The 60,948-nt window shown below is 39.9% G+C and overlaps 1 protein-coding gene and 1 pseudogene across 1 annotated transcript; one reads left to right on the plus strand and one right to left on the minus strand.

Annotated features, from left to right (window-relative positions):
• The first annotated feature begins 43,666 nt into the window (after positions 1 to 43,666).
• On the plus strand, positions 43,667 to 44,104 carry LOC117076119 (60S ribosomal protein L26-like). The gene has a single exon (XM_033199189.1). The coding sequence runs from the start codon at positions 43,667 to 43,669 to the stop codon at positions 44,102 to 44,104; it is 438 nt and encodes a 145-aa protein (XP_033055080.1).
• An 11,449-nt stretch (positions 44,105 to 55,553) lies between these two features.
• On the minus strand, positions 55,554 to 57,311 carry LOC117074049 (annotated as a pseudogene).
• Between the last annotated feature and the right edge of the window lie 3,637 nt (positions 57,312 to 60,948).

A 60,948-nucleotide genomic window follows, 5' to 3' on the forward strand; every position in this document is an offset into this window, starting at 1 on the left:
GTTTGGCGGTTACCCAAGAGACTTTCCCCCCACCTCCCTCTGTGCCTGAGCTGTTTTGTCTGTGTTTTCCTGTCTGGTCTTTCTGGCTGCTCTTTCTGTAGTTAGAAGAGGTTTCCTTGAAATGCATGAGGCTAAAAAGGGAACTGGAATTTAAAGTGGCGGTGTTTGTCCGAGATGACGGTGCTCCTGCTCTATCACCTCGTTTATGTGATCCTTGATCTTTATAAAATGGAATTATCTTTCTAAATTATAAAAATGTTTTTATACACTTTTTTAAATTCAGAAGTTAATAACGTAAAAACCATCCCACAAACTCCCTTCATAAACCTTTCCCCAGAGATAATCATCATTAACAGCTTGATATAGAGCCTTCTACACTGTCTGTGTATGCATACATAACTAAATATTATATTATTCTCTACATATGATTATGTGATTACTCTAAATGTGATTATTCTCTACATACTGTTCTCTAACCATTTTTCTACTCTATACGATAGACAAGATTCCAGATCAATAATATATAAGTCACCCTTTTACTTTTCAATGACTACACAGTGAAAATATCATAATTATTTTTATTCTTTAAGAATTTAATGCAACAGCATTTTCAGAAGAAAGATATATTGCTTCACCAATATCTTTTTATTCTCCTGTCCAGTTTTAACTGCCCACACTGTTTTCATTATTTCTGCTGTAAAGGTGTGAAAACAGTTATTTCTTCCTTTCTCAGAAGCTCTGGTCACTTGGTCCACTAATTCTGTGTATGTAAAAAAAAACCATTGACATACAATAAGTATTCATTTCTAGAATAAAAAATCTCCAAGTAAAGGTTATGGTATCTTTCGTTTCCATAAAACTTGTGAAAAATAAAACATTTATTGCACGATATTCAAAATAAATATCTCACGGCCAGAGAAGTGACCACAGTCTCACATCCTGGCAGTGCTAAGAGTTCTTATAAACTAGGTAGAATAATTTGGATTTTATCCTGAAGGCAAGGGGACCGGGTTGGGCATGGATGCACTTCTTCACTGGGGGATAGAGAAATGACATAAGCAAATCTCACTGGCTAAAGAGAATAGTTTAGAAAGGAGAAAATCCAGGATAAGGAGAACTAATTGCTCATGAGGGAAAAGTCCTTTAGGTGTTCAGCACTGTTGAGGCAAAATGATTCTGGGCCTTAATATAATCACTGCTGATAGAAGCACAACTACAAACTCTGGCCCTTCCTTCTAAAATGTTACTTCCTCTCAATAATTGCCAAAGAAACCAACCTCCACTTCCAAGATGGCTTAATTACAAGGCTGTTGGCTGGAGGCCTCAATCCCTCACTTTATGGACCTCTCTCTCCACAGGACTATAAGTGCCCTCATGGCATGGGCTGTAAGAGTAAACAAGAAAGGAATAAATCTGAAGGACCCCTCTCCTTCACCGGGCTGAGATTCAAACCTCATTGGAGACGGCATGACCATAGCCCACTAGACAGTGGAGATGACCACTGAGGTCTCACTGGTGGAACTGGGAAACCACCCTCTAGGGTGCAGATGAAGCATTTCATCGTGTTGAAAACCACGCACTGGGGTGGGAGAGTAAGGTGTCCATGAGGAAGTGCTGTGGGATACAAGATTCAGCCAGGTGGAGCACATCAGAACCAGGAAGAGCCCCTTCCTCCTCCAGCATCTCTCCCACACCCTCTACTGATGAAGCTTACCATCATGCCAACTGGCAAGTGAGAAATGATCAGTACCTCAACCAGGGCAATAAAATGTGGATTTGGAGATGAGCAACAAATGGTAATGGACACATCCTCTGATAGTTTTTTACTATTTTACTCCTTTTTGGTGGCTACTTTAGAAATTATAATAGGCATCCTTGAATTAGCAATGTCTAATATTTCTTGTTGCTTTTAACTTCTTCTGGCACAGAGCAAGGATCTTAAAACAGTTTAATTCTATTTATTTGATTCTGGCTTATATGCTACTTTTGTGACGTGTATTAATTATCTGGTAAGCATACATTTGTGCATATCCATGATGATTTTCTTAGGATAAGTCTTAGAAATAAAGTTGCTGTGTTGACGTGTCTAAAATATTCTAAGGTTTTTCATGTATAGTACCATCCCCGCCTTCAGAAATACTGAAGAGCAACTGTGAGAGCCTCTATTTATCACCTTGACATAAGTTGTTAAAATTTTCTAAATTTCTCATTACATTGGTGAAAACTGTCTATCAGCATTTCAATTTTCATCTCACCAGTTGCTTGAGACATTATGAATTTTTACTCATACAAACTGACTGCCTTTCTGTGTTGCCTTTTGTTGTATTTGTGTTTGAATGAATTTCCTGTCCTCTTCCCTTTTTTTAATTTCTTGTCTCTCTCTTTTTATTGATTAATGTGGGGCTTAAGATCAGTAATGGAATAACATCCTCCTTTTTCCTCTCTGAAATCCTAAACCAAGAGAGAAAATAGACAAAGACTCAAAAACAGAAATCAAATTATCAGCTTTCTTACTAATGAAGATAATGTTGAGGAAGCCAAATAGATTTCCTAAAAGTTTGCTTCTCAATTGATCAGACTTATCACCAGTCCCTCTCCCCGAGGCTCAGGCATAAACTGTGGGCCTCTTAATTCATAAGACAGTTAAGTCTGTCATATGGAGAAGAAGAGACCAGAGTATCCCAGATGTGGGGGCTTATCTAAAACGGAAAAGAACCCAGAAGAGGCTAAAACACACAGGCTCACAGGGCCCCCAGCCAGCCCAAATGGCAAGTTTGTAGAAAGAAGTACCTGCTAAACGTGGATCCAGGCCCACAGGCTTGGAGACACCAACATCTTTGTTGGAATCAGCCCTTTCCTCCAGGTAAATACTAGCTCTTTTCCAGGACACAATGCCTGCAGATTCAGCTGAGTTTCAGCCCCATTTGCAGGCACAGATGCACAGCCCTGAGCAAGTGGCAGCCCTGCATCACAATTCTTTCTCTCAATCTCCCCAAAGGTTTCAGAATGTAGTAGTGGACATTCCCTTCATTTTTCTACTAAATAGTTGAAAATTCTACCTTAGTAACCAATGTCAGGATTTTGGGAGAAGGAGAAAATGGTCCCCCCTACATAAAACATCTTGATACATTAAGGATATGAAGTCATTGCCCATTATACAATCTACTTTTTTCTTCTGGTTTATCATTTGCCATCCAGTTTTTATGTGATGTTTTATATGGATATATCAGATATTTAGCATTTTAATAGAAAGTTTAAAGATAATAAATAATTCATTAGGAACATAAATAAAACCTAACATTCTCAATTGAATAAGGCAATTCAGTTTTGTTTTAAACTATATGCATGCTGTGCCTACTTGGCTTGAGAATTCTTTTGGAATATCAGATTTACAAATACCTTTAATTTTGCCACATCCTAAGCAGTAACACATTTAATTATAATAGTGTATTTTATCATCTCTCATATGTTAGTGATGCTTCATAGCTCTATTCTCCAAAAAATGTACAAGACACTTTATTTACAAGAAATTCTCCCAGTGCTTCAGATTTTCTCTGGGTTTTTCTTCTTTTTCTAAAGGAGCATACTCCTTTCAATAACCTCTCTGAGGATCCAAGATATTTTTATATAGATTATCAATATTTCTCTTAATTACTTGTCAATTTTCATTACTCATGGAAAGTATATCTTCTTTGTATATTATACGCACTTTTATAAAAAAGGCCAAGCTCACACCTTATTTTGAACTGTCTAGTCACCTAGGTTTAGGTATACTTATTGTATGTAAATAGTAATATTTGAATTTTGTGTTTAGAGCCCAGCCTGGGAATACTTGTCTTATAATAGGGACATTTGAAATATTCATATTAGTTCCTCTAAGTGATATGTCAGATGTGACTACCATCATTTTATTATATGCTTTCTATTTTTTTACTTCTTGCCTTTTCCCTAATATATAACCATATATTTTGCTGCATTGACTTTTATTAGGTTTTTCTTCTTTTCTAGTGATTTATTAGTCATACATTCTACATATCCTATTGTCATCTTTACATAATAAAAATTCTAATAAATACACTTAAACCCACATTTCTAAATCAAAATCTAAAATGATTTCCATCTGTGAAATATGGTGACCTCCCCTTTGCCTGTCTCACAAACCATTAACTGAATGTTCTGATCCCAGTGATTATTCTGTTTCTTCTCACATTACGTATCTAAGAACTATTGCATACATTTTGTTTTATAATCGTGGTAAAAATTCTAAAATTTACTACTTGTGATTTCTGTTTTACACCATTCTTCCCATTCTTGAGCTCTTAATTTCGATTCATTTCTCAGTCTACAAAACCATGAGAATACTTGCTAGCCCTCAAGCAGGCTACATATGCTATGGCCTCTGCTCACACTATTCTATCAGCCTTCAGTGCTCTCCATTTGATGATGTCCAACTTCCGTCTCTGTTTCCACAGCACACCCATTTGGCATACTTCTATTATCTAACGTGTTTCATTCTGTGCATGCATCACTGAAATTTGAGCTCCTCGAGAACAATTACTTTCTCTGTAACCTCTATGTTCTTTCTATTATGTGGCACAGGACCTGGAAGGCAAAAGATAGAGATGCAGTCACTGCTGAAAAAAGAAAATAATTAAGCTAAATTATTGAATATTTGATAATTGAGAAACTCCAGTATTTCTTTGCATCATGCTGCAATGCTGAACTTGAGACAGAGACACAGAGGAAAGAGTGCTGAATGGCATCAGAGCTGGAGATACCAACCCCCTCAAAGAGCCATTCATCTGATAGTCAAAGCCACTCTCTCCCAAGTGAAGTACAATTGGTATAATGTTTGGCCATAGCACTGAACATTAGCTATGGCCACAGTTAAATGGTAGGAGAATTGGGACAAGGGCAGCAGGGTGAGCCAACACACTGGAAACTCAAGGTGGAAGGTTTCAACAGTATCTAATACCAAAGAAATATGAGGAATGATGAGAGATGAAAACAGAAAACAAGGTCATTAGAGATTAATATTTTTGTTTTCCACTTTTTACGTGTGACCTCAGTCTTCTCTGTGCTCTTCATCTGTGATTTGAAATTACCAAGATTTAGATCAAGAAAAAATTCTGGCCAGCCTGAGTACTTGCTGAGTTAGATCAATTAAGATATAAAATTCACTACAGTCACATGTATGGAATGGATGGTAAGAGGATTTTAAAAATCAATCTGCTATTTCAATACCTCCCTATTTCAATCCCCATAAAAGCTGTTTCAATAAATCAGACATCCCATTTATTTCCTTATAGGATAAAAGTATTATCATCTTTTTTTTTTTTTTTTTTTTTTTTTTTGAGACGGAGTCTCGCTCTGTCACCCAGGCTGGAGTGCTGTGGCCGGATCTCAGCTCACTGCAAGCTCCACCTCCCGGGTTCACGCCATTCTCCTGCCTCAGCCTCCCGAGTAGCTGGGACTACAGGTGCCGCCACCTCACCCGGCTAGTTTTTTGTAGTTTTTAGTAGAGACGGGGTTTCACCATGTTAGCCAGGATGGTCTCGATCTCCTGACCTCGTGATCCGCCCGTCTCGGCCTCCCAAAGTGCTGGGATTACAGGCTTGAGCCACCGCGCCCGGCCGTATTATCATCTTTAAGGGTAAAGTCTAGACATCAAAGAAAAAAGAATATCAGATTAAAAAATCACAGGGGAGTTCTTCGTCTATTTGTGTTAACCACAGCCTGTTACTTCAATAAAAGACTATTGAAGATTTAGAAAACCCGATGAAATCACACTGCAACCATATGTGGAGGCAAAAAAAAAAGTATCATCCAAGTATACCCTAAATTGTAAGGACACACGATTAAAGGGAGGCTACTTTCGGTGAGAAAATGGAATCTTTGGCAATTTTCTAAGAGCAGGAAAGATACTTCTGTCTTTCTGGACTAATCATATTTAAACTTAGAGTTTGATCACTGAATAGCTGACCAAAATTGTGTCAGATTATTTGTTTTGTTGCTGTTGAGTTGTTTGAATTCCTTAAATATTTTGGATATTAGCCTCTTAACAGATACATGGTTTGCAAATATTTTCTTCCAATCTATAGGTTGCCTTTTCCTTTTGTTGATTTGTTCCTTTGCTGTGCAGAAGCTTCGTAGTTTGATGCAGTCCCACTTGCTTATTTTTGCTTTTGCTGCCTGAGCTTTTGATTTCATATCAAAAGACTCGTCAAGGCCTACGTCAAGCTTTTTTCTTGTTTTTTCCAGTAGTTTCATGGTTTTAGGTCTTGCATTTAAGATTTTAATCCATTTTGAGTTTATTGTATCTGATGTAGGATAAAATTCCAATTTCATTCTTTTGCATGTAGATATCCAGTTTACTCAACATGTGGATATCCAGTTTACTCAACACTGCTTATTCAAAAGACTACCCTTCCTCATTATGTATGCTTAGCAACCTTGTCAAAAATAAGTTGACCATATATGCTTAAGTATATTAATTACTTTAACTCTAGTAATCATCTCACTGTAGATATGTATGTCAAAACATCGTTTTCACCTTAAATGTACATAACTTGTTTTTAAATAAATTAATTTATAATAAAGGGGAAAACTTGGTTAGATTGGATGAAAAGATTGTACCAATTTTTTCTAAAATACTTTGTACTCAGAAGTTCCTCAATAACACAGAATATACAGAGATATTTCAGAACAAAGACTTTTTCCAAGTAAAAAAAACTTTAGATCTAGAAGAAAACTTGTGAAGCAACTTCCTGCCAGACCACACCATGATTACTTTATGTGTTAAAATAAACATCTACCAAGGATTTATTATATTTCAATGTGGTATGCATCAATGTTTCTCAAACCATCTGTGGTGAAAGGCCATTTTCCCCCAATCCATTATATATTTGCAAAATGTAAGAAAAATAAATTAGTAGACAAAAAAAAGTGATGGCTTTAGTTTTTTCATTTTAAGTATTTTATTTATTTCTTAAAATTGACATGTAATCATGGCACTAGACAAAAGAAATTTTTACAAGGTCATATTTCTTAAAGCTGACATGTAATCGTTGTACTAGACAAAAGAAATTTTTACAAGGTCATGGAGATTTTCTCCCATGTTCTCCTCTAAAAGCTTTGCTTTACCTTTGATATTTAGGACTATGATCCACCTGGAATAATGAAGATAGCCCAGATTCTTTGCTGCAGCTCTCATTGAGAGTCCCACCTCTGTGAATCTAGGCTAGTTTTAGTGACTTACATAACCAACAAAACGTTGCCTATATGTCATTCTGCGTCTTCTGAAACTAGTCATAAAAAACGTTGCAGTTTCTGGGCCTCTTGGAACCCTCTCTGGGAGCTTTGAGCTGCCACGTTAGAGGTCAAATAACTTGAGACCACTGTGCTGGAGAAGCCACATATATGTTCTGGTGAACTGTTCCAACTGAGCCTAGACTTTAGGCATCTCTACCAAGGAGCCAGATACATGACTGCCCATCCACCAGCTGAATACCACCATCAACACCATGTTAAATATGTTCTATAAGTATATAATACAAAACCATAGGAAACAGCATGATGATACCTGTATGGTAATCTGTATGGTCATTTGATTACTCAATATGCTTCTTGGCCTTTTGGCTAAGATCAAGTGTGATTACTATGCATACCTGGTGATGGTGCTAGGATTAACAATGGAGAGTCAAAGATATACCCTTATGTGTAACAATGGTCCTTCACCCCACCCAGGGGATGTCTTTAATTATTACTTGTGCAATTAACAGTAGTATTTAAAAGAAAGAAACTAGATTAGAAAAAAAGGCATTCAATTTATAATAGCAACAAAATAAAATACTTAAGAAATAGTTTGAACAAAACATCCACATGAAGAAACTATAAAACCACAAAACCATACAAAAAAGCCCTGTAATGAATGGAAATATATTATTCCTAGATAGGAAAACCCAATTCTATGTTTAAAGTTCAATTCTGATACTAACTGTAGATTTTGACAAAATTCCAATTAAAGTATCAATAGGATTTTTCAGTGAGAGAGGGCAATTTAAAAAATATTCTGATGTCCATCCCAAAGAAAAAATAGGCAATTATAGTGTTTTGAAAAGTTATCTCTGAAAAGTAAGAAATGTAAAGGGAAACTAACACCACCATCAGTACAAATTATAAATATGACAATAATTACGAATACTGGTAAATGTCATTAGGATAGAACAAATGGCTCAAAAATACACACCACAGAAACTTTATAAAGGAAGGATCACAAATCACTGAGAAAGAAAAAGAGCACTTCAACATGTAGTAGCTGGACAATTGGTTGGCCATTTGTAAATATATACATTTCCAGTCTTCATATTAGGCAAATAAAATTACTACCAATTGTTTAAAGAATTGTCTGGGTGCAGTGGCTCATGCCTGTAATCCCAACACTTTGGGAGGCCAAGGCGGGCAGATCACGAGGTCAGGAGTTCAAGAATAACCTGACCAACATGGTGAAACACCATCTCTACTAAAAATACAAAAAGTTAGCTGGGTGTGGTGGCATGCGCCTGTAGTAGACACATAACTATAAAATCTCCAAATGAGGTCTGTTTCTCATTTTTAAATAGAAAACTCATTCTCTCCTTCTTCCCTTTCCTTCCTCTGTGAACAATTCACTCCTAAAGTTCACTAATGGAGCAGAGCAAGGTAGGCATTCCTAAGGTCAAGGATATGGGGGAAGAGAATGGAAAATTCTCGAGGGAAATTCAAATGATCAACAAAACATACTTTTCAAATTTCAACCTCATCAATATTTAATAATATGCATACTAAAATATTGGAATATATTTCTTTATACCAGAAAAACTTTAATGGAAATACCTAGTTCTGGTAAGGGTAAGAAAGCAAGAATTTATATGAATAGCTATGAAAACCTTTCAGAATGCAATTTGGCTATATGCATCAAAAGACTTAAAAATGTTTTGTACCAGAGAAGGTGTCCAAGATGACCGAATAGGAACAGCTCCATTCTGCAGCTCCCAGCAAGACCAATGCAGAAGGTGGGTGATTTCTGCGTTTCCAACTGAGATCAGGAGATTCCCTCATGTGCCTACACCACCAGGGTCCTGGGTCTCAAACACAAAACTGGACAGTTGTTTGGGCAGACACTGAGCTAGCTGCAGGAGTTTGTTTGTACCCCAGTGGCACCTGAAAAACCAGTGACAGAGAACCATTCACTGACCTGGAAAGGGGGCTGAAGCCAGGGAGCCAAGTGGTCTCACTCAGTGGGTCACAATCCCATGCAGCCCAGAAAGCTAAGAACCACTGGCTTGAAATTCTCACCACCAGCACAGAAGTCTGAAGTCAAGCTTGGATGATCAAGCTTGGTGGGGTGAGGGGTACTCACCATTACTGAGTTTTAGTAGGCGGTTTTCCCCTGACAGTGCTAAGGGGTCTGGGAGGTTTGGACTGGGCAGAATTCACCACAGCGCAGCAAAGAGACTGTGGCCAGACTGCTTCTCTAGATTCCCCCTCACTGGGCAGGTTATCTCTGAAGGAAAGGCAGCAGCCCCAGTCAGGGGCTTACAGATAAACCTGTCATCTGCCTGCAACAGAGCACCTGGGGTAAGGGACGACTGTGGACACAGCTTCAGCGGATTTAATCTTTCGTACCTGCTGACTCCGAAGAGAGCAGCTGATCCTGACAAGGGTGATTCTCCCAGGACTGTGCACCAGCTCTGCTAAGGGACAGACTGCCTCCTCAAGTGGCTCCCTGACCCCTGTGCCTCCTGACTGGGAGAGACCTCCCAACAGTGGTTGACAGACACCTCATACAGGAGAACTCCGTCTGGAATCAGGCCGGTGCCCTTCTGGGACAAAGCTTCCAGAGAAAAGAGCAGGCAGCAATCTTTGCTGTTCTGCAGCCTCCACTGGTGATACCCAGGGAAACAGGGTCTGGAGTGAACCTCCAGCAAACTGAAGCAGACCTGCAGAAAAGGGGCCTGACTGTTAGAAGAAAAACTAACAAACAGAAAGCAAGAACAGCAACATCAACAAAAAACATCTCCCCCATAAAAACCCCATCAAAAGGTCATAAACCTCAAAGATCAAAGGTAGATAATCCACAAAGATGAGGAAAAACCCGCATGAAATTCTAAAAATTCCAAAAACCAGAATGCCTCTTCTCCTCTAAATGATCACAACTCCTCTCCCCCAAAGGATCGCAACTCCTCTTCATCGAGGGCACAAAACTGGATGGAGATACCAAAACCTGGCAGAGACACACAACAAAAAAGAAAATTTCAGGCCAATATCCCTCATGAACATGGATACAAAAATTCTCAATAAAATACTGGCAAACTGAATTCAGCAGGACATCAAAAAGCTTATTCACCACGATCAAGCCAGCTTCATCCCTGGGATGCAAGGCTGGTTCAACATATGCAAATCAATAAACGTAATCCATTACATAAACAGAACTAACGACAAAAACCACATGATAATCTCAATAGATGCAGAAAAGGCCTTCAATAAAATTCAACATCCCTTCATGCTGAACACTCTCAATAAACTAGGTATTGATGAAACATATCTCAAAATAATAAGAGCTATTTATGACAAACCCATGGCAAATATCATGGCATTGGGCAAAAGCTAGAAGCATTCCCTTTGAAAACTGGCACAAGACAAGGATGCCCTCTCTCATCACTCCTATTCAACATAGTATTGGAAGTTCTGGCCAGAGCAATCAGGCGAGAGAAAGAAATAAAGGGTATTCAAATAGGAAGACAGGAAGTCAAATTGTCTCTGTTTGCAGATGACATGATAGTATATTTAGAAAACCCCATCATCTCAGTCCAAAAACTCCTTAAACTGATAAGGAACTTCAGCAAAGTCTCAGGATTCAGAATCAATGTGCAAAAATCACAAGCATTCATATACACCAATAATAGACAGAGAGTCAAATCATGAGTGAACTCCCATTCACAAGTGCTACAAAGAGAATAAAATACCTAGGAATACACTTATAAGGGATGTGAAGGACCTCTTCAAGGAGAACTACAAATCACTGCTCAAGGAAATAAGAGAGGACACAAACAAATGGAAAAACATTTCATGCTCGTGAATAGGAAGAATCAATATTGTGAAGATAGCCATGCTGCCCAAAGTAATTTATAGATTCATTGCTATTCCCAATAAACTGCCAGTGACTTTCTTCACAGAATTAGAAAAAAACTACTTTAAATTTCATATGGAACCAAAAAAGAGCCCGTATAGCCAAGAAAATCCTAAGCAAAAAGAACAAAGCTGGAGGCATCGTGCTACCTGACTTCAAACTACACTACAAGGCTACAGTATCCAAAACAGCGTGGTACTGGTACCAAAACAGATATATAGACCAATGGAACAGAACAGAGGCCTCAGATATAACACCACACATCTACAAACATCTGATCTTTGACAAATCTGACAGAAACAAGCAATGGAGAAAGGATTCCTTATTTAATAAATGGTGTTGGGAAAACTGGCTAGCCACATGCAGAAAACTGAAATCAGCAGGATATCTTTACACCTTATACAAAAACTAATTCAAGATGGATTAAAGATTTAAACGTAAAACCCAAAACCCTAAAAACCCTAGAAGAAAACCTAGGCAATACCATTCAGGACATAGGCATGGGCAAGGACTTCATGACTAAAACACCAAAAGCAGTGGCAACAAAAGCCAAAATTGACATATGGGATCTAATTAAACTAAAGAGTTTCTGCGCAGCAAAAGAAACTATCATCAGAATGAACAGGCAACCTGCAGAATGGGAGAAAATTTTTGCAATATACCCATCTGACAAAGGTCTAACAGAATCTACAAAGAACTTAAGCAAATTTACAAAAAAAAAAAAAAAAAACCCATCAAAAAGTGGGCAAAGGATATAAACAGACACTTCTCAAGAGAAGAGATTTATGCAGCCAATAGATATAAAAAAGACTCACCATCACTGGTCATTAGAGAAATGGAAATCAAAACCACAATGAGATACCATCTCACGCTAGTCAGAATGGTGATTATTAAAAAGTCAGGAAACAGGAGATGCTGGAGAGGATGTGGAGAAATAGGAATGCTTTTACACTGTTGGTAGAAGTGTAAATTAGTTCAATCATTGTGGAAGACAATGTGGTGATTCCTCAACGATCTGGAACCAGTAATACCATTTGACCTAGCAATCCCATTACTGAGTATATACCCAAAGGATTATAAATCATTCTGCTATAAAGGCCCATGCCCACGTATGTTTATTGCAGCACTATTTACAATAGCAAAGACTTGGAACCAACCCAAATGCCCATTAATAATAGACTGGATAAAGAAAATGTGGCACATATACACCCATAGAATACTATGCAGTCATAAAAAAGAATGAGTTCATGTCCTTTGCAGGGACGTGGATGATGCTGGAAGCCATCATTCTCAGCAAACTAACACAGGAACAGAAAACCAAATACCACATGTTCTCACGCATAAGTGGGAGTTGAACAATGAGAACCTAGACACACAGAGGGAAACGTCTAGGTTTTAAGCCCCATATGCATTAGCTGTTAGGGGGCGGGGGGCAAGGGAAGGGAGAGCATTAGGAGAAATACCTAAGGCATGTGGGGCTTAAAACCTAGAAGATGGGTTGATAGGTGCAGCAAACCACCATGGCACAAGTATACCTATGTAACAAACCTGCACATTCTGCACATGCATCCCAGAACTTAAAGTAAAATAAAAATAAATAAATAAATAAACTGTTAGAAGAAAACGTAGATGTATTTTGTCATGACTTTGGTTTAGTCCATTTTTCTCTGTGTTATGATATCAAAAACCCAAACAGCTAAAGAAAAAAAACAGATAAATTAAACTTCAATTTAATTAAAATTAGAAACTTTTGTGCTTCAGAAAAAAAAATATTTTGTACCTTAAAAATGTTTTTTGCCCTTTGGCCCAGTAATCCCACACATGGAAAGCCATTTTAACTAAAGATGATGAAATACTAATGAAAATTGCCTTCTATGTAAATATGTTCACTGCAGCATTTCTGTAACATCAAAAATATTGGAAAGCAACTCAAGTGGCCAATAACAGATAAACAATTATAGAAAGTGTAGGGTATCTACTAAATAAACTATTATGCATCTTTTTAAAATTATGCCTGAAAGAACAACAAAAATGCTTATGTTGTAATATTAAAGCAAAGAACAGTTGTCCCTCTGTATCCTTTGGGGATTGGTTCTAGGACCTCCCACTGATACCAGAATTCACAGATGCTCAAGTCCTTGATATAAAATGGCATTGTATTTGCACATAACATATGTACATCCTCTCATATACTTTAAATCGTATCTAGATTACCTATACTACCTAATACAATGGAAATTGTATGTAAATACTTGTTATACTATATTGTCTAGGGAATGATGATGACAAGGAAAAATAGCCTGTACATGTTCAGTGCAGATGCAATTTTTTAAAATACTTTTTATCTACAGTCGGTTGAACCAACAGATGCAAAGCCCATGGTTAAGGAGGGTCAACTACAAAAGCAGAGTGAAAACAGAGAATGTACTGTGGTTATAATAATGTATAAAATACCAAAAGAAAAGAAAAGCAATACAAAATTAGATATAGTTGTCTATTAGAGCATGGTTTTAGGGGATTTTTTTCACCTCATATGCAAGTGGAAAACAAACTTAACAACTGTAACAAACTTCATGTAACATGAGCACCTTCCTCAGTTCAATAGGCAATTATTGAGACCCAATAGATGTTAGGCAGTAGGAGAGGTTCTGTTATCTGTAAACAGCCTTCTGTGTTACCACTAAGAAATTTCAAGAAGAAATATGTGTTTTTTTTAATCATGAGACATTTGAGTCTCAACCACAAAAAAAAAAAAAATGCGCAGAAACATTTTACTGAGATATACCAGACTCAACAATTTAGTTGTGCACTTCCTTAAAAATGTCGGCGTCATCACCTGTAGTCTAGACGCTTTTCCCAAAATAAATGTAATCAGTGATGCATAAACTCTACCCTTTCTCCAGTCATTTGTGTAATGTAAACAGATCAGCGCCTGTCCATAGGATTTGTTCAGGCCATAGGGGAGTAACACCAGTACTTTCAAAAATAAAACCACAAATTAAAAGCATAAAAAATAAATAAATCCAATTTGAAGAAAAATAGGGAAATCCTCAAATAGCAACCCATCTTGTTGACCAGAAATGTTCATAACTGTTCAAAAGCAATTCAACATACTCAAAAATAATCATTACTATTAATGTTAATTAATATTGGTATTAATGATGCTTTCATTAATTTTTACTTTTATTTCACATCACTATTTTAATACTAAGTATTAATTAATAATTGACAATATTATGTATTATATATTGTTATGTTTTTGTTAATAAATTATATTAATACTAAGTTAATATTAATATGGTTGCACATAATTTTTTCATTAGTCTTCACAAATAATACCTAATTTTATAAGTGATAAAACTGAGGTTCAAAGAGGCTACATAATTTGCAAAATGTCCAGCATCTGGAAAAGGTCAAAGCATTTTCTAACAGAAAAAGCAGATGTTGCCAACTTGCTAAGTCATATCCTGTGCTTCAGCACCCTGCCTCCCTGAAAAACTGAAGCTCCTGAAATACAGTAAAGCACAAAGTAGGTCGTAACTGGATATTAATAATTATTAATTATGACTAACAATGTGGTTCCAAAATCATGAATTTTAAACCTGATATCAAAGCATAGTGAAAGTTCATTGCAAAGGAGAAGAAATATAGATACGAAAAGATGTGTTTTAATCTAGTTACCAAAATGTCAAACTTCAGTATATTCTTACCTCTACTTAGCAAATTATAGTTCTTTACCTCCAGATACCAATATACTTCTTTCTTCTTTTTTTTTTGAGACAGTTTCGCTCTTGTCGCCCAGGCTGGAATGCAATGGCGCGATCTCGGTTCACTGCAACCTCCACCTCCCAGGTTCAAGCAATTCTCCTGCCACAGCCTCCTGAGTAGCTGGGATTACAGGCGCCTGCCACCACACCCAGCTAATTATTGTATTTTTAGTGGAGACAGGGTTTCACGATGTTGACCAGGCTGATCTCGAACTCCTGACCTCAGGTGATCCACCTGCCTCAGCCTCCCAAAGTGCTAGGATTACAGGGATGAGCCACTGTGCCCAGCCTTCTTTCTTCTTTTCAAAACACAGAAAGTAGAAGATTTATAGTCTCAGAAATGTTGTGCCTTTCAAACTCGTTTTCAGCACTTCCAGTTTTCAGATCGAGTCTCAATAACAATTACTGCAAACTTCTGTTTTTAAAAGCAGTATTGTATTTTGGTTTTCTTGGAAAATACCACTGGGAAGGTACATACACACTGTTATCACAATGACGCATCTTCAAGAGGAAGTGAACACGTTTTATTAGGACGTGAAAGATTTGGAAACCTTAGTAGTCAAAAATAAAACTAGGCACTTCAGAAAGGAAATCTAAACTACTTTCCTTTCAAAAGGACTAAATGAAAGTTCATCAAAATAAAGTTAAGAGCCAACATATGAAAATAGCAAAGTGGTTAATGGTGTCCCTTCATCAAAACTTTTGAAATTTAACAAAGATTTTTGTTCTTAACTCAAAATTGGCATCTCCTTCCAGGGGCAAGTTACTATCACTTTTACTTACTTATCTCTAGGAGTCTTAAGATAAAGAGAAAAAGTTTGCAGTCAGAAGATATGAGTTTCATTTCTTTTCCTGCCACTTGACCAACTGTGTAAAATAGAGAAAAGAACAGATTTCTGCCTGATTCACAGAGCTATAATGTTGCTCAGACATGATAACAGGTGAAACTGCTTTGCAAATAACAAAGCTCAAGATCAGTGGTTCTCAAATGCTTTTGTTCCCAGGACATATTGGTCAATATCTGGAGACATTTTTGGTTGTCGTATCTCAGAGTGCAGGTGCTACTTGGCATCTAGTAACTGGTCCAGGCCAGGGGTGCTGCTTAACATCCTACAATGTACAGGACAGCTTCTTACAACAAAAAAAATTACCCAGCCCAAATGCCAATAGTGATAAGGTTAAGAAAACCTGCCTTAGACAAATGTAAGCTACTCCCAGCTTCTCAAGCAATGTCTGGGGCCTAGGGACATCTCCTAGGTATGCCTGAATGACTGTAATCCTGAGAGGAAGTTCACTGTCCTCTGATCCAGCTCCTCTCACTCAACAAGAGTGAGGAAGGAAAGTAGTCCTTCCCTTTCTGTCCTAGCCCACAGCCCCAGGAGTGAGTTGCTGCACAAGGGCTGAGGCAAAGACTAAGAAACACTTGTCTGACTCAAACTTACTAACACTCACTTTCCCTAGCTGCCTTCCTGGGAAACCAACTGGTCGAAAACATACTCTCCAAATGGATTGAATGTGTAGCTACTCAGGAGGCTGAGGCAGGAGAATTGCTTGAACCCAGGAGGCAGAGGATGCAGTGAGCTGAGACGTGCCATTGCACTCCAGCCCGGGCGACAGAGCAAGACTCTGTCTCTAAATTAATTAATTAATTAAAATAAAATAAACATTTGTTGGGCCAGGCGCAGTGGCTCACATCTGTAATCCCAGCACTTTGGGAGGCCAAGGCAGGGGATCACGAGGTCAGGAGTTAAAGACCTGCCTGATCAATATGGTGAAATCTCGTCTCTACTAAAAATACAAGAAATTAGCCATGCGTGGTGGCATGCACCTGTAGTCCCAGCTACTCGGGAGGCTGAGGCAGGAGAATCCCTTGAACCCGGGAGGCAGTGAACCAAGATCAGGCCACTGCACTCCAGCCTGGGCGATAGAGCAAGACTCCGTCTCCAAAAAATAAATAAACACATAAATAAACATTTGTCGCACATCCATCTGCTTTCCATTGAGAAGGATACAGAAAATATACATCTCTTGTTTAGTAAATAAAATCTCTGCCATCACCATCTACAAGTTTAGAATTTAGTAAATGACACAACATGAATAACCAGTGAAGAATCCCAGACAATTCTGTTCATTCAAAATTACATGTGATATCATGCAGTGGCCAGGATAAAGATATGGATCAGAAGAAATGGAAAGGTCTTCAGGACACAACGGGCAACGAAGGAAGGGTGGCTAGGGTAGGTGTAGTTAATTGTATGTTTCGATATGCCTGGGCATAGGGTACACACATATTTTGGCAAGCTTTATTCTGGGTGTGTCTGTGACAGTGTTTCTGGATAAATTAACACTTGAGTTAGTCGTCTGAATAAAGCAAATTGCCCTCCCTAATGTGGACGGGCCCCATCCAATCAGCGGAAGGCCTGAAAAAAATATAAAAGCTGACCCTCTTGCAAGTCAGAAGGAATTCCTCCTACCTGCTGCCTTCACGTTGAGACATCGGTTTTTCCCATTTCCAGATTCTGCTATAGACTGAATGTTGGTATCCCCCAAAACTCATATGCTGAAGCCCTAGCCCATAATGTGATGGTCTTCGGAGGTGGAGCCTTTGAGAGGGTATTAAATGAGATCATGTGGATGGGGCCCCCATGATGGGAATAGTGTTCTATTCCATCATAAGAAGAGGAGAAACCAGAACCCTTCTCCCTCCAACTCGTGAGGACACCGTCAGAAGGCAGCCATCTACAAGCCAAGAAGAGGTCTCTCAGCAGAACCCTACCATTTCAGGAACCCTGATCTCAGACTTTCAGCCACCAGAACAGTGAGAAAAAATTTCTGTTGTCTAAACCACACAGTCTATGGTATTTTGTTATGACAGCATGAGCTGAGTAAGATAGACTCAAACTGAAACATAGGCTTTTCCTGTGTCTCAAGTCTACTGGCCATTGGACTCCAGCTACATCAGCTCTCCTGGTTTGCTGACCTTCAGACTCATATTGGAACTATATCAGCAGGGTTCAGGGTTCTCCAGGTTTCAGGGTTCTCCAGGGTCTTCAGCTTGCTAACTCACCCACTTTGCAGATCTTAAGACTTGTCAGCCTCCATAATCATGTGAGCAAAATTCCTATTAATTAATTAAATAATTAATTACTCTTACTAGTTTTCTGTGGTGAACCCAGAGAAATGAATTTTGGTACTAAGATTGGTTCTAAGGAAAAAGAACGCTAAGGATTAATTTTCTTAATTGGTTGTGGGGTTTCTGGAATTGGCTCTCTAATCTGATTAAAGATGCTAGTGACTATTTTAGTGGTAAAGAGAAGACTAACAGTCATAGCATAATCTGGCAATAGAGAGATACAAAATATCTTCATTAAATACTCCCAGATAACCACTTATAAGATGCAAGGATCTAAGTGACTACATATTTCAGGTATTGTTCTCAAATTAAAGAATATAATGACATTGGCGAGTTGATCCTACCAAGGTAAAAGAAAATGATGAGCCTAAGTTCTCTGCTTAAACTGTGCAAATAATGTGAAAGCTTCTATATTTGCCCTAACAGAGTTCCTTATGTTCTGTAGTCATAGGGCTGAGATTGATTAAAATTAAACATAGAATCTCATCCTACAACTGGCTGAATTACAACACAAGTTGAACGTTCAGGTCTATAGGGTGTCTACCATTAAAATGATTAGGAAGTAATGAAATCCTGAAAGTTGGAATAGGGATGTATGAGAAGACCCTGATGAAGCTTGGGACACTAGGCCCCTAAACTGATGAGTCTTCTTTGCCAGTGGAGGAGGTATCTCCACTGCAGTATGAGAGAATTATCCTTGCATTGCCTAGAAAATTGTAATGGTCCCCCTTGAGGCAGTTGCCTTTCAAGAAATGCTAGTTCCCCTCAGGGGACCCACTCCCACCACCTCTTTGCTTCTAGACTTGTAACTAGACTTAAATCCCAGCAGGCCCCTAAAGGTGAAGTACAAAGTGTGACCCAAGAGGAGGTGGTCTGCACTCCAAAAGAACTACTCAAGTTTTCTCATTTATACAAGCAGAAATCAGAGGAACATGTGTAGGAATGGATATAGAGGTTGTGGGATAACGGTGGAGGAAACATAAATTGAATCGGCCAAATTTATTGATATGAGCTCACCAAGCAGAGATTCTTCATTTAATGTTGTAGCTCAGGGAGTTAAGAAACTCTCTGACTCTAACTGCTTGCTTAGTTGGTTAGATGAAACATGGACCAAACAGTGGCCCACAGAGAGCAAGGTGGAAATGCCAGACCTGCCTTCTTTCAATGTAGAGGAAGAGATTCAAAGGTTTAAGGAGATTGGAAAGTTAGAGTGGATATGTTACTTAAGATCTACTCACCCATAATCAGAGGCTCTAGAAGACACATCTTTCACTACGACTGTGAGAAATAAATTTGTGACAGGAGCCCTGGCATCTTTGAAGAGCTCTGTGATCATTATTCTCTGTAGGCCAGACATTACAGTAGAAACAGCCCCCACTGGATTAGGATACCTAAATGCAATGGAGCTAAAGGATCCTGGGGTGGCAGTCAGCAGCCAAAGGCAAGGGGGATGTGATCACCATAATAAACAGCAGAGTCAAGGCAGCAGTAAGGCACACCTCAGGCACCAACTAGAAAAGAAATAGATGGGAAACATACTAAATTTGAGTAAATTCTTACTTGATCTATATAAGCAGAAATGTTCTAGGTCAAGTGAACAAAAGTCTAATCTGAATCACAAAAACACAGGATGGGGGGCGGAGCAAGATGGCCTAATAGGAACAGCTCCAGTCTCCAACTCCCAGCGCAAGCGACACAGAAGACCAGTGATTTCTGCATTTTCAACTGAGGTACTGGGGTCATCTCACTGCGGAGTGCTGGACAATCGCTGCTGGTCAGCTGCTGCAGCCCGACCAGCAAGAGCTGAAGCAGGGCGAGGCATTGCCTCACCTGGGAAGCACAAGGGGGAAGGAAATCCCTTTTCCTAGCCAGGGGAACTGAGACACACAACACCTGGAAAATCGGGTAATTCCCACCCCAATACTGCGCTTTAAGCAAACAGGCACACCAGGAGATTGTACCCACACCGGGCCGGGAGGGTCCCACGGCCATGGAGCCTCCTTCATTGCTAGCACAGCAGTCTGTGATCTAACCACAACGCAGCAGCGAGGCTGGGGGAGGGGCGCCCGCCATTGCTGAGGCTTAAGTAGGTAAACAAAGCCGCTGGGAAGCTCGAACTGGGTGGAGCTCACAGCAGTTCAAGGAAACCTGCCTGTCTCTGTAGACTCCACCTCTGGGGACAGGGCACAGCTAAACAACAAAAGGGGAAGCAGCAGAGGCCGGTGCAGACACGAACGACTCTGTCTGACAGCTTTGAAGAGAGCACTGGATCTCCCAACACGGAGGTGGAGATCTGAGAACAGACAGACTGCCTGCTCAAGTGGGTCCCTGACCCCTGAGTAGCCTAACTGGGAGACATCCCCCACTAGGGGCAGTCTGACACCCCACACCTCACACGGTGGAGTACACCCCTGAGAGGAAGCTTCCAAAGGAAGAATCAGACAGGTACACTCGCTGTTCAGCAATAGTCTATCTTCTGCAACCTCTGCTGCTGATACCCAGGCAAACAGGGTCTGGAGTGGACCTCAAGCAATCTCCAACAGACCTACAGCTGAGGGTCCTGACTATTAGAAGGAAAACTATCAAACAGGAAGGACACCTATACCAAAACCCCATCAGTACGTCACCATCATCAAAGACCAGAGACAGATAAAACCAAAAAGATGGGGAAAAACCAGGGCAGAAAAGCTGGAAATTCAAAAAATAAGAGAGCATCTCCCCCTGCAAAGGACTGCAGCTCATCGCCAGCAACGGATCAAAGCTGGTCAGAGAATGACTTTGACGAGATGAGAGAAGAAGGCTTCAGTCCATCAAACTTCTCAGAGCTAAAGGAGGAATTACGTACCCAGCGTACGTAATTTTTATGTTTTAGTTTCTATGCGTACCTTTAATGTTCTAGGTCAAGTGAACAAAAGTCTAATCTGAATCACAAAAACACAGGATGGGGGGCGGAGCAAGATGGCCTAATAGGAACAGCTCCAGTCTCCAACTCCCAGCGCAAGCGACACAGAAGACCAGTGATTTCTGCATTTTCAACTGAGGTACTGGGGTCATCTCACTGCGTACGCAAAGAAACTAAAAGTCTTGAAAAAAGAGTGGAAGAATTGACAGCTAGAATAATTAATGCAGAGAAGGTCATAAATGAAATGACAGAGATGAAAACCATGACACGAGAATATGTGACAAATCCACAAGCTTCAGTAACCGACTCGATCAACTGGAATAAAGAGTATCAGCGATTGAGGATCAAATGAATGAAATGAAGCGAGAAGAGAAACCAAAAGAAAAAAGAAGAAAAAGAAATGAACAAAGCCTGCAAGAAGTATGGGATTAGGTAAAAAGACCAAATCTACGTCTGATTGGGGTGCCTGAAAGTGAGGGGGAAAATGGAACCAAGTTGGAAAACACTCTTCAGGATATCATCTAGGAGAACTTCCCCAACCTAGTAGGGCAGGCCAACATTCAAATTCAGGAAATACAGAGAACACCACAAAGATACTCCTCCAGAAGAGCAACTCCAAGACACATAACTGCCAGATTCACCAAAGTTGAAATGAAGGAAAAAATCTTAAGGGCAGCCAGAGAGAAAGGTCGGGTACACACAAAGGGAAGCCCATCAGACTAACAGCAGATCTCTCGGCAGAAACTCTACAAGCCAGAAGAGAGTGGGGGCCAATATTCAACATTCTTAAAGAAAAGAATTTTAAACCCAGAATTTCATATCCAGCCAAACTAAGTTTCATAAGTGAAGGAGAAATAAAATCCTTTACAGATAAGCAAATGCTTAGAGATTTTGTCACCACCAGGCCTGCCTTACAAGAGACCCTGAAGGAAGCCCTAAACATGGAAAGGAACAACCGGTACCAGCCATTGCAAAAACATGCCAAAATGTAAAGACCATCGAGGCTAGGAAGAAACTGCATCAACTAATGAGCAAAATAACCAGTTAATATCATAATGGCAGGATCAAGTTCACACATAACAATATTAACCTTAAATGTTAATGGACTAAATGCTCCAATTAAAAGACACAGACTGACAAACTGGATAAAGAGTCAAGACCCATCAGTCTGCTGTATTCAGGAGACCCATCTCACATGCAGAGACATACATAGGCTCAAAATAAAGGGATGGAGGAAGATCTACCAAGCAAATGGAGAACAAAAAAAAGCAGGGGTTGCAATCCTAGTCTCTGATAAAACAGACTTTAAACCATCAAAGATCAAAAGAGACAAAGAAGGCCATTACATAATGGTAAAGGGATCAATTCAACAGGAAGAGCTAACTATCCTAAATATATATGTACCCAATACAGGAGCACCCAAATTCATAAAGCAAGTCCTTAGAGACTTACAAAGAGACTTAGACTCCCGTACAATAATAATGGGAGACTTCAACACTCCACTGTCAACATTAGACAGATCAACGAGACAGAAAGTTAACAAGGATATCCAGGAATTGAACTCATCTCTGCACCAAGTGGACCTAATAGACATCTATAGAACTCTCCACCCTAATCAACAGAATATACATTCTTCTCAGCACCACATCACACTTATTCCAAAATTGACCACATAATTGGAAGTAAAGCACTCCTCAGCAAATGTACAAGAACAGAAATTATAACAAACTGTCTCTCAGACCACAGTGCAATCAAACTAGAACTCAGGACTAAGAAACTCAATCAAAACCGCTCAACTACATGGAAACTGAACAACCTGCTCCTGAATGACTACTGGGTACATAACGAAATGAAAGCAGAAATAAAGATGTTCTTTGAAACCAATGAGAACAAAGATACAACATACCAGAATCTCTGGGACACATTTAAAGCAGTGTGTAGAGGGAAATTTAGCACTAAATGCCCACAAGAGAAAGCTGGAAAGATCTAAAATTGACACTCTAACATCACAATTAAAAGAACTGGAGAAGCAAGAGCAAACACATTCAAAAACTAGCAGAAGGCAAGAAATAACTAAGATCAGAGCAGAACTGAAGGAGATAGAGACACACAAAACCCTCCAAAAAATCAATGAATCCAGGACTTGGTTTTTTGAAAAGATCAACAAAATTGACAGACCGCTAGCTAGACTAATAAAGAAGAAAAGAGAGAGGAATCAAATAGACGCAATAAAAAATGATAAAGGGGATATCACCACCGACCCCACAGAAATACAAACTACCATCAGAGAATACTATAAACACCTCTATGCAAATCAACTAGAAAATCTAGAAGAAATGGATAATTTCCTGGACACTTACACTCTTCCAAGACTAAACCAGGAAGAAGTTGAATCCCTGAACAGACCAATAGTAGGCTCTGAAATTGAGGCAATAATTAATAGCCTACCAACCAAAAAAAGTCCAGGACCAGATGGATTCACAGCTGAATTCTACCAGAGGTACAAGGAGGAGCTGGTACCATTCCTTCTGAAACTATTCCAATCAATAGAAAAAGAGGGAATCCTCCCTAACTCATTTTATGAGGCCACCATCATCCTGATACCAAAGCCTGGCAGAGACACAACAAAAAAAGAAAATTTTAAACCAATATCCCTGATGAACATCGATGCAAAAATCCTCAATAAAATACTGGCAAACCAGATTCAGCAGCACATCAAAAAGCTTATCCACCATGACCAAGTGGGCTTCATCCCTGGGATGCAAGGCTGGTTCAACATTCGCAAATCAATAAATGTAATCCAACATATAAACAGAACCAAAGACAAGAACCACATGATTATCTCAATAGACGCAGAAAAGGCTTTTGACAAAATTCAACAGCCCTTCATGCTAAAAACGCTCAATAAATTCGGTATTGATGGAACGTACCTCAAAATAATAAGAGCTATTTATGACAAACCCACAGCCAGTATCATACTGAATGGGCAAAAACTGGAAAAATTCCCTTTGAAAACTGGCACAAGACAGAGATGCCCTCTCTCACCACTCCTATTCAACATAGTCTTGGAAGTTCTGGCTAGGGCAATCAGGCAAGAGAAAGAAATCAAGGGTATTCAGTTAGGAAAAGAAGAAGTCAAATTGTCCCTGTTTGCAGATGACATGATTGTATATTTAGAAAACCCCATTGTCTCAGCCCAAAATCTTAAGCTGATAAGCAACTTCAGCAAAGTCTCAGGATACAAAATTAATGTGCAAAAATCACAAGCATTCTTATACACCAGTAACAGACAAACAGAGAGCCAAATCAGAAATGAACTTCCATTCACAATTGCTTCAAAGAGAATCAAATACCTAGGAATCCAAATTACAAGGGATGTAAAGGACCTCTTCAAGGAGAACTACAAACCACTGCTCAGTGAAATAAAAGAGGACACAAACAAATGGAAGAACATACCATGCTCATGGATAGGAAGAATCAATATCATGAAAATGGCCATACTGCCCAAGGTAATTTATAGATTCAATGCCATCCCCATCAAGCTACCAATGAGTTTCTTCACAGAATTGGAAAAAACGGCTTTAAAGTTCATATGGAACCAAAAAAGAGCCCGCATTGCCAAGTCAATCCTCAGTCTAAAGAACAAAGCTGGAGGCATCACGCTACCTGACTTCAAACTATACTACAAGGCTACAGCAACCAAAACAGCATGGTACTGGTACCAAAACAGACATATAGACCAATGGAACAGAACAGAGTCCTCAGAAATAATACCACACATCTACAGCCATCTGATCTTTGACAAACCTGAGAGAAACAAGAAATGGGGAAAGGATTCCCTATTTAATAAATGGTGCTGGGAAAATTGGCTAGCCATAAGTAGAAAGCTGAAAATGGATCCTTTCCTTACTCCTTATACGAAAATTAATTCAAGATGGATTAGAGACTTAAATGTTAGACCTAATACCATAAAAACCCTAGAAGAAAACCTAGGTAGTACCATTCAGGACACAGGCATGGGCAAGGACTTCATGTCTAAAACACCAAAAGCAACGGCAGCAAAAGCAAAAATTGACAAACGGGATCTCATTAAACTAAAGAGCTTCTGCACAGCAAAAGAAACTACCATCAGAGTGAACAGGCAACCTACAGAATGGGAGAAAATTTTTGCAGTCTACTCATCTGACAAAGGGCTAATATCCAGAATCTACAAAGAACTCAAACAAATTTACAAGAAAAAAACAAACAACCCCATCAAAAAGTGGGCAAAGGATATGAACAGACATTTCTCAAAAGAAGACATTCATACAGCCAACAGACACATGAAAAAATGCTCATCACCACTGGCCATCAGAGAAATGCAAATCAAAACCACAATGAGATACCATCTCACACCAGTTAGAATGGCAATCATTAAAAAGTCAGGAAACAACAGGTGTTGGAGAGGATATGGAGAAATAGGAACACTTTTACACTGTTGGTCGGACTGTAAACTAGTTCAACCATTATGGAAAACAGTATGGCAATTCCTCAAGGATCTACAACTAGATGTACCATATGACCCAGCCATCCCACTACTGGGTATATACCCAAAGGATTATAAATCATGCTGCCATAAAGACACATGCACACGTATGTTTATTGCGGCACTATTCACAATAGCAAAGACTTGGAATCAACCCAAATGTCCATCTGTGACAGACTGGATTAAGAAAATGTGGCACATATACACCATGGAATACTATGCAGCCATAAAAAAGGATGAGTTTGCGTCCTTTGTAGGGACATGGATGCAGCTGGAAACCATCATTCTTAGCAAACTATCACAAGAACAGAAAACCAAACACCGCATGTTCTCACTCATAGGTGGGAACTGAACAATGACATCACTTGGACTCAGGAAGGGGAACATCACACATCGGGGCCTATTATGGGGAGTGGAGAGGGGGGAGAGATTGCATTGGGAGTTATACCTGATATAAATGACTAATTGATGGGTGCTGACGAGTTGATGGGTGCAGCACACCAACATGGCATAAGTATACATATGTAACAAACCTGCACATTATTCACATGTACCCTAGAACTTAAAGTATAATAAAAAAAAAGAAAGAAAGAAAGAAAGAAAAACACAGGATCATGGCCCCTCCATCATTTCTAGATTTAAACCAGTTAACAGACCAGAATCCCTTCAGTTAAGAAGAGGCAGGTCTTCTAGAGGAAGAACTCTAGTACACTGCTTAAAATACATACTGTTACTATTTCTACCAGCCTTCCCTAAAGTAACCTACAGCATTTAGCCAAGGTAACTATAGATTGGGGGAAAGTAAATAATCAGACTTTTCCAGGACTACTGAACACTGGCTCTGAACTGACAATAATTTTCCAGGAGACCCAAAACGTGACTTTGATCCCTCAGCCACAGTAGGGGCTTACGAAGATAAGGTAATCAATACTGTTGTAGCTCCGGTCCATCTCACAGTGGGCACAGTGGGTCCTGACCCCATCATGTGGTTATTTTCCCAGTTCTAGAATGCATAATTAAGACAGACATACTCAGTAGCTCACCAAATCCCCACGAGGCTATTATGGTGGGAAAGGCCAAGTGGAAGCCCCTGAAAGTACCTTACCTAGGAAAACAGTAAACCAGAAGCAATATTGGATTCCTGAAGGATTACAGAGATTACTACCACAATTAAAGATTTGAAAGACACAAGGATGGTGATTTCCACCACACTCCCATTCAATTTGCCTATTTTGGCTGTGCAAAGGACAAGTGGATCTCAGAGAATTACAGTGGATTATTTTAAGTTTATGGAGATGGTGACTCCAATTGCAGTTGCTCTACTAGATGTGGTTTCATTGCTTGAGAAAATCATCACATTCCCTGGTACCCGGTATGCAGCTATTGATCAGGCAAATGCCTTTTTCTCTGTGTCTATTATCTAGGACCACCAGAAGCAGTTTCAAGCAGTTTGAGCCCACAAGGCCAGAAATCTACCTTCACTATCTACCTCAGAGGCATAACAACTCTCTCTGACCCAGTGTCACAATTTAGTTTGTGGGGATCTTGATTGCTTTTCCCTTCCACAAGATATCACATGGGTCCATTACATTGATGACATTGTGCCAACTGGAACTACTGAGCAAGAAGAAGTACTGTTGGTAAGAAATTTACACATCAGAGGGTGGGAAATAAATCCAGTAAAGATTCAGGTACTTTCACTTGTGAAATTTTTAGGGATAAAGTGGTATGAGGCATGTGGGAGACATTGCTTCAAAAAGTAAAGGTCAGTCATGGCATCTAGCTATTCCTACAACAAAAAAAAGAGGCACAATGCTTATTAGGCCGCTAGAGTCTAGAGGCAACATGTTTCTCATTGAGGTGTGTTACTTCCACCTATTTACCAAGTGACTTAAAAAGCTGCTAGTTTTGACCAAAAAAAAAAAAAAAAAAAAGTCTCTGCAATAAATCCAGGCTAATGTAAAAGTTAATCTGCTATTGAGCCAGGTGATTAAGCAGATCCCACCATACTTAAAATGACGGTGACAGATAGGAATACTGTTTTGAGATTTGGCAGGCTCTTATAGGTGTATTGCAGTGCAGGCCTCTAGGATTTTGGAGCAAAGCCCTGCAATACTCCACAGATAACTTCTCTTATTGAGAAACAACTCTTGGCCTGCTATTGGCCTTAGTAAAGATTGGTTGTTTAATTATAGGCCAGCAAGTTACCATGAAACCTAAGCTCCCCAACATGAATTGGCTGTTATCTGATCCACCAAGCCGTAAAGTTGGGTGTGCAAAGCAGCACTCTATCATCAAAGGGAAGTGGTAAATATGAGGTCAGGCCCAAGCAGTCCTGAAGGCACAAGTATGCCTGCTGCCCCCACTTCTGCTATACTACCCTCTCTCTTCTAGTCTGCACCTATGGCTTCACTGGGAGTTCTCAATGACCATTTGACAGAGGAAAAGAAAACTCAGCCTTGGTTTACAGACAGGTCTATATAATGTTCAGGCACCACCCAAGAGTGGACAGCTGCAGCACTATAGCCCTTTTCCAGAACACTGCTGAAGGATAGTGGTGAAGGGAAATCCTCCAAGTGGACAGAACTTTAAGCAGTGCACCTGATTGTTCATTTTGTTTGAATGAAGAAATGGCCAGACGTGTGATTATATATGGATTCATGGGTTGTGGCCATGGCTGATGGTCAGCAACTTGAAAGAAACATGATTAGAAAATTGATGACAAGGAAATTTAGAGAGGAAGTAGACCTCTCTGAATGGGCCAAATGGATGAAGATATTTGTGTGCCATGTGAATGCTCACCAAAGGGTGACCTCAGAGAGGAGGATGTTAATAGTCAATTGGATAGGATCACTTGTTCTGTGGGTAATAGTCAGCCTCCCTCTCCAGCCACTCCTGACATTGCCTGAGGGGATCATGAAAAAAGAGGCCATAGTGGCAGGGATGAAGTTATGCATGGACTCAACAACATGAACTTCTGCTCACCAAGGCCTAGCTGAAGACAATGACTGCTGACTTCCCAATCTGCCAACATCAGAGACCAACACTGAGTCCCCAGTATGGCACCATTCCCCTAGAGGAATCAGACAGTGACCTGGTTGTAGGCTGATTATACTAAATGGCTTCCATCATGGAAGGGAAAGATTTTGGCCTTACTGAAATAGACATTTACTGTGGAAATGGATCTGCCTTCCCTGAACACAATGCTTCTGACAAAACTATCATCTGTGGACTTACAGAATGCCTAATCCACTGTCATGGTGTTTCACACAGCATTGTTTCTGATGATAGAACTCACTTCACAGAAAATGAAGTGTGTCAATGGGCCCATGCTCATGAAATTCACTGATCTTACCATGTATCCCACCATCCTGAAACAGCTGGTTTGACAGAATGGTAGAATGACTTTTTGAAGACTCAGTTATAGCACCAGCTACGTACCAATACCTTGCAGGGCTAGAGCAAGGTTCTCCAGAACACTATATATGCTCCAAATCAGTGTCCAATGTACAGTGCTGTTTCTCCCATAGCTAGGGTCCAGGATTCATGGGTCCAGAAATCAAGAATGCAAATGGGAGAGGCACCACTCATTATTACTGTCAGTGACCCACTGGCAAAATTTTTGCTTCCTGTTTCCACAACTTTATGCTCTGCCAGCCCAGAGGTCTTATTTGCAGGGGTGGAACGCTACAATGATTCCATTGAATTGGAAGTTAATACTGCTGCCCAGCCACCTTGGAATCCTCCTGGCTCTGAACCAGCAGGTAAAAAAGGAAGTTACTGTGTTGGCTGGGGTAATTAAACCTGGCTACCAAAAGGAAATTGGACTACCACTCCACGATGGAGGTAAAATCTGGAATACAAGAGATTCCTTCAGGCATTCTTAGTATTACTATGCCCTGTGATTAAGGTCAGTGGAAAACTACAACACCACAATCCAGGCAGGACTACTAATGACCCAGACCCCTCAGGAATGATGGCTTGGATCATCTCATTAGGTAAAGAACCACAATCACTGGGCACAGTGGCTCACGCTTGTAATCCCAGCACTTTGGGAGGCCGAGACAGGCGGATCACGAGGTCAGGAGATTGAGACCATCCTGGCTAACGCGGTGAAACCCCTTCTCAACTAAAAATACAAAAAATTAGCCGGGCGTGGTGGGGGGCGCCTGTAGTCCCAGCTACTCGGGAGGCTGAAGCAGGAGAATGGCGTGAACCTGGGAGGCAGAGCTTGCAGTGAGCCGAGATCACGCCACTGCACTCCGGCCTGGCGACAGGCAAGACTCCGTCTCAGAATAAATAAATAAATAAATAAATAAAAAGAACCACAATCAGGCAGGGTGCAGGGGCTTATGCCTTTAATCCCAACACTTCAGGATGGTCACTTGAACCCAAGAGTTTGAGACCAGCCTGGGCAACATTGTGAGACCTCATCTCTATACACAAAAAAATTTTTAATTAGCCAGGCATGGTGGTGCATGCTTGTAGTTCCACCTAATCAGGAGGTTAAGTTGGGAGGATCACTTGAGGCTGGGAGGTAGGGGCTGCAGTGAGCTGTGATTATGCCACTGCACTCCAGCCTAGGTAACAGAAGGAGATCCTGTATCAAAAAAATAAAAATAAAAATAAAAAAAACAGCTAAAGGCAAAGCGAGTGCAGAATGAGTAGTGAAAGAAGGAGGTAATTACAAACACCAGCTATAGCAATGTGACAAGTTACAGAACTCAGTACTGTAATTGACATATTTCATCCTTATTTTGTTATGAATATGATTGTATGCATAGTAAAATTTATATATATAATATTTATTTTCTTATTCTCTTCTCATGCAACATAAGATATAGTAACTTTATATCATAGCGTGTAAGTATTGTTAATTTTACAATATAGTATTTAACTTATGGGATATCAAGGAGAAGAATAAACATCACACAAGAATCTTACCTGCTTTTCCTGGTGAATGGTTAGTGTACTCTTTGTTGTACATAGGATAGTTGTATCATGTTAGGGCAAAATATGACTTTGCTTTTGTCTTTATTTGGACATTGAGTATGTTTTAAGGAGATGCAGATAGGTGCCACGTTAATCAGGGGTAGACTTGTGATAGTTTAAAGAGTCATCTTGACTAGGCAACAGTGTGCCTGGATATTTGCTCAAATATTATTCTAGGTGTGTCTGTACGGGTGCTTCTGGATAAGATAAAATACTTGAATTAGCAGACATAGTAAAGGTTGCCCTCTCTTTACTATGATGTGAGTGGGCCCCAATCTAACAGTTGAAGACCTCAATAGAACAAAAAGGTTAATTCTCCTGCAAGTAAAAAGGAATTCCTTCTGTCTGACTGTCTTTGAACGGAGACATCAGTTTTTTCCTGTCTTTGGACTCAAACTGAAACATCAGTTTTTCCCAGGTCTCGAACCTAGTATCTTCAGGAATGGGACTACACCATCAGCTCTCCTGGATCTCCAGCTTGCCCACTGCAGGCATTGGGACTTGTCAGCCTCCATAATTGTGTTAGCCCATTCCTTATGTATCTATTCTCTTTACACACACACACACACACACACACACACACACACACACATCCTATTCTGTTTCTCTGGAGAACCCTGACTACTATAGTAGGGAAAGAGAAATTGTGTAGCAGGAGCAAAATGCAGGAAGCAGCACTAAGGATGGACCTTTGAGGTGATGAGCCTGACCCTCTAAAAAAAGCTTAAGCAATTTAATGGGTGAGGAAGTTTGTTTTTAGAAGCCTATAGCCCCAACCAGGTCCCCAGGGCACATAGATTTGTAAGGAGAAAAGGAGGAGAGATTGGCAGACCTCAAGAAATCTAGATATTTTCAAGTAACAAACAAGGAAGCAGACACGAGTGAATGCTTTGGTTTCCCTGGAGGTCTCTCTCCCCAGCCATAGCCTGAGAGTGATAAAGAGGGTTTTAGAATGGGAATGAGGAGGAAGAGATAAAATAGATGGATAGGCTTTCCCTCTCCCTTTCCTTCTTTATCCGTTTGCCAGGTTTACTAGCAATAAGATGCCCTGTCTGTGAGTGCTGCATAGTCTTGGTGATATGGTTTGGCCATGTCTCCACCCAAATCTCATCTTGAATTGTAGTTCCCATAATCCCCACATGTCATGGGAGGAACTCAATGGGAGGTAATTAAATCATGAGGGCAGCTACCTCCATGCTGTTCTCGTGATAGTGAGTGAGTTCTCACGAGATCTGATGGTTTTATAAGGGGCTTTTCCCTAACTTAACTCTTCACTTCTCCTTGCTACCACCATGTGAAGAAGGACGTGTTTGCTTCCCCTTCTGTCATGATTTTAAGCTTCCTGTGGCCTCCCCAGCCATGCTGAACTGTGAGTCAATTAAACCTCTTTCTTTGTAAATTACCCAGTCTCAAGTATTTCTTCATAGCAGCATGAGAACAGACTAATACACTTGGCAAACAGAAGAAATACCTTTCCTTCTTATCTGCTTGGGACAAACAGAGCCCACAGCAGTGTAGAAGATCAAACCATGAGTCAATGAGCTATGAAAGAAGACAGAGGAGGCTCAGAATAATGAGTGTAATTCCAAAATTTGAAAAGAGACAGCGGGTCTTTGTATTCATTAGTCAACAGACATTTAACAACTGTATTTAGCACAGGCCCCCTTGTCAGAATATGACTAAGGCCTGGTCACCCAGTGGCTTGACTGCCACAACCTCCTCCCCAAGTGGGATGAGCTAATAAGAACTCTGGATGTGGAGTTAGGAGACACAATTAAATCTCAGTTTAGCCACTTACTAGCTTGTGCCCCTAAGAAAGTTCCTGAGCATTTCTAGACCTCAATTTTGTCACTTTCAGACAGGAGATATTACAATCCTTTCACAGAACTGCTATGAGGTGTAAGTAACATATGTTAGCGGTATGCAATAAGCCTAAGACAAATGCCAGATGAAGTCAGTGCCCTATAAATGTTGTTTTCCTTCCTTTTCTGTTGGTATGGGCTCTGATTTTTCCATTCTGGTGAAAGATTGCTCTGTGCTCCATTGCAGAAGCATCCTTACCATTTCCTACCCTAAAATCCCTGTCCCAGACCCCAAGTCCAGCATCCTGAAGATGTCCTCTCACCCCTTCTGGAAGTCTCAGTGGCTCCAGGTACCCTCTAGAATTCCTGCTCCTCCCTTTATTTGAGTCCTGTTTCTATTCTGCTTCTCTAGGGTATGGTCATAGCACAGTGTTGGACTTTCTGCTAACTTTAGGGTGATCTGATAAAGATAAGAGCAAGAGCATTTAGCTGCCAAGAGCCTCTCCTACTGCCAGGGGGAGGGGACTTGTATGATCTTATAAGCTTGGATGTCCCTCAAGAAGCTTTGACCAGTATTAGGCACAGATCCCACAAGGAATCCTTGGTAAATCATAGCCTCAGGGTTAATCGTTAATCTCTCTGGGACTAGGAAATAACCACGAAATCTGCTTCTGGAAGGCCCAGTGTTCCTACACGACTACCCCTTCCCCATATACCTGCTGGATGTCTGATTATTTTATATATGTTGATGATTAGCCTGTCCAGTGGATTTTCCCAGGTTAAGCAGCTCACATAATTTGAGAATAACAAGGATTCCCCATAAGCAAATCACAGCATATTATTACATCTTGCTTGTTATTTTCCCAACAGTGGAAATAAATTTTCATTCTTCCTTTTTAACAAAACCACAACACTAATGATGCATTATGCAAAAAATAAATACAAACATCGTATGGACACATCCATTTCTCAAACACTTATCTGTTCAACAACTCTATTTTCTCTTATCAACTGCCTGTCCTAATCCCGTCAGTAAAGGTTCCAGATTTCATCCTCCCTCCTCCCTCTTAATAGATGACCTAACCTCCTACACACTAAGGAAGCTGAAGCCATTAACCAAAAATTCCAACTTCTCTCTCCTCCACTCCTAATGTCTATAATGTGATGACAAACGGGAACCAGGAAGTCCATAGCTCTGCAGAAGAGCCCTGTGTCTTGGCCAAAGAGAAAAGCCCTTCTGAGAAATCTAGAAGTGATCATTTGGTAGTGGTGAAAGCACAAAGCAACATTATCTGGAAGGGAGAAGGAAAGTCAGCAAAATATTCTTCTTTACCCTTAGTAGAGTCAGCGCTCAGCAAGAGTCTAAGGAAAAGGTGCCACAATGCTCTGTGGTGGTGCAATAAGGGATCTCAGAAGGAATCAGGCCAAAATAGTTTTACATTCCCTTAAAATTTCTCACATCCTTGCCTTTGCATTCCTATCTCCCAACTTTTCATTCATTCATTCATATGATCAATAACTACTGAAATTTCTATGTGCCAGCACTTATGTAGGTAGTGAAGAAAGCAGTAATCAAAACTAGGGGAGTAAATGAAATAAATAAATAAATATATGGTATGATAGAAGATGATATTTGCTAGGCAAAAGCAGGGGATGAGGAGTTCTGTCAGGGAGGGGAGTCATTGCAACTATAAATAGGATAGTCAGACAAGCCATTTCTGAAAAGATGACATGTAAGTCCTGAAGGAAATGGAAGAGTTTGCCATGCAGATATCTGTGAAACCATTATAAGCAGAGGGTAAAGCAAGTGCAAAGACTCTGAGGCAGGAGACAGTCCAACATGCATTCAAGGAACACGGAGAAAAATAGAAATGGGAAAGGATATGGTGATGCAGCAAGGGAGAGACACTACAGGTATTATTTTTCCCTTCTCTATCCCCTTTGCCTTCCTAACTCAACTGATTCTTCAAGATCTGGCTCAGATGATACTTCCTCCAAGAAGCCTTCTCTGAATATCCCTCTCCAAATTGGATAAGAGTAACCCTTTTTCATACCCTCATGGCACTCTGAACAATCTTTTCTTAAGGAACTTATACACTGTATTCTGATAACATGTTTTTCAGGTACTTAATAAGTGCTCACAAAACGTTTGTTGAAGGAATAAAAGGATGGATGGATGGATGGATAGATGGATGGATGGATAAATGAATGGATAGATGGAATGAAATGGAAAGTGAATGAAAGCAGTAAAGATACTAATAGAAGCTAACTGGAAAAGAAGTACTGACAATGGAAATAAAAGGGAACAGACAGGTGTTAGAGACATTATTGAAGTAAAATGGCAGTATCTGGCAACTTTATGAATATTAAAGTGGACAAGGAGAAAAAGAACTTTAAATGATCCTACAGGTTCTAGAAACTAAAAGGCTTAGGATGGCCATGTCTGATTTGTTCATCCATTTTAACAGTCCTTTATTGAATTTTTCCTAAGTTTCATTCCCTGTGCTAAGTGCTGGTAAGGCGAAGCTAAATAAGTCATGATCTCTCCCGTCAAAGGAATATGGAATATGGGCACAAGACCATACACAACAAGGCCACAATCCCACTACGCTGAAGTAACACTGTAGGGCACTATTGTACAGCAGTAAATAGTACCTGAAGAACTTTTGACTCCTGAAGTTGGCAGTATGGCATGGCAGAAAGTGTAAGAGGTTTAAAGTCAAGTAATCTTAGATTCCAGATCGGCACCTGAATATAGGAAATCTTGAGAAAACCATTTAAACTCTCTAAGTTTGGCTCTCCTCATTTGCAAACAGTAAGACAATAAAACATACTTTGTATGGTTGGTAATAAAATGTAAAGGGATAACATATGAGTAAACAACTAGCACGATACCTTAGGATACTAGGAGCTTTAGCAATATCATTTGGCTTCCTTCTCCCTTGGTCCAAAGTTCAGCAAGTGGCAAGGTTGCACCGTGAATCCCAGGGATTCAAAATTTGCATCAGTCTCACTTTCAGACGTGCATTCAGTACCATTCTTACATTTAGTGTCTTCCATATTATAGTATGTACTGACATTTTAATAACCCTAAGAAAACACCTCCAACTTCAATATCTGGAGAACAAGTTCATTATGAGAGGACAAGAAGGAATAAAGCAGATACCAAATTACTTTTTATAGTCAGCATAAAAATAATTTTAGAAGTGTTATACAAACATCTAATGTTCAATTAGACAGGACTCCACAATTACTGAAGTATTTCCATTGAATCATTGGCAAAGTCATCTATAGTAAATATCTCTCCTCAAAGAGTTCATGCAACCTCTCTCATTGGAACAGTTCTTCCCTGTTATATCTGCAAGTCTAAGTTTCAATACTGAATATTTACATGGTAGTATTACTGAAATTTCAATCATATCTGCCACAGGAGAATTTGGGGAATCAGAATTAAACATATTACTTGAATGTAGATCGAAAAGTTAGGCAGAGGTAATCTCCAGGTTCTTGTATTACAAAGGCAGAGGAAAATGTGCCTATAGCATAACAAAACCAAGATTTTTGTCTTTTTCCTGTTTCACAAGGAATAGGGTCAAAGAATAAGAGGAATAATACAAACACCTCACACAGGACAGACTAATACGTTTTCTGGAAAACATTAATTAGTCCAGTGGAAAAGTGTGTTGGCCATCAAGTATTTTAAGAGAAAAATTGGCTTTGGCATTGCCAATGCCAAAGAAAACTGAGAAGTTAATTTTATTCTGTAACCATTGCAACAGAGAAAAGAGAGACCTCAGTATAGATATACCTTGACTCAACAAGGTTGAGTTGAAGACAATAACAAGTGATTTACAGCCAAAAATCAGGCTAGGGGTCTGTAGACAGAAAATTATTCAGAGAAAATTCTCAAAGATAAAGAGGATTCTGGCTAAACTGATTTGATAAGACTCTTGCTGAAGGCAGGCTAGGATGATCAGACATTGAGGTTGGGGAATGAGGAATCTGATCAGATAGCAAGGGTAAAGAATTTTCACTAAACTGACCCAGCAGGATTCTTGAGAGATGAACTAAATGGACCAAGGACAGAGTCCAAGAGTGAGGCCTAATCAAAAAGAGGACTTGGAGAAGCATAACTGAAGGTTGGTTAAGGAGAGAGTCTTGGTCACCAACAGAGAGAGATCCAACGGAAGTGAAAGCAACTACCATTCCCAGGGCCCCCCTGACAAAGGGAGTCAGTGGGCCACCAGATGGAGGAAGACTCAGTGCGATCCCCCTGGTGCCTGAGGCAGCAGAGTGGTATATCCTAGGAATGATCTGAGCCTGTTATTTCATTACCCCTAAGGAAAGGCAAGAGTGACCCTGAGGGTAAGGCCAGGGACTTTGGAGAGGATTTAAGGAGAGGGCTGATGAGAGGAAATGGGTGGGACTGGAAGAAGTTTATGCATGTGGCTCACCTTCCTGAAGACCTAAAATGAAGCCTGATCTACCCCTCCGCACCCACTGTGAGGGAGTTAGCTCAAAGTCACCACTGATCATTCGCTCATCCCCACCCTCAACTCTGCACTGCTTTAGGACACTTAAGCAAGGTCTTCAGTAAAACAGTTGCTTAAACATCATCAGAAATACATATGCTATCCAGAAAAGAGACACAAGTCTTCAGATCAGAGCGAGTTGTAGGGAAAATACCTGCATATCCCACTGTGGAATGTTAGACCACAGTACCAACCAGTGAGGACCACATAGCTGAAAAAATTTTACATCCCTCTGATTTCTGTACCCACTCCCACAAAGAAGAGGTCTAAAACAAACCCATTGAAGGACCAAAAGGAGCGTCCATCCATGTATTAATTGTTGCTTGTTCCCTACCTGGAAGCTGAAGTTACACAGCACTTTACATACCATGTGAAAGCATTCCTAGATGGTGTGGAGGGGGAAGAAACTGATGGAAATGAGAGTCTCCCTAAGATTCAGCAGTACAGATGCTCTGAAAACAACTACCAAGGGAGAGATAAAGAAAATATAAGGAGGGTGTTAGTTTTCAAAAGAAAGGATGCAGTGGAGCATCTTTTAAATTATTAACCCACCTTCCTGGTGTGGCAATAACTACTGTTGGGGAAATGTAATTAAAAACAATCTCCTGTCCACCCAGAAAAACCTCTCCACAAAAGCAGAAGAAAAAGAAAGCCATTATATTATTGAATAATCATTAAACCAGAATGTGTTGTGCACATTCTGGTTCTTTAGGTAAACTAAAGAAACTGCAAAAACAGAAAGAAATCTCACCCATTTATACAGCCAAGAAGATGAAACCCATTCCACACATGTACTCAAGATAGACAATAACTGGTACTCAAGTAAGACGATTTGACAGCAACGTTTGTCATACATAGTTCCTACTAAATCCACCTGATAATTGATGTAGCCACTATATTTGCTAATTAACTTTATCCAGAGGAAAAGTAAGTTTTTTGCATACTTGTGACTGGAAGTAGGTTAGTAACTTGGAGTCAGGTGCACTACTGAAGTTAGGTTCCTACCCTCTCCCAGAGTCTGAGAGATGGGGCACTATCTCCTTGAATGATTCCATTTCAATGAGATAGCTCCCAAGTCCTTGAGGAAAGGATCTCTGGGTTGTAAAACTGGCAGGCCTCTTATTTAGCTTTTAAAAATGCTTACGGACGTCTCAAAGCATCAGAGAGAACTCACAAATGTAACTTTTATTTAAAGTAAATGTTCATAAGGAAATTGATAAGTCAGTCTCTTTCCCTTCTGGCACCAGGGAAAACTTTTTCTTTTTGAATTTAACCTTACACTACCTCTTCCTTATTTACCACTGTATTTTCAGTGCCACACACTGGGAATGAGACACTCCTTCCCATGCAGCAATGCACTCAATCATGCAGTAAGCATTAACTCATTCCACATTGTTCTACATACTAGGAAAGGAAAGTAAATGAAATAGACAAAGTCCTGCATTCACAGAGCTTCTATTCTATTGGAAGAAGGAGGGCAAAAAGAAATCACTTTATTTTATGCAGAGTTATGTATACAGGGTTATCAGAGACAGCATCTCTGGAATTTGAAAGAATGAGGAACAAGTCACATGGAGGGCACTATGGCAAGGGGGTGTGCAACTTTTACTGGCAATGTAGGCCTAGCCCACAAAGTTTCTCAACCTCAGCAACATTGACATTTGGGGCCAGATAATTCTTTTTTGTGAAGAGTTGTTCTGTGCATTATAGAATTTAGAGCAGCACGCCTAGCCTCTACTCACTAGATGCCAGTAGCTCCCTTCTTTCAAGTGTGACAACCAAAAATGCCTCCAGATATTGCCAAATGTTCCTGGCAGGGGAAGGGGACAAAATCACTCCTAGTTGAGAATCACTGGCCTAAGGTGTAACCTTGGGAGTGAGTCTAAGGCAGTGATTTTCCAATTCATGGAATGCAGCTAAAGCAGAACTTAGAAGAAAACAGAGCTTGAAATATGTAGAAAAGGGGCCGGGCGCGGTGGCTCAAGCCTGTAATCCCAGCACTTTGGGAGGCCGAGACGGGCGGATCACGAGGTCAGGAGATCGAGACCATCCTGGCTAACACAGTGAAACCCCGTCTCTACTAAAAAATACAAAAACTAGCCGGGTGAGGTGGCGGGCGCCTGTAGTCCCAGCTACTCGGGAGGCTGAGGCAGGAGAATGGCGTAAACCCAGGAGGTGGAGCTTGCAGTGAGCTGAGATCGGGCCACTGCACTCCAGTCTGGGCGACAGAGCGAGACTCCGCCTCAAAAAAAAAAAAAAAAAAAAAAAACAAAAACAAAAAAGAAATATGTAGAAAAGGAGAAAGAAAATCAATAATCTACGTACCTAATATGGTCTGGCTGTGTCCCCACCCAAATCTCATCTTGAATTATAGCTCCCATAATTCCCTCATGTTGTGGGAGGGACCAAGTGGGAGATCACTGAATCAGGGGGGCAGTTTCCCCCATACTGTTCTTGTGGTAGTGAATAAAAGTCTCATGCAATCTGATGGTTTTATAAGGGAAACCCCCTTTTTTTTTTTATTATAGTTTAAGTTCTAGGGTACATGTGCACAATATGCAGGTTTGTTACATATGTACTATGTTGGTGTGCTGCACCCATTAACCCATCATTTACATTAGGTATATCTCCTAATGCTATCCCTCCCCGCTGCCCACACCCCATGTGTGTGATGTTCTCCTACCTGTGTCCAAGTGTTCTCATTGTTCAGTTCCACCCATGAGTGAGAACATGCAGTGTTTGGTTTTCTGTTCTTGTGACAGCTTGCTGAGAATGATGGTTAGGGAAATCCCCTTCACTTGATTCTCACTCTCTCCTCTTGTCTGCCACCATGTGAGACGTGCCTTTTACCTTCCACCATGATTGTGAGGCCTCTTCAACCACAGGGAACTGTAAGTCCGTTAAATTTCTTTCTTTTGTAAACTGCCCAGTCTCAGGTGTGTCTTTATCAGCAGCATGAAAACAAACTAATACAGTACCTATCTCAAAAAGCTTGAAAAACAAAAGCACAGTAAACCCAAATCAAATATAAGAAATAAAATAATGATGATAAGAACAAAAATCAACAAAATGCAAAATAAACATGCAATAGAAAGAAAATCAACAAAAGCTAGTCCTCTGAAAAAACTAATAAAATGTATAAACCCCTAGCAAGAATGATCAAGAAAAAAAGAAAAGGCAAAAATTATTAGTATCATGCATGAAAAAGACCACCACAAATCTTACAAACATTAACACCATAAGAAGATACAATGAACAACCCATGAATATAAAAAATTTGGATGAAATGTGCAATGTAACCACAGGACCAGGCAAAACTTGGACATATACAGTGAGTGATAAATAAACCCGTGCTGTATTAAGCCAGTGAAATTTTAGAATTGTTTGTTATTGTATTACAACCTAGCCTATCCTAACTGACAAACTAATCTCCCCAATACAGGTCTGAACAAAGGTGAGCAGTGAAAACTCTTCCCACATTTTCACTTTAAGTTCCCCTTGCTTGTTTTCGTTTGGTGTTTTACAATAGAGCTCTGCCTCATATTGCATCAGAAAGCCATTGAAGTCCTAAATGTATTCAATGGACTTTTTGAACTCTGTTATAAATATAGTATAAATATACTATATATTATCATCTTTTCTGAAGTAATGCACTTGGAGCCTAGCTCTGCAATAACCTGTAAGGTAGACAGGCTGCAGTATTAGCTCTGCCTCTAACTGACAAAGTGGGCTTCGCTGATTTCCCCAGTCTCACTTCTCCCATGACAGTGTGACAATGCCTTGGTTAAACTCAAAAGACTCTATATAAATCTTGGGAATAAAGAATCCACAAGTACTTAATGTCTTTTAAGCTGTAGGCTGCTCAGTAAGATAAGAGAAAGTCTGGGGGAAATATTTATATTCCAGGATCCTCAGGAGCATAAGAAACTCAGAGAATGACCAGTGACCAAAAACTCTTTTTAAATTTTTAATTTAAAACAAAATTATATACATGTATAAAAGGATCTAGGTTTAAACCAGTTATACCTCTTGATATATTTGCTAAGAAAAAGCAAATCATTTACCAAGCTTTTCAAGAGCTCTCAACTCCTTCCTAGAATATTCATTCAACATTGAATAACAAATTCTTGTGTAAACTAGGTTGAATGTAATCTTCAAAACAGAAGCAAGTAGAACATTGTATAGCATAAAATATATTTACTGTAGAAAATAAATGGTATATATTCACCTAAATTATAAATCAACTGTGTGGATCAGACCCATCACACTATAAATCATGTAGCTCCCCTCTTAATTAAAAATACCTCCATCCCTGCATCAAGTTCCTCTGTTTGAAGGTTGCATATAACAAAAGTGCTTTACTGAAGCTTGGTTTTGGTGACATTCCTGAAATATACTGTTTTCTCAAAGAATGTCTTAGGATCCCCAAGACAACAACTGGCATTATTAAAATGGGTTTTTTAAGTAACATATGATGTACCCAGGGCAGGCCAGCACAATTCAACTCACTTGCCCAGTTATTGTAATCCTGGCTAAGACAGACTAGTAGAATCAGTACTTCCTCCATATAAAACATATCAATAAGTCCCCTGCCTCTAGCTGAGGCCCGTATCAGAACAAGGCAGGTGGGTGTCCAACATTCTCTATGTTTAAACTATTCCCCAGTTTCATTCTGATGATAAGAAGCTACTGTATTAGATGACTGAATAAATCAGAAAAAAAGTCAAGCTAAGCAGGAACACCATCAAAATAGTAAGAACTTAACAGAACAAAGGCTATTTTCTAACTCGAAGTTTGCTGTGAGTCCAGGAGACTTTGGAGCAACTCTTCCATGTAACAACTCTGCAATCCAGATTCTTGGTGCCTCCACCAGCCTCTAGCTGCAACATCTAAAACATGCAGCCTCACAGGCTGACACAACAGGGCAAAAGAATGCTGGAGGGTCTCACACTGGTAATTAAATGAGTCATCCTCAAAATAACACATTACTTCTACTAATGACCCATTGGCCAGATGTAGTCACTTGGCCCCTGCTACCTGCAAAGAGACAGGGAAGTGAAACAGTCTCCTATTCCTGTAAGAGAAGAGAAGATGAAGGTATGGATAAGCTCCAAAAGCCCTTGCCAAAATGACTCTCTGTCCACCTAAAGACTAGAAAGATTAATCCAGTTCTGTCACCCAGCAGCCCATAGGAAAAGTATACACTCTGAGCATTTTCTATGGCTAAAAAATACTAATAATAAGTCCAAAATCTTCACATGAGCTTAATGTGATCATCAAAGCCTTATATTATCTGGACCTGCCTACCTCTCCAGCCTCACCTACCTCTCTCCTCACATCCAGTCTGCCAGTTACACTGAGTTTTCTTTCTCCCTGAACATATCATGTTCACTTTGGAACTTCACTCATTCTGTTTCCTCTGTCTGGAACATTCTTAGCTAGTCTCTTCTCTTAGCTTATTGCTACCCATCATTCAGATCTCAACCTAAGCATCCCTATCCAATCATGCCAATCTAGGCTATGTTTCTCTTTGTGTTATGGTCCCATAGCACCCTGAATTACTCTGTCACAACACTTCTCACACATCTATTTACTTAACATTTACCCTCAAGGCAGAAATCAAGAAGTTCTTTGAAACTAATGAGAACAAAGATACAATGTACCAGAATCTCTGGGACACAGCTAGGGCAGTGTTAAGAGGGAAATTTATAGCACTAAATGCCCATAACAAAAAGCTAGAAAGATCTCAAGTTAACAAACTAACATCACCACTAGAAGAACTAGACTCTTTGTGCTTTGCCCTGTTTTGCAGTGATGTGGGAGGGAACCCATCTGGTAAGTGGTAGACACAGATATAGTAGGACCAGGGACATTCAGACCGTCCTTCAGTGGAGCTTACCAAGAGTGAGAGGCACCTGGTTACTTGGGTATTCAAGTGCTAGTCTTAGGAACTTCAGATCTAAATCATCCAGAATGATTCTGAAATGACTGACAGCCTGGGGCCCAAGAGTAACCGATAATGACATAATACGGATCTGAGTTGGCTAAGGGACAAACTGCAAATACTTTAGAGTCATTTTGTTTTGTTTTGGTTTTTTGTTTTGTTTTGTTTTGTTTTGTTTTGGAGACGGAGTCTTGCACTGCCACCCAGGCTGGAGGGCAGTGGCATGATATTGGCTCACTGCAACTTCCGCCTCCCGGTTTCAAGCAATTCTCCTGCCTCAACCTCCCGAGTAGCTGGGACTACAGGCACACATTGCCACACCAGATAGTTTTTTGTATTTTAGTAGAGTCGGGGTTTCACCATGTTGCCCAGGCTGGTCTCGAATTCCTAAATTCAGGCAATCCTCCTGCCTCAGCCTCCCAAAGTGCTGGGATTACAGGCGTGAGCCACCGCACCTGGCCCATTTTGTTTTTAAAGATCAAAAATGTGTTTTTATCTGATATGTTTTCCTGACTATACTGTTTTGAAAACTGAGTCAGCCTGGTTCCTCAGGTTTCAGATCTAGCTGTCCTGAACGAATTTGCCTGATGGAGTGCTGTGAGGTGTCCAGATGCTTCAGGGCCTTGCATTTTCTCATGGCAAGAGGTCTGATTGCCAGATCTCTCCCTCCACTGCACAGGCAAAGGCCTGAGCTCAGCGTGGCTTCGGGGTACCACTGCACAGGCCACCTGCTTGGGTTCCTCATGGTTTATTTCGAAAATCTAAGAGTCTTAGAATGATGTTTAAGAACGTTGGAAAATGGCTGCAAATAGCTAAATCAAACTTAAGAACCACATCTCTGCCAAATTAAAAAATTTTGAAGCTTTTAAAAAACCTAGACCGAAGTGGGAGCAGCCAAAATGAAGTTCAATCCCTTTGGGACTTCCGAACGAAGCAAGAACCGCAAAAGACATTTCAGCACAGCTTCCCACATTCGCAGGAAGATTATGTCTTCCCCTTTTTCCAAAGAGCTGAGACAGAAGTACAATGTTCAATCCATGCCTAACCGAAAGGATAATGAAGTTCAGGTTGTGCAAGGACACTATAAAAGTCAGCATATTGATAAAGTAGTCCAGATTTCTAGGAAGAAATATGTCATCTACATTGAATGGGTGCAGGGGGAAAAGGCTAATGGCACAACTGTCCATCTAGGCATTCACCCCAGCAAGGTGGTTATCGCTAGCCTAAAACTGGACAAAGACCACAAAAAGATCCTTGAACAGAAAGTCAAATCTCGCCAAGTAGGAAAGGAAAAGGGCAACTACAAGGAAGAAAAAATTGAGGAGATGCAGGAATAAAGTAATCTTATATACAAGCTTTGATTAAAATTTGAAATGAAGAAAAAATATACGTATTCATGGTGGCTATTGAGTTCTAGGCACACTGGTGACTGTCATTGCCATAGCTGATCACTTTCTCTGGTAAACCAGAGGGACCTCAGACACTGGGTTCCTCACTCACATCCAGGCGGGTGCAGCCCTGCCGGTGCTCAGGCAGAGTTCTCAGGAGTGGGGACACCTTACTCTTAACTTGTGTGTCTTCTCCTAATGTGATCTCATCCACTGCTGCTGTGGCCATGTTAGTCAAAAGTCACAGAGAAGATCGGGGATGGTGCAAGTTTGTGCATGTGCCTGCGTGTGTGCGTGCTCTTGTGTGCATGTGCACGGGTATATGGTTAAAATTAAGTCACGCTGTCAGTCACTCGTGATCTCATCTGAAACAGTGTTTGGAAATGGAACAGTTTCGTCCCGCATGCTGATGTGTCCAGAATTTCACTTAACAATAAAAGGAAAATGTGTGGTTACTGAAAAATGTGTATTGATACAGAATTTCATAAGAGCCATGTTAGACAAAACAACTCTTTTTCAACCACTACTCACCAGTTTCTGTAGAGTAAAAAAATCTGTACATATTTTGGAATCTGGAGAATCCTATATAAATCATTCGTCACTTAAATCTGTGAAAAACATGTTTGTTTGGAGGAAAATGTATGCATGTATAAGCATTCTGCGGAATCAGTATTTATTGTATTGATATAATTGTCTCTAAGTGTTCCTCATCTTCATAGCAATAAGAAATTCATTAAAGTGTGCATGTTCTGTAATTTTAAAGAACTAGAAAAACAAGAGCAAACAAATCCCAAAGCTAGAAGAAGACAAGAAGTAACCAAAATCAGGGCTGAATTGAAGGAGGTCGAGACACACACATACAAAAAAATTCAAACGGTCAACAAATTTAGGAGGTGGTTTTTTTAAAAAAAAAAATTAATAAAATAAGACTGCTAGCGAGATTAATAAATTAGAAAAGAGAGAAGATTCAAATAAGCACAATCAGAAATGATAAGGGGAATACTACCACTGACCCCACCGAAATACAAACAACCATCAGAGAATATTATAAATATCTCTGTGCACATAAACTAGAAAATCTAGAAGAAACAGATAAATTCCTGGACACATAGACCTTCCCAAAACTGAACCAGGAAGAACTTGAATCCCTGAACAGACCAATAATAAGCTCTGAAATTGAGGTGGTAATAAATAGCCTACCAACCCAAAAAAGCCCAGGACAAGATGGATTCACAGCTGAATTCTACCAGATATACAAAGAAGAGCTGGCACCATTCCTACCGAAACTATTCTAAAAACTTGAAAAGGAGGGACTCCTCCCTAATTTATCTTATGAGGCCAGTATCATCCTGATACCAAAACCTGGCAGAGATACAACAAAAAAGGGAAATCTCAGGCCAATATCCTGTTTATGCATAACTTTTTAGTTTTCCCAAAAGACTGATAAATTTCAACATTTTGAATATATCATTGTTAATTTTGAGTTGACAGAGGTAAACTAACCAACTACCATTATGTTTTAGTACTAAGGGATATACCTTTCAATAAAGTTACTGAAATGCAAAAAATAAAAAATAAAAAAAGTTTGGAAAAGTAGAATTTAACTTTTTTTAAAAAGGTTACCCTCCCTACAAAATTACATTTGAAGACCATATCTATCTTTTATTCTGAGAACATTATGCAGTTCCTGGCTCACAAATGATGCTCAATAAACACTGACTCACTGTATTAACTTCCTGTTGCTGCTATAATAAATGACTACAAACTTAATGCCTTAGATCAGCACAAGTTTATTATCTTAATGGTTTTGAAGGTCAGAAGTCCCACACAGGTCTCACTGGGCTAACACCTATGCATAGTTGGAGTTGCATTCCTGCTGGAGGCTCTGGGAGATAATCTGTTCCCAGCCTTTTCCAGCTTCTAGCGGTCACCCACATCCCTTGGCTCATGCTCCCCCACCAACAATGGCATTATTCTTACCTCTGCTTTTGTCATCACATAACTCTTTCTGACTCAGACTCTTCTGCCTTCCTCTTTCCCTCATAAGGATCCTTGTGATGATATTGGGCCGACCTGGTGGATAATCTAGAATAATCTCCCCATCTCAAGGACTCTAACTTAATCACATCTGCAAAGTCCCTTTTGCTATATAAGGTAACAAAGTCACAGGTTGGGGAATTTGCACGTGACCATCTTTGTGGGGTGGGGGAGCATTATCTTGTCCACCATACTGGCTGATTCGTCATTATCTCATTTCTCACAGAGAGGAGACTTACAACAATAACACTTGTGAACCTTTGTTCCTGTCTAAGGAAGCATCTCAGTTCTTTGCAAAAGCCTGGCTAGAAGGGAGTTTCTCATTGTCTAGAGAGTGCTGACTCTGGAGGGGTGTCTCCAAAAAATCTTAACAGGGTCTCCACCCATTACCCTCTCAACTCCATGTACATTGTACCACTGAAACCTCCCACAGGTGAGAAAGTGAAAGTATGAAAAGTGCAGAACGCCCCCTCTTTGACGTACAACAAGCTAGAAGAAGCCAGAAATAAAACCTCTCATTTTATACACCAGCGAACACATATTTGTTGAATCCCTTCCATTATGCATGCTGGGGTACAGATGAGGTCCCACTGCCATGCAGTTATATTCCAGGGCAGGAGACCTACTACAGGGAAGCCACACTTCCCATACTCAAATGCCTTGCGGGACTATGCAGAGGATTCACGTGTGAAGTAGTCAAGGGTGAGAATACAGGGAATGGTGATTATGTTGAGCAGGAGAGTTTCTGCCTGTCTAAAGACATTCAATTCAAAATTGATTTATGGCCACTATGCTGGCCAAAGAAAACAAGCCTGCCACTTAGATCCGCATCCCCAATTCATCATTTACAGGGCTGCCATTCCCAAGGTAAACAGATCAATAAAATAATTTCAGATATTGACACATTTTGTGAGAAAAATAAGGCAGGCCTATGTGAGGGTAATCACTTAAATGTGGGGGAGGGATGCTCTGGCTTTTCAGGGAAGGCAACCCATTCCAGGACACCATACATCTTTGTCTCTACCAAGAATTTCCAGTGAGGAACTCAGATCTCAGAAGAGGCATCTTCTCTGTCCTGTGGTTATAAAATGAAGCAACTCAAAATTCCATTTTGATGTGAAGGGGTATTAGATTAAGAAGAAAAAGTGTCTCTTCTTTGGAAAATCTTATAAACCACAAATAGAGTTGAAAGCATCAGGTTACAGCAAACCTAGGTAGAATCTGATAAGAGACAGTTATCTTAATAGAAAAGTGCTCTTTCACTTTTCGTAATGCATTCCAGAAACCATGTATCACAAGACAGTGTGATCATTTGACTATTCTGGTTTTTTGGTCTAGTACCTGACTTTGATTCTTGTGCTCAACTTAAGTCCCCTGAGTATTCTTTGCATTTTACTCCTTCCAGTAGACGTGAGTTCACATCCTGTCTCATAGTTTTTCTCATGATCCAAGCTATATGTCTTTAATGTTAATGTTTCACACTCACCCTCAGAGAGATGTTTCACATGCCTGGTCATGCCTGGTTGTAAACTACTTTTGAGAGAGTTCTTTCTAGCTCATGAGTCTGGCAATCAACAGTATAATTTGTTGCTGTGTTCTCCGCATATTAGGAAAAGGCAAGTTCTATGTAGAAATCAATGTGTGTGTGAGAAAGTGACATGGGCTTTTAAATGTAAGTGTAGTTACAAGTGTAAGTATAAGTACATGTATTGCCATGGTTGTGGTGGCAGTGCAGGGTTTCTGTGTAGGCAACTCTTATTTCTACTGGATTGATGATAAGACAGCTGGGGACCCATTCGGCCTATTATTTCTCTTTTTGTTCCTAACTGCTCCCTTCAGAGGAGAAGCAAAGATATATAAAATACTGATTAGCCAAGTTAATAGGTTAGAGAAAACTTGGGGAAGAAAACAGAAAAGAAAGGAAGTCAATTGACTTTGGGCATTCGATGATCCATGATAAGGTTAGTTGAGTTTTAGGAGTCTATGTTGTTTTAACAGCTTAAGATGTAGGCCTCATAGATGATCTTTTTTGGAGAGAGAAAGTAGATTTCATGCCATGTGGTAGTGGCTGTTTGGAAGGTTAGGCTGGGACACAAGATCACAAGAGAAAGAGCCTTGAAGAAGTAGTAATCTCTGCCATGGGTTTGGGAGGGAAGAAGGTTGACAGTGTGCCCAGCAAGAATTTGCCTTCCCTGACCTAGTCCAATAGCCTCATTTCACCAACTACAGAGTGAGAACCAGGAGAATTTAAATGATTTGTCCAAGGCTTCATAGCTCTGAAGCAGCTCTGGGACTCCCTGGTGTGCTAACTCCATACCAGCATTTGTTGTTGTTGTTGTTGTTGAGACAGAGTTTTACTCTTGTTGCGGCTGGAGTGCAATGGTGCAATCTCAGCTCACTGCAACCTCCACCTCCTGGGTTCAAGCAATTCTCCTGCCTCAGCCTCCCGAGTAGCTGGGATTACAGGCATAAACCACTGCACCCAGCTAATTTTTGCATTTTTAGTAGAGAAGGGGTTTCTCCTTGTTGGTCAGGCTGGTCTCAAACTCCCAACCTCAGGTGATCTGCCCACCTCAGCCTCCCAAAGTGCTGGGATTACAGGCAGGATCCATCGTACCCAGCCTCTTCCATCACACCACTCTGCTTAGCACCTGGCCCACATAAATAAGAGTAACACACACTATGGTATAGATAAGGTGAGGCTACAACATGATCATGATAGACTAAAAAAGGGTCTCCAAAAGATGTTCATGTTCTAATCCCCAGAACCTGTAACTATGTAACTTGCATGATAAAGGAATCTGCAGACATGATTAAGTTAAGGCTTTTGAGATGGAGGTTATCCTGGATTAGCCAGATGGATCCAATGTAATCACAAGAGTCCTTACAGGAGAAAAGTAGGAGAGTCAGAGTCAGAGAAGGTGAAGTGATGATGGAAGGAAGTTGGAATGATATAGGGTCAGGAACCAAGGAATTTGGGCAGCCTCTTGAAGCTAGAAAAACACAAGGAAATAGATTCTCCCCTAGTGCCTCCAACAAGAGCTGCTGAGGACTCCTACATGCTCCCCCTTTCTTATTTTTTTGATCCTCCCCAGGACTCGCTCTATTACCTCATTTGCCTAATAAAATACAATGCATCTTTCAAAAGTCTGCTAAACTACAATATGGTGCCATGAGAACTTCTAAAATGAAAAGAAAAAATATTGTTTGTTGTATTAGAGACTTAAATGTTAGACCTAATACCATAAAAACCCTAGAAGAAAACCTAGGTAGTACCATTCAGGACATAGGCATGGGCAAGGACTTCATGTCTAAAACACCAAAAGCAATGGCAGCAAAAGCCAAAATTGACAAATGGGATCTAATTAAACTAAACAGCTTCTGCACAGCAAAAGAAACTACCATCAGAGTGAACAGGCAACCTACAGAATGGGAGAAAATTTTTGCAATCTACTCATCTGACAAAGGGCTAATATCCAGAATCTACAAAGAACTCAAACAAATATACAAGAAAAAAACAAACAACCCCATCAAAAAGTGGGCAAAGGATATGAACAGACATTTCTCAAAAGAAGACATTCATACAGCCAACAGACACGTGAAAAAATGCTCATCATCACTCGCCATCAGAGAAATGCAAATCAAAACCACAATGAGATACCATCTCACACCAGTTAGAATGGCAATCATTCAAAAGTCAGGAAACAACAGGCGTTGGAGAGGATGTGGAGAAATAGGAACACTTTTACACTGTTGGTGGGATTGTAAACTAGTTCAACCATGATGGAAAACAGTATGGCGATTCCTCAAGGATCTAGAACTAGATGTACCATATGACCCAGCCATCCCACTACTGGGTATATACCCAAAGGATTATAAATCATGCTGCTATAAAGACACATGCACATGTATGTTTATTGCGGCACTATTCACAATAGCAAAGACTTGGAATCAACCCAAATGTCCATCTGTGACAGACTGGATTAAGAAAATGTGGCACATATACACCATGGAATACTATGCAGCCATAAAAAAGGATGAGTTTGCGTCCTTTGTAGGGACATGGATGCAGCTGGAAACCATCATTCTCAGCAAACTATCACAAGAACAGAAAACCAAACACCGCATGTTCTCACTCATAGGTGGGAACTGAACAATGAGATCACTTGGACTCGGGAAGGGGAACATCACACACTGGGGCCTATCATGGGGAGGGGGGAGGGGGGAGGGATTGCATTGGGAGTTATACCTGATATAAATGACTAATTGATGGGTGCTGACGAGTTGATGGGTGCAGCACACCAACATGGCACAAGTATACATATGTAACAAACCTACATGTTATGCACATGTACCCTAGAACTTAAAGTATAATAAAAAAAAAATTAAAAAAAAAAAAAGAAAAAATATTGTTTGCAAGGAAACGGAGCAACCAGAACCCTCATAGACTGCGACTGGGAGTGTAAGTTAGTACGGCCACTTTTGAAAACTATTTGGAAGTATCTATACATCTTAATATACCATAAGAACAAACAATTGCACTCTTGGGTGTACATTCAACAAAAATGCATACATACATTCATTAAAGCACATGTACTAGAATTTCATAGCAGAACTATTTGTAACAGTCAGAGACTAAAAATGTCCACCAAACAGTAGGTAGATAAATGGAGGAATGAATGCATGCATATTCTGACAATGGAATATCATACAATGAGATTGATCTTTACTCATATCTAATAATATAGATGAATGTCACAGACATAATGTTTGTTGAAGGAAGCCAGACAGAAAAGTATACATATTGTGCCATTCCTGCTATACAAGGCACTAGTTGCAGGCATCACTGCTATATGCTGTTTAAAGTCAGATAGGTCTTACTTTTGGTGGACAGTAACTAGGAAGAAAAATAAGGGATCTTTCTAGGCACCTGGCTTACATGGTACGTTCAACTTGTCAAATTTTATTAAGTGGTACATTTACTATACATGTATATTACATTTCAATCAACCTTTAAAAATAAACTCAATTAAAGTATTCCTCTGGTTTCCTAACCACTCTCCAGGATAAAATTGATTATCCCTTCTTAGTACTTAACTTTATCTTGTGCAGCCTCTGTTATGCCATATGTAATAATGTATTATCAATATGCCTTCTCTTCTAAACTATGAATTCCTTGAAAACTATGGTATTTCTGACTCATTTGAATGTCCAAAGCCTAGCCCATAGTAGTAACTAGAAAATGTTTGTTGAGTTGAATGAATGAATGAGTTTCTTCTTTTGCAATCACTTCATGCCTGGTCATTTCAACAAACATTTGATCAATAAATACTTGTATGTGATAGACCCTGTGTTAGGTGTTTGGAATAAAAAGATTTTAAAACACAGTTCTTAAACAAGCATAAACAAACGCTAGTCAAAGAGTCAGAGTCTAAGAGTTTTAAATTTAAAAACAAAAACAAAAACAAAAACAAAACAGGAAAAGGAAAATTCAAGGACTTTCTTTTTACCAGTTGGAAAAAAAAAAAAAACAACTACATCTGCTGACTTCCTTGGCCATCCAATGGCATTCTCCTTCCTCTCCTTACTATTTTCACATATTTCAGCATATTGGATTACACTTTTCCGGGATTATTTTCCTTCATGTTTCCTTCTCACGTTTATTTTCCTTCATGTTTCCTTCTTCGGATGCTCTATCTGTCCTAAACCTTATACTTTCTTAAACCACTGGCCTTTAAGGGCAGGTCTGCTAAGACAGTGTTTCCAATCTTTCCATTTCAGGACACATAGAGAAAGTGATGTTATTTGTACTGCACTTTGGGGCAAATGGGAGAGACTACTTGAGCCCAAAGGTGAGCAGCCCACATGCTCCCTGATTCTCCAGGTCCTGCCTGGGCTCAAAGGATTAAGAAGTCAGTATCTCGTTCTCTGTACACCAGTATTTTATACAAAACATAGTGAGAAGCTTGTTGATCTAAGGACATTGATCAGATTATATGACCATAGGGTCAATATCTATTATCATATTGTCCACCCTGGCTATGATGGCCACACAGGCCAACAGCCATACTGCCAGTCATTACCCTTGACCTCTCCCCATTCCAACTAGCCAGCTGATAACACAGACTCAGTTCAGATTCTACCCTTGGAGAGAGAACTATATCTATCTCCTTTGTTTGGAGGCTTTTTTAAAAGTGTCTATTGACAGGTGAAGAATATATGCCCATGAAACAGATACCTTTTCTCTGAAATCTCCTGGCTTCCCATTCTCCTGGATTGTGCCTAATGGAATGAGAGCTGTCAGGACCAAAGTTGCACCTCAGAAGTTGTTTGTCTGACAAGTCACTGCTGACTGTGGCAGGAAAGTCTTTCAAACATTTCCTCCCACTACATGTGGGTTGCAACAGCTAAGCATGTTGTTAAAATAAATATGACAATTTTGAAGAACAAGGACTGCCTTCAAAAGGGATATGGTTAATTCATGCTTGATCTATATTTACCAAAGAGAGCTAGAAATCCTGAGACTAGCTGTGAAGATCCAACCAGCTTGTTGCTTTTATGACCTTGGCTTTTACTGTTGAATTACAAAAGGTGGATAGCTGGGGATAGCAGACTTAGCTATGGTACTGCAAGTGACAGAAACAGGAAGATGTCCAAAGAAATAGAGAAGAACTTAAATAAGAAGCTAAACTGAGGGGCCCTTTGTGGAAAAGAAACTTCAGGGCAGGACTCACTGGGCAGGCAAGGAACCCATTTGTGAGAAATTAGGGGGTGGAAGGGAAGTAATAACCCACATAAATTATTAAAGTCATCATGTGAGCAAGAACAAGGCTGCAAGAAAAGGTGCGAGGCAACACATACCTACACTATGCATTGCTGATAGGCAAAGGGAGCATTTCAGATGGGCTGCTGAGATGAGGTGCCTGAACAGCCCTGTGATGGAAAATGGACAGAGAAAGTGAAGGGGTTAGCCAAACTAACCATGGGGCATCAGTCCTGGAAAGATAGAGAGATGAAGAAAATTATGTGTACTAGAGCTCATCTCGTGCAGCTTACTGAATGTGGTTACAAGGAATAATTTGATAACTTCTTGTGAAGGAGGAAGTGGGAGGTGAAATCCCCTTAAAAGCATGCTTGAATAACACCAGATGTTTGTTAAACTGCCTTTTAAAATAGGTGGGTCCAGATGACTGCAGGGGTTTTGATCTGCTGAGTGAGTCTACAAATTTGGACCGAGCAGAACTGCTTGGGATGACAGAGAAGCAGCAGAGCTCTGCTGTAGAGACCCCGCCTTTCTGCCCTTTTGTCACACATCAGTGAGCCACCCTTCTTCATGAGTGTGACCAACAACTTACAGGTGGGAGGATCATCTGAAGTCAGGACTTCAAGACCAGAAGGGCCAACATGGTGAAACACCATCTCTACTAAAAATACAAAAATTAGCTGGGCATGGTGGCATGTGCCTGTAACCCCAGCTACTTAGGAGGCTGAGACAGGAGAATCACTTGAACCTGGAAGGCAGAGGTTGCAGTGGCCAAGATCGTACCACTGCACTCTAGCCTGGGTGACAGAACAAGACTCCATCTCAAAAAAAAAAAGAATGCATAGGTACCACTTTCTTTTCCAAGCAAATAGATAATAAAAGTTTAATTGTTAAAAGGATGGTTGAGATACATATTTACCATGTGACCAGAGGACTGATTCTCGCTTTCCTTGGGTCTATGGACTCACTGTTGTGAATTTGATTAAGGTACAAACCTACTCATCAGAAAACTGGCCCCAAAAGCAAAAGTTTACATATAATTTCTGGAGATTCACAGATACTCCAAAATCTATTTAAGGATCCTAAATTAAAAGCTCTAACTATAGAAAGATTTGACACGCCTAGTGGCTAGGTAGCCATGACAATTCATGCTGGATATCTGGATACAATCCTAGAACTCTATCTTGATCAGTTCTAAGAAGACCATATAAAGGAATTCCTCTAATATGTGGTGAACATGTCCATTAGCACTCTTGGAGTATCTTCTCATATACCATGAGGAAATTCAGTCTTCTTGGGCTTAATTTCTATGTAAGCATGAGAATGGCAAGTAAGTTAAATACTAAATTACTAGTTTTGTCTTAGCATCAATACATTCATGTTCTATTTAGAAAAGCAATTTTGAGAGTTTATAACAAAGAAAGCCTTTGTTAACAGGTATCAGGGGAATCCGCCCCCAATATTTCAAAGTAGGTTCTATTTTCCATAAGTGTCAGCTGGCTGAGAAATAAAGAGAAACAGTACAAAGAGGAATTTTACAGCTGGGCCTCTGGGGGTGACATCACATATCAGTATGACCATGATGCCCACCTGAGTCACAAAACCAGCAAGTTTTTATGAAGCATTTTAAAAGGGTAGGAGGTGTACGAACAGGGAGTAGGTCACAAAGATCATATGTTTCAAAGGGCAAAAGGCAGAACAAAGATCACATGTTTCTGAGGAAACAGGACAAGGGCAAAATCAGAAGTACTGATAAGGGTCTATGTTCAGCTGTGCACGTATTGTCTTGATAAACATCTTAAACAACAGAAAACAAGGTTTGAGAGCAGAGAACCAGTGTGATCACAAATTTACCAGGATGGAGTTTTTTTCCCCATTCTAATAAGCCTGAGGGTACTGCAGGAGACAAGGGCATATTTCAGTCCTTATCTCAAGCGCATAAGACAGACACTCCCAGAGCAGCCGTTTGTAGACCTCCCCCCAGGAATGCATTCCTTCCCCAGGGTATTAATTATTAATATTCCTTGCTAGGAAAAGAATTTAGCAATATCTTCCCTACTTGCAAGTCCATTTATAGGCTGTCTGCAAGAAGAAAAATATGGCTCTATTTTGCCTGACCCTGCAGGCAGTCAGACCTTATGGTTATCTTCCCTTGTTCCCTGAAAACTGCTGTTATTCTGTTCTTTTTCAAGGTGCACTGATTTCACATTGTTCAAACACACGTTTTACAATCAATTTGTACAGTTAACACAATTATCACAGTGGTCCTGAGGTGACATACATCCTCAGCTTACGAAGATAACAGGATTAAGAGATTAAAATAAGACAAGCATAAGAAATTATGAAAGTATTATTTGGGAACTGATAAATGTCCATGAAATCTTGACAATTTATGTTCCTCTGCCATGGCTCCAGCCGGTCCCTCAGTTCAGGGTCACTGACTTCCCACAACAAACAGGCTGTTAAGGAAAGTTTCAGTACTTTCTTTTTTTAAAAAATTGCTTTATTGACTTCAGTAGCAAATTTATAAAAGGTTAACATGGCTTCATCTAGTTGAAATTATGATTCACATCAACATGATAACAATGTGTGTACAGTTCATGTTGCACTCATACTATATGCCTTCTTATTTGTGGTCCAGAAGAATGGCTGTTGCTCTTTCCTTCTTCATCCAGAGTCTTTTTAGTAGCTTTTAATTCCTTCTTCTACTTCTCTACCTTCTGTTTCTCCAACTCGGTTTGGTATTTTCAAACTTTAGTTATTTGGTTGCCTTTTGCCTCCATCCTTTCCACTAATGCCTCCAATTCACATACTAAATTGTCTTTCAGTTCAACAGCTGGCAACTCCTGGGTAAGTTTTGCAAGCTGCTGATGATTACAGCTCCTGTGTCCAAATTCATCTGTAAACTCTGTAAGACTTCTGACAACTCCTCATTAATGCTGTCAGAGGAGGGAGGTATTACTGACAACTTCTTACTTTTAACACTCGTGAAGATACTTGCTTTGCCAAGGAAACACTAATGACCAATCATTGCACAAAGCTTTACTGTGTTTCTTCATTGGATACAATGCAAGACAAGCTGAACACTGGCTGCCACAGCATAGCTAAGACTTGTGGACTTCCCAGCTACAAACGGCACATCACCCAAGCATAATCTATAATGCACTGGTGCACCAAAATAGTTCCTAGAACTTAGTTTTTCTTGTGGTTTTGCCTTTTATAAAAATTCTTCTTGCACTGGGAAAATGTGGACTTGCCTTATCTTCAATGATAAGGCTATTTGTTTCTAGACCAGTCTGTAACTTAGCTGCCTTAGTTTGTATGTGTTTCCTTTCCTGTTCTTCTTCAAAGAGTTTTGCTTCCAACTCTTACATTTTTCTTTCTGCAAGGGCCTGCACTGTGGAAAGTTTGTTATACTCCCATTCAAAAAGATACAATTTTTCAAGTTGGCTGCAAACATGTCTTTGATTGTGTTGCCATTCTCTTTCTAGGGAAACCTGTTACTCTAAGACAGATATCTTCTCCATTTCTGCATGCTTTATCATATTTCACATGTATTCCAATTGTTTTTCTAAAAGATTACATTTATTTTCTGCAGTTATCAACTGAGATATCAATTCTATTTTTTTTTTTTTTTTTTTTTTGAGACGGAGTCTCGCTCTGTCACCCAGGCTGGAGTGCAGTGGCCGGATCTCAGCTCACTGCAAGCTCCGCCTCCTGGGTTTACGCCATTCTCTCGCCTCAGCCTCCCGAGTAGCTGGGACTACAGGCGCCCGCCATCTCGCCTGGCTAATTTTTTGTATTTTTTTAGTAGAGACGGGGTTTCACCGTGTTAGCCAGGATGGTCTCGATCTCCTGACCTCGTGATCCGCCCGTCTCGGCCTCCCAAAGTGCTGGGATTACAGGCTTGAGCCACCTCGCCCGGCCGAGATATCAATTCTTGATTGTGCTTTAATTCTTCATTCTTTGAATTCTCCCTTTCCTGTATATCTTCATCCAGTACTTTCTTGGATTCAATTGTTTCTCTAGACAAGGTTTTCACACTTTCTTCTTCTGGAATCCTTTCAAGTTCCAAGCATCAAATCTTACTTTGAAGATTCTTAAGAGCAGAAAATATATCTCTGCTGTTGCTTTATAGATAGGCAAGTATAGTCTTATTTGGGGAGTGTCATAGATGACTATTAAGGAAAGGCTTATCAGATGGATATACTACATATGGAGATGAAGAATGCTGAACTGTACTTCCTTGAGGCCTTGATGATTCAGCTAAGACGTTCGAGAACTGAGAACCAGAAGCAGCAGAGACCAACGCCACCCACGGAGCCTCCACAGGTCCGAGACAGTCTGAGTTCTCATACTCTCCTTCACAACTTGGGAGCTGCCCACCAGGGGTGATCCTAAGCTGAACCCCTGATGGAAAAGGGGAAAGGTGATAGTGCTGGGCTTAGAAAACCCTGCCACACACTGGTGCCACTTTCTTAGTCTGTTGGGGACAACCACATAACTCAATCTGGCCTTAATCATAAATTTTGTGACCATGTGAAAGCCAACAATTTTTTGAAGGACAATTTGGTAATAAATAACAGACATTTTTAAACCCAAAGCCTTTGATACAGAAATTTAATTCCTAGGAATCTGATGTCCAGAAACACTCATAAATGTGTACAAAGATATTTTTATGGATTTCAGTTTAGAATTGTTTATAATACGAAAAGAATAAAAATAGCCTAAATGTCTATCTACAGGGGATTAATTTAATTATACTAATCTATATTTTGCATTTCTTTTTTTTTTTTTTATTTTATTGTTAAACTAGTTCTTTTTTTTTTTTTATTTTTATTATTATTTTTTTTATTTACTTTAAGTTCTAGGGTACATGTGCATGACGTTTATATCATGTATAACTCCCCAATGCAATCCCTCCCTCCTCCCCCCTCCCCATGATAGGCCCCAGTGTGTGATGTTCCCCTTCCCGAGTCCAAGTGATCTCATTGTTCAGTCCCACCTATGAGTGAGAACATGCGGTGTTTGGTTTTTCTTCTTGTGATAGTTTGCTAAGAATGATGGTTTCCAGCTGCATCCATGTCCTACAAAGGATGCAAACTCATCCTTTTTTATGGCTGCATAGTATTCCATGGTGTATATGTGCCACATTTTCTTAATCCAGTCTGTCACAGATGGACATTTGGGTTGATTCCAAGTCTTTGCTATTGTGAATAGTGCCGCAATAAACATACGTGTGCATGTGTCTTCGTAGTAGAGTAATTTATAATCCTTTGGGTATATACCCAGTAGTGGGATGGCTGGGTCATATGGTACATCTAGTTCTAGATCTTGAGGAATCGCCATACTGTTTTCCATAATGGTTGAACTAGTTTACAATCCCACCAACAGTGTAAAAGTGTTCCTATTTCTCCACATCCTCTCCAACACCTGTTGTTTCCTGACTTCTTAATGATTGCCATTCTAACTGGTGTGAGATGGTATCTCATTGTAGTTTTGATTTGCATTTCTCTGATGGCGAGTGATGATGAGCATTTTTTCATGTGTCTGTTGGCTGTATGGATGTCTTCTTTTGAGAAATGTCTGTTCATATCCTTTCCCCACTTTCTGATGGGGTTGTTTGTTTTTTTCTTGTATATTTGTTTGAGTTCTTTGTAGATTCTGGATATTAGCCCTTTGTCAGATGAGTAGGTTGCAAAAATTTTTCCCATTCTGTAGGTTGCCTGTTCACTCTGATGGTAGTTTCTTTAGCTGTGCAAAAGCTCTTTAGTTTAATTAGATCCCATGTGTCAATTTTTGCTTTTGCTGCCGTTGCTTTTGTGTTTTAGACATGAAGTCCTTGCCCATGCCTATGTCCTGAATGGTACTACCTAGATTTTCTTCTAGGGTTTTTATGGTATTAGGTCTAACATTTAAGTCTCTAATCCATCTTGAATTAATTTTCGTATAAGGAGTAAGGAAAGGATCCAGTTTCAGCTTTCTACTTATGGCTAGCCAATTTTCCCAGCACCATTTATTAAATAGGGAATCCTTTCCCCATTTCTTGTTTGTCTCAGGTTTGTCAAAGATCAGATGGCTGTAGATGTGTGGTATTATTTCTGAGGACTCTGTTCTGTTCCATTGGTCTATATCTCTGTTGTGGTACCAGTACCATGCTGTTTTGGTTACTGTAGCCTTGTAGTATAGTTTGAAGTCAGGTAGCGTGATGCCTCCAGCTTTGTCCTTTTGACTTAGGATTGTTGGCAATGCGGGCTCTTTTTTGGTTCCATATGAACTTTAAAGCCGTTTTTTCCAATTCTGTGAAGAAAGTCATTGGTAGCTTGATGGGGATGGCATTGAATCTATAAATCACCTTGGGCAGTATGGCCATTTTCAAATATTGATTCTTCCTATCCATGAGCATGGTATGTTCTTCCATTTGTTTGTGTCCTCTTTGATTTCACTGAGCAGTGGTTTGTAGTTCTCCTTGAAGAGGTCCTTTACATCCCTTGTAAGCTGGATTCCTAGGTATTTTATTCTCTTTGAAGCAATTGTGAATGGAAGTTCATTCCTGATTTGGCTCTCTGCTTGTCTGTTACTGGTGTATAAGAATGCTTGTGATTTTTGCACATTAATTTTGTATCCTGAGACTTTGCTGAAGTTGCTTATCAGCTTAAGGAGATTTTGGGCTGAGACGATGGGGTTTTCTAAATATACAATCATGTCATCTGCAAACAGGGACAATTTGACTTCTTCTTTTCCTAACTGGATACCCTTGATTTCTTTCTCTTGCCTGATTGCCCTAGCCAGAACTTCCAACACTATGTTGAATAGGAGTGGTGAGAGAGGGCATCCCTGTCTTGTGCCAGTTTTCAAAGGGAATTTTTCCAGTTTTTGCCCATTCAGTATGATATTAGCTGTGGGTTTGTCATAAATAGCTCTTATTATTTTGAGGTACGTTCCATCAATACCGAATTTATTGAGCGTTTTTAGCATAAAGGGCTGTTGAATTTTGTCAAAAGCCTTTTCTGCATCTATTGAGATAATCATGTGGTTCTTGTCCTGGTTCTGTTTATATGCTGGATTACGTTTATTGATTTGCGAATGTTGAACCAGCCTTGCATCCCAGGGATGAAGCCCACTTGATCATGGTGGATAAGCTTTTTGATGTGCTGCTGAATCCGGTTTGCCAGTATTTTATTGAGGATTTTTGCATCAATGTTCATCAGGGATATTGGTCTAAAATTCTCTTTTTTTCTTGTGTCTCTACCAGGCTTTGGTATCAGGATGATGTTGGCCTCATAAAAAGAGTTAGGGAGGATTCCCTCTTTTTCTATTGATTGAAATAGTTTCAGAAGGAATGGTACCAGCTCCTCCTTGTACCTCTGGTAGAATTCAGCTGTGAATCCATCTGGTCCTGGACTTTTTTTGGTGGGTAGGCTATTAATTGTTGCCTCAATTTCAGAGCCTGCTATTGGTCTATTCAGGGATTCAACTTCTTCCTGGTTTAGTCTTGGGAGAGTGTAAGTGTCCAGGAAATTATCCATTTCTTCTAGATTTTCTAGTTGATTTGCGTAGAGGCATTTATAGTATTCTCTGATGGTTGTTTGTATTTCTGTGGGGTCGGTGGTGATATCCCCTTTATCATTTTTTATTGCGTCTATTTGATTCTTCTCTCTTTTCTTCTTTATTAGTCTAGCTAGCGGTCTGTCAATTTTGTTGATCTTTTCAAAAAACCAACTCCTGGATTCATTGATTTTTTGGAGGGTTTTTTGTGTCTCTATCTCCTTCAGTTCTGCTCTGATCTTAGTTATTTCTTGCCTTCTGCTAGCTTTTGAATGTGTTTGCTCTTGCCTCTCTAGTTCTTTTAATTGTGATGTTAGAGTGTCCATTTTAGATCTCTCCTGCTTTCTCTTGTGGGCATTTAGTGCTATAAATTTCCCTCTACACACTGCTTTAAATGTGTCCCAGAGTTTCTGGTATGTTGTATCTTTGTTCTCATTGGTTTCAA

The sequence above is a fragment of the Trachypithecus francoisi genome, unplaced genomic scaffold (genome assembly GCF_009764315.1).
Source record: "Trachypithecus francoisi isolate TF-2019V2 unplaced genomic scaffold, Tfra_2.0 Lachesis_group5, whole genome shotgun sequence".
In the NCBI taxonomy this organism is placed as follows: domain Eukaryota; kingdom Metazoa; phylum Chordata; class Mammalia; order Primates; family Cercopithecidae; genus Trachypithecus; species Trachypithecus francoisi.

Bases quoted from the DNA above. Each gene is read 5' to 3' on its own strand.
- LOC117076119 (XM_033199189.1), top strand. From the start codon at position 43,667: ATGAAGTTCAATCCCTTTGGGACTTCCGAACGAAGCAAGAACCGCAAA.